At 50.3% G+C, this 67,335-nt stretch overlaps 6 protein-coding genes across 11 annotated transcripts in view; 4 read left to right on the plus strand and 2 right to left on the minus strand.

Annotated features, from left to right (window-relative positions):
* Positions 1-1,774, plus strand: part of MFSD5 (major facilitator superfamily domain containing 5) — a 2,393-nt gene extending 619 nt beyond the window's left edge. For all 3 annotated transcript variants that reach the window (XM_029204114.1, XM_029204115.1, XM_029204117.1), the window contains exon 2: positions 166-1,774. In XM_029204114.1, the coding sequence (XP_029059947.1) occupies positions 184-1,536 (1,353 nt within the window). In that variant the 5' untranslated portion in view covers positions 166-183 and the 3' untranslated portion in view covers positions 1,537-1,774. The remainder of the gene's footprint in view (positions 1-165) is intronic.
* A 6,160-nt stretch (positions 1,775-7,934) lies between these two features.
* Positions 7,935-28,257, plus strand: ESPL1 (extra spindle pole bodies like 1, separase). The gene is made up of 30 exons (XM_029205680.1): positions 7,935-8,015; positions 8,194-9,252; positions 9,535-9,639; positions 9,798-9,918; positions 11,878-12,014; positions 13,370-13,563; positions 13,868-14,107; positions 14,331-14,475; positions 14,584-14,722; positions 14,916-15,055; positions 16,003-16,137; positions 17,178-17,297; positions 17,789-17,960; positions 18,361-18,489; positions 18,623-18,779; positions 19,680-19,789; positions 20,908-21,893; positions 22,337-22,691; positions 22,889-23,050; positions 23,425-23,638; positions 23,740-23,930; positions 24,807-24,934; positions 25,058-25,180; positions 26,065-26,220; positions 26,329-26,499; positions 26,625-26,729; positions 26,913-27,028; positions 27,190-27,273; positions 27,442-27,606; positions 27,909-28,257. Exons 1-30 carry the CDS (start codon positions 7,935-7,937, stop codon positions 28,108-28,110), a joined length of 6,342 nt encoding a protein of 2,113 aa, XP_029061513.1. The 3' UTR covers positions 28,111-28,257.
* Positions 28,258-29,214: 957 nt separating this feature from the next.
* On the plus strand, positions 29,215-32,570 carry PFDN5 (prefoldin subunit 5). The gene is made up of 6 exons (XM_029205647.1): positions 29,215-29,377; positions 29,585-29,687; positions 29,998-30,029; positions 31,088-31,162; positions 31,261-31,366; positions 32,365-32,570. The coding sequence occupies exons 1-6, from the start codon at positions 29,306-29,308 to the stop codon at positions 32,439-32,441; spliced, it is 465 nt and encodes a 154-aa protein (XP_029061480.1). The 5' UTR covers positions 29,215-29,305; the 3' UTR covers positions 32,442-32,570.
* A 153-nt stretch (positions 32,571-32,723) lies between these two features.
* CUNH12orf10 (chromosome unknown C12orf10 homolog) lies at positions 32,724-39,710 on the plus strand. Of its 2 annotated transcripts, none has more exons than XR_003791141.1 (7): positions 32,724-33,070; positions 33,248-33,360; positions 36,484-36,643; positions 38,625-38,777; positions 38,915-39,069; positions 39,155-39,336; positions 39,489-39,709. XR_003791141.1 is itself a non-coding variant. In XM_029205646.1 (7 exons), exons 1-7 carry the CDS (start codon positions 32,855-32,857, stop codon positions 39,685-39,687), a joined length of 1,146 nt encoding a protein of 381 aa, XP_029061479.1. In that variant the 5' UTR covers positions 32,809-32,854; the 3' UTR covers positions 39,688-39,710. The 2 variants fall into 2 exon arrangements, 1 of the variants encoding a protein (XP_029061479.1); XM_029205646.1 differs by having other exon boundaries at positions 32,809-33,070; positions 38,915-39,037; positions 39,489-39,710.
* Positions 39,711-39,985: 275 nt separating this feature from the next.
* On the minus strand, positions 39,986-59,490 carry AAAS (aladin WD repeat nucleoporin). Of its 2 annotated transcripts, XM_029205644.1 has the most exons (16): positions 59,234-59,490; positions 50,867-50,994; positions 48,039-48,094; positions 47,635-47,726; positions 47,393-47,439; positions 47,039-47,137; positions 46,574-46,717; positions 42,242-42,362; positions 41,776-41,900; positions 41,528-41,588; positions 41,284-41,374; positions 40,960-41,053; positions 40,805-40,872; positions 40,568-40,649; positions 40,375-40,459; positions 39,986-40,245 (listed from the first exon to the last, which is right to left on the minus strand). In XM_029205644.1, the coding sequence occupies exons 1-16, from the start codon at positions 59,354-59,356 to the stop codon at positions 40,018-40,020; spliced, it is 1,644 nt and encodes a 547-aa protein (XP_029061477.1). In that variant the 5' UTR covers positions 59,357-59,490; the 3' UTR covers positions 39,986-40,017. The 2 variants fall into 2 exon arrangements, with proteins under 2 accessions (XP_029061477.1, XP_029061478.1); XM_029205645.1 differs by lacking the exon at positions 50,867-50,994 and having other exon boundaries at positions 59,234-59,420.
* A 3,315-nt stretch (positions 59,491-62,805) lies between these two features.
* SP7 (Sp7 transcription factor) overlaps positions 62,806-67,335 on the minus strand; it is an 8,187-nt gene continuing 3,657 nt past the window's right edge. Inside the window, exon 2 of one of the 2 annotated variants that reach the window (XM_029206440.1) lies at positions 62,806-65,729. In XM_029206440.1, the coding sequence (XP_029062273.1) occupies positions 64,455-65,729 (1,275 nt within the window). In that variant the 3' untranslated portion in view covers positions 62,806-64,454. The remainder of the gene's footprint in view (positions 65,730-67,335) is intronic. The other variant, XM_029206441.1, reaches the window with a different exon arrangement.

The following is a 67,335-nucleotide window of genomic DNA, read 5'->3' on the forward strand; positions in this document are numbered from 1 at the left end:
CCAGCTGGTCCCTCTGGTCTGAGCTCCGGGGGAGTGGAGTTGAGGGGTGGGGAAGTGCAGGTGGCAGCGGGGGTTGGGTGGAGCTGCCTTCTGCTTAGACACGCAGCCCCTTGACGGCGCTATCCGGGCAATGGATGTGACTCTGAAGCCCCCTTCTCTCCCTAGGTCTTCCGGGGGCCGGCCATGCTGGTGACTGCCTACCTTGCCTTTGTGGTCCTCCTGGCCTCCTGCCTGGGGTTGGAGCTGTCAAGATGCCGGGCTAAGCCCTCTGGAAGAGCCTGCAGCAATCCCTCCTTCCTTCGGTTTCAACTGGACTTCTATCAGGTCTACTTCCTGGCCCTGGCGGCTGACTGGCTCCAGGCCCCCTACCTCTATAAACTCTATCAACATTACCACTTCCTGGAGGGACAAATCGCCATCCTCTATGTCTGCGGCCTTGCCTCCACAGTCCTCTTTGGACTGGTGGCCTCCTCCCTTGTGGATTGGCTGGGTCGCAAGAAGTCTTGTGTCCTCTTCTCCCTCACTTACTCTCTCTGCTGCTTAACCAAACTCTCTCAGGACTACTTTGTGCTGCTGGTGGGCCGAGCACTTGGTGGGCTGTCCACAGCCCTGCTCTTCTCGGCCTTTGAGGCCTGGTACATCCACGAGCACGTGGAACGGCATGACTTCCCCGCAGAGTGGATCCCGGCTACCTTTGCCCGAGCTGCCTTCTGGAATCACGTGCTGGCTGTAGTGGCAGGTGTGGCAGCTGAGGCCGTGGCCTGCTGGATGGGCCTGGGGCCTGTGGCACCCTTTGTGGCTGCCATCCCTCTCTTGGCTCTGGCTGGGGCCTTGGCCCTCCATCACTGGGGAGAGAACTACGGTCGGCAGCGTGCCTTCCCCAGGACCTGTGCTGACGGTCTGCGCTGCCTCCTGTCGGACCGTCGTGTGCTGCTGCTAGGCACCATTCAGGCCCTGTTTGAGAGTGTCATCTTCATCTTTGTCTTCCTCTGGACGCCTGTGCTGGACCCACATGGGGCCCCGCTGGGCATCATCTTCTCCAGCTTCATGGCAGCCAGCCTGCTCGGCTCTTCTCTGTACCGCATCGCTACCTCCAAGAGGTACCACCTTCAGCCCATGCACCTAGTCTCCCTCGCTGTCCTCATCGTCGTCTTCTCCCTCTTCATGTTGACCTTCTCCACCAGCCCAGGCCAGGAGAGTCCAGTGGAGTCCTTTATAGCCTTCCTCCTTATCGAGTTAGCCTGTGGGCTGTACTTTCCCAGCATGGGCTTCCTGCGGAGAAAAGTGATCCCTGAGACAGCGCAAGCTGGTGTCCTCAACTGGTTCCGGGTGCCCCTGCACTTACTGGCCTGCTTGGGGCTTCTGGTCCTCCATGACAGCGATCACAAAACGGGCGCTCGGAGCATGTTTAGCATCTGCTCTGCCGTCATGGTGATGGCTTTGCTGGCGGTGGTGGGGCTCTTCACCGTGGTCAGGCATGATGCTGAGCTGCGGGTGCCCTCACCCGCCGGGGAGCCCCATGCCCCTGAGCTCTGATCCTGTTCCAGGACGAGGGAGCTGGGATGGACCCTTGAATCCCTCCTCTCCAGGGCTGTACAGGTCTCTCTGTGACTTTGCGACTGTCTGGCCCCCTCATCCTGTCCTGGGGCCCCTCCTGCCAGTGCTTTGGGTTGGGAAGCACATGGGGGTGATGGCCTGGAAAGAAGATGCCAGAAGTTGCCTCTGTGTCACTCTCTTCCCCCTTTCTACTTAAAAATAAACACTTTTAATTGATTATCGATTTGATTTACTCATCCTCACCTGTACCCACCTCAGTAGTGCTGGTGAGACGGCAGCTGGAGGTTGTGAGGTGAGAGGTGGGGTTACCAGCAGAAGGTTTGTAGTTCTAGCCTCTCTAAGACTGCCTCCAGCTTAAAAAAAAAAAAAAAAAAAAGAGCCTAAGACTGCCTCCAGCTTAAACTGAGAGCTGTGGAATTGCCTCTCAACAGAAATGGGTGGGAAATGCCTGAGGCCCCTAGATCCTCTATATCTTGTTACTCTGGGGTCAGGCACCCTCCCCGGTTGCCAAGCAAACACCTTGCTCCACATCCAGGGTGAGGCAGTCTCTGGAGCATATGGGGTGGATGCCTATGCCACTGAGCAAAGATTCCAGGGGCTTGAGCTGCGTCTGTGACCACCCCTTGGGGCAAATCTGGAGCCTTCCTTCAGGAACAAGCTTGCAGGTCAGCACATGTGTGCTGTCTGCCTTCTGCCTCTGTGGCTGTAGATGCACCATTTGTCCAGCATCACCGGGGTCCACCAGCTCCTGTATCCTTGCATGAAACCCAAGTGAAGGGCTGCCAAGGAGAGAGAGCAGTGAATGGATGAGGGACTGGGATCTTGTCTGTACCTGACTCTTCCCCACCCAGAGTGAGTGAGGGTGAGGGAGCCATCAGGGCAGGAAACAGTACCAGTAGGAACACCAGTTCTGTGAGCCCCTCCCTGCCTCACCTCCGATTGTATCTGCCTTTCCTCCTCCCACCCAAACCTGGGCTTCTCAGGGGAAGCCGAGCCAGCAGTTAAGAAGGGTGGGGATGGAGGGAGGGTAGGCCCAAGGGTGTGTCCTGGAATGTGCTTGAGGTGGGCACGAGGGACCTACCTGTCTGGAAAAGAGGTTGATGACCTTTCCGTGGGTCCTAGACTACCTCCCAGACAGGAAGACGCAAGACTTTCCAAGAGCTGCAGGTCCAAACCTGTGTGGGGAGATAGTATCACCTGGTGTAGGAGGAATGTGGGGTGGATGTGCTCCTGCAGGGTGAGGCCAAGGGGGAGGGAAGAGTGGTGGTCTCAGGTCCCTAGTCAGACAAGGGAAAAAACACATTCCCCCACCCAGCCTGCAGGGAGTAGAAGTTGAGGTTAAGTATGAAAAAACAGATATCTTTTCCTTCCCCCATCTTGAGGCTAAAACAGAGTCTGCTGCAGTAACTACACTTCCCCTTTCTGCCCTGTGGAGCTGGACCTCGATGTACTTTAGTTATTTGTAGACTTTCCGTCTCTCTCTACCACAGTATGATCTCCTTGAAGACACGAGGAAATTGTGTCCTATTTGCCCTTGCCTCCCCCATATATACACACAAGTGGGGGCTTGGCCCGTGGCTGTGCTCAGTAAATGTCTGGAGAGTTGACAGGCTAGCTCACACGTGGCTTTTCAAGAGCCGCCCATTTGGGAAATCTATTAGACTAGAATCCAGAGCCTAGTTAATGATTTGTTGTTTTGGATGACAGTAATTGTTTACTGATGGAAGCATGAGGGGGCCCCATATTCCTAAGTGATAGGGAAATGGGGGGGTAGAGGAGACAGATAATGAGTTTCCCTTAGCTTTGTCCCTGCTGAGCTTTCTTCAAAGGAGCTGGTAGCAGATAGAGTGGGGAGGGTTCTTCTTGTCAAGACTCATCGGGTGTGAAGAGCTCACAGGCATCTTAAGAGATTGTCCAGTCAGCCTTAAACATATTTTTATTGAGCACCTACTATATGCCATGCACTGTATTACTAGGTGCTGGTGAAATTTTTTACCCAAGAGGAAAACCCACTTAAAGGGCATGTAGCAAGTGGATGGCAAAGCCAAGGCCAAACCTTGCCTCCTGCTGTCTGTGCAGTACCCCTTCTATATGGCATGTACTGACTCTGTCCCCTGGGTCTTCACCTACCTGCCTTTCCCCCTCTGGCCCTCTTCCCTCCTCCCGAGCCCTGTCCCTGGAGAAGGGCAAGAGTGTGGGAGCACTTAGCTGTGGCCACCTGGTCCACCTTTGGATATTTACCCATATGGGGCAAATGAGGGATTGCTTCACCAGGCGCATGTTGCCTGCAAAACGCTGCTTGTGATGCCTTGCTGAGAGGCAGCAGAGGGAACTGGTGAAGAGCATGGAGTCAGAGCCTGACTGCCTGGGTTCAACTTTGTGCCTCAGTTTCCTCATCTATAAAATGGGGATGATGGTGTAGTTTCTACTCCTAGGGCTCATGTGAGGATTAAATTAAGCACTTAGAGCAGCAGTTGGCCCCCAGTGTAAGTACTACATAAGTGTTTGCTTTCATATTTTATTGTTTTAACTTTTTCAATCCAGCTGAGCCTAGCCAGATTCGGGTGTGAGAATGAGTGGATGGGACTGTAATGGGGTGTAGAACTTTCCAACCCATCCCAGTGGTTGGGTGATTCCCAGCAGTGTTTATCCTTGGTCCTGGCCCAGAGAGCAGGATCAAGCTATCTGAGAAGCCTTCTACTTTGGGGTATGTGAGCAGCTGAGGAGGGTGTCAGTGTGTTCCACTTGAACTCATTTCCTCTTCCTCAAGTGGGAAGGTCAGCTTGGTGTCAGACTTGATACACACCACCATCTTTCACTAAGAGAGGCTCCTGATTTTCTGACTTTCCATCCAGCTGGATATATAATTATTTTATTTGGAGCATTTAAGTGATCCTGAGGAGAACAGAAACAGCCCAAGGAACCAGGAGCCAATGGACAAGAAGGCAGGAGGACTGGGTCATGAGGACAGTACTGCGTTCTGAGGCTGGAGAATGACCTCTTCCTGGAAATTCAGTCCCTGCTCAGGGAGAGGAATGGCTACCCCCAGTGAATAGCCATGACCCTTTGGCTGGGTCTAGGTTCCACTCCCCAACACACTTTCCCTAACCCCAATCCTGTGGTTCTCCTTGTTGCTTTTATTATTTTTTGCCACCACTTCCCCACAGAACCACAGAATAGAATTATTAGACAAACAAAAGTTTGTCATGCTTGGGATCAGACCTAATGTTATAAAAATATGTCACATTTGCTTTAATAATTTTTTTTTTTTTTTTTGTGATACGCGGGCCTCTCACTGTTGCAGCCTCTCCCGTTGTGGAGCACAGGCTCCAGACGCGCAGGCTCAGCGGCCATGGCTCATGGGCCCAGCCGCTCCGCGGCATGTGGGTCTTCCCGGACCGGGGCACGAACCCGTGTCCCCTGCATCGGCAGGGGGACTCTCAACCACTGTGCCACCAGGGAAGCCCAATAATTATTTTTAACAATAAAGTAATATGGGCTCATTGTAAAAGAGTCAAATGCAAATACAGAAATATATATTTAATATAAATATGTGAATGTAAATACATGTGTATATAATGTTAAAATACAGATATTTATATTGATGTATAAATATATTACAAATACAAATACATATAGAAATATAAAATGTAAAGAATGATAGGCTCCCTTAAGCCTGCTCTTCATACCACTGTTAAATGTTTATAGTCTAGTGCATAGAATGCTTTTTAATAAAAATGAATCATAGCTTTCATGTTGCAACTTGTTTGTTTTTTGCATAAAAGTATATCTTGTATTTACATAAAAGTATATCTTGGTTTTCTCTTTTTAAAACGATTGAAATCCACAGGAAGACTATAACAATCATTCATGTATCTCTGGCATCTTCATATGTCATTATATATAAAACACGCCTTTTAACGGCTGCGAAGCCTCATTGGGCCTTTGGAAAGCATTTCATATCTGTTCTAGTTGAGGCTGGCAGAATCCCTGGCAGGGAGTGAGGCTAGATGTTACTACCCCATTTCACAGATTAATAATAAATTCAGCTGGGACTAGAACCTGGCTCCTCTGTCCAAACTCAAGTTGAAAGCTCTTTTCACTGTCCTGTACTGTCTCTTTGTAAACATCAGGGATTCAAGTGAGGGATTGAATTATGTGACTCAAATTCACATTGGTCAGCACTTTTTTTTTTCAGTTTTATCATAGTTCTTTTTTTTTTTTTTTTTTAATGTGGACCATTTAATTAATTAATTTTGGCTGCACCGGGTCTTAGTTGTGGCATATCTTTGCTGCCGCATGCGGGATCTTTAGTTGCCTTATGCAGACTCTTAGTCGCAGCATGCATGCGGGATCTAGTTCCCCCACTAGGGATCGAACCTGGGCACCCTGCATTGGGAGTGAGGAGTCTTACCCACTGGTCCACCAGGTAAGTCCCTTGTCAGCACTTTTTGATCTCTATAGAACTTCCTTCTTGTTAGAAGTAGAAGACGCATAAAAAAAGGATGTTTTAGGGCTTCCCTGGTGGCACAGTGGTTGAGAATCTGCCTGCTAATGCAGGGGACACGGGTTCGAGCCCTGGTCTGGGAGGATCCCACATGCCGCGGAGCAACTAGGCCCGTGAGCCACAACTACTAAGCCTGCGCATCTGGAGCCTGTGCTCTGCAACAAGAGAGGCTGCGACAGTGAGAGGCCCGAGCACCGCGATGAAGAGTGGCCCTCGCATGCCACAACTAGAGAAAGCCCTCGCACAGAAACGAAGACCCAACACAGCAAAAATAAATAATTAAATTAATAAACTCCTACCCCCCAACATCTTCTTTAAAAAAAAAAAAAAAAGGATGTTTTCTGCCCTTGAGGAGAATCAAGTAGATATACATAGGGAAAAAGTCCTAGAACACTGTCAAAGCACTGACTGCTAAGGTGTAAGCAAGACGAAATGAGTACTGAGAGAACTGACGTATCATACACATTCAGCCCCTGCAGCAATATTACCATTACAACGCTGAGATTCTTCGTCATTGCTTTTTTTTGTTGTTTGTTTTTAAATAGTCTTCCCTGCTAGATTCTCAGCTCCTAAAAGAGGTTGATGATGATGAAGAAAACCAATAATAGAGAAGGATGAGTTAATAGAGTTCATCAGGGAAAAGCTAACTGGAAGACCCAAAGTTGTGAACTGAATTCTTTGGAGGAAGGGAAGAGAAGCAGAGCCAAGTGAACGTGTATGTTTGGGGAAGTAGTTAGTACTTACCGAATATAAGCCATTAAAAACCGCGAAATATCCCAGTGAATGAGTTTCCCGTCGTAACTCACAGCTTCCACCCCACCCCTCTACCCTCCATCCCCCATCAAGAAGATCCTCTGTCTTCCTCAAACAATCCAACTGATGCAAGGAGCAAGGCTGGAAGGCAGAGAGAGCTGGAAGTCGCCACAGTACTCATGTCAGTGGCCCCGGAAAACTATTTTTTTAAAGAATTCCATGAAAGGCTATACCCTTTTTTCCTAGTAACCCAAACCGCGAGTTTCCAAGTAAGTTCTTTTTGTTATCTAACCTATTTCCCTTGTCTGCAAATTTAAACTCTTTCCGAGCTCTGAAGATAAAGGGGAGGAGAAGGAGGCAGGGGACTGGCCTTCACAATAGCAGCTAAGCTACACGTAGCTGAGGAAGTCGGCCCCGACTAGAAAATGTGGAAAAACCCGCACTCCCAAAAGGCTTTAGCCCTCATAGCGGCTAGACCCCGACGGCCGGCGTCACGTGAGGACGCAGCGCGGCGAGTAAACTACAACTCCCAGCGCGCCTCGCGGCCCGCCGACGTTACGTAGCTCTCGCTGATTGGTCGCTGGGCATATTTGAAAGGAGGGGCTGGCGCGGAAAACGAAGGATACATTTTGGATCCTTGCGGAGTACTCAGTCTAGTGGGTAAGTCCTGCCTCTGGGAAGAAGAACTATCTCTGGGACGGAAGGCCTGGAGGTACTCGTGAACGTATGTATGCGCCGAGGTGAATGGGGCCCCAGCGCTGACTTGAGGAAGAGGCCGGGCGCCTCTACGAGGTAGGGTCGGGAGACCTCGGGACGTCCTGGTGGTGCTGAAGAGCTCGGTGGAGGCCTCCGGTGTGGGGCGTTGGTTGGTGGGACGGGTAGTGAGGCTGGGGATAGGCTGGGAGGAAGGAATAGCAGAAGCGTCGGTTTATAACGGGAGCCCGGCGTCTTGGCATGTATGTTTTTCCGATAGGATTTCTGATGGGATTTTTTTGCCCCCACCCCCACCCCCCGCCTTCCGCGGCCTTCAGGCCCTTCTCCCGCCCTTCATTTAGCTCCTTTACAAATCTTCTCCGCCTTCCCTAATCCGTTTTCTTTCCCCTAGTCCCGCGGCACCATGAGGAGCTTCAAAGGAGTCAACTTTGGGACTCTGCTAAGAAGTCCAAAGGAGGCTGAAGAGCTGCTGCCTGACTTGAAGGTGGGAGTGCTGTCTGGCTGTGGATACACCTGGCTTACCAAGCTGAGCTGTTTTGTTTTTTGACTTATTTGAAGAGACAGATTAGTAGGAGATCCACTCTTGAGCAATCTCATTTCTAGTTCCTTTCCCTATCTTTTTTTTCTCCTTTGGTAGCCTCATTCACATCTTCTCCTCCTAGGAGTTCCTGTCCAAGCTTCCAGCTGATTCTCCCAGCTGCCGATCTGATGCTGAGAGGAGGCAGGCTTGTGATGCCATCCTGAGGGCTTGCAACCAGCAGCTGACTGTCAAGCTGGCTTGCCCTAGGCACCTGGGGAGCCTGCTGGAGCTGGCAGAGGTGGCTTGCGATGGCTACTTGATGTCTACACCCCAGCGCCCACCTCTCTACCTGGAACGAATTCTCTTCATCTTTCTGCGGAACACTGCTGCACAGGGAATCCCAGAGGCCACACTCCGAGTCGCTCAGCCCCTCCATACCTGCTTGGTGCAGTGTTCTCGACAAGCTGCTCCCCAGGACTATGAGGCTGTGGCTCGGGGCAGCTTTTCTCTGCTTTGGAAGGGGGCAGAAGCCCTGGTGGAGCGGCAAGCTGCATTGTCAGCTCGGCTAAAGGCCTTGAGCTTTCTAGTACTCTTGGAGGATGAAAGTACCCCTTGTGAGGTTCCCCACTTTGCTTCTCCCACAGCCTGTCGAGTGGTAGCTGCCAATCAGCTATTTGAAGGCAGTGGGCATGGTCTGAATGAAACAGATGCTGATTTCCTAGGTGACCTGCTCTCCAGGCATGTGATCAGAGCTTTGGTGGGAGAGGGAGGGGCCTCTCCTGGTCCTCTTTCCCCGCAGAGGGCCCTCTGTCTCTTGGAGCTCACCCTGGAACACTGCCGTCGCCTCTGCTGGGGCCACCACCACGCCAGAGCCACCAGGGCAGTGCAGAAGGCCTACGATTACCTGAGGAACACCAGTCTGGCCCCCAGCCTCCAGCTTTGCCAGATGGCAGTTGAACTTCAGCAGGTTGGCGAGGGAGGACCCCAGGCAGTGGCCAAGCTTCTGATCAAGGCATCAGCTGTCCTGAAAAACAGCATGGAGGCACCGTCACCCGCACTGCGGGCATTGTGTGACAGCTGCCAGTTCTTCCTCTCAGTCCTGGAGCGAGGCACCAAGGGGCACTATGGACCTGATGCCATTCTGGGCCTCTTTGCTTTTCTTGGCAGCTACTGTTGCCTCATCCGGCAGCTGCAGGATGGCGTGAGTTAAGGACCTAGAGGTAGGGTGGGAATGTGGTTCTGTGGACTCCCATCGGGCTAGGGTCTTTGGTAAGATCTGGAAGCCCTGGCTCCCGCCTTGGTAAGCTGCTCTCTGGACCATGCCTGCCAGCCAGCAAGCAGCCTCGTATACGCTGAGAGGGCAGTGGCCCATCCTGATGTCCTTCTTCCTACTCCCCGGCTGTCTCAGCTCTCCAGGGCTCTGGGCCAGTCTTCAGCTTGGAGCTCCCTGTCCCTCAAACCAAGCTTCCCCTTCCTTCTTCAGGTCTGTGGGGACTCCTCCAAGCAACTGCAGGCTTTGGTTCAGATGCACTTTCAGGGACTTCACCTCTACACTACAGTGGTTTATGACTTTGCCCAAGGCTGTCAGGTACCATCTGGAATCAAAAAACCTGGACAGGTCCTAGGGTCTGGAGTTGCTTGACTGCCCTCAGTAGAGCTTTGGGGTTGCTTTGGCTTTGGGCATGAGGTGGGGTGGACATCACCTTAGACCTATTATGTTTCCTCTCACCTTTTCTGTCCCTTCAGGAAGGTGATTTGGCTGACCTGGCCCAGCTAGTGGAAAGTTGCAAATCTACTGTTGTCTGGATGATGGAGGCCTTACAGGGCCTGTCAGGCCGAGAGCTGACTGACTACCTGGGGATGACTGGTTAGTGTCCTAGGGCCCAGATACAGGGTTCTTGGGAGGGTCATCGCTTGTTAGGCAGGCAAGTAGCAGTAGCTGGATAGTTCTGTGGGACCTCCCTATGGCTTAGGGAGGCAGTGAGAAAGATATTTATAAGGATCTCTGTATTTAACAGCAGGAGAGAAGTGATGAGGCTCATTTATCATAGCAGATGTGAATTTTTTTCTCATTGGCTTTGAAATCTGACTTGGTATTTGTTTCATGAAAATGTAGAACATTTATAACTTAATTTTTTTAAAACCAGGTAGAACATTCACATGATTCAAAATACAAATTGCACAAAAGGGCGTACAGCGAAAAGTCCCTCTACTGTGCTTAATCCTAGTCACCCAAGTCCCACTCTGCAGAGGCAGCTAATACGGTCAATTTCTTATGTATCCCTCTAGAGATATACTGTGTATATCTACTGTATGTATATATACTATGTATATGTATATATTAACCAACAGGCATGAATATTTCTCCCCACCCTTTTTATTGAAATATACGTACAGGAAAATACTAAGATCATAAGCAGACAGCTTGATGGATTTTTACAAAGTGAGCTTGGTTTGTAACCAACATCTAGGTCAAGTAACAGAGCATGACGTAGACACCTGAAAAAACCCCTCTTTGTGCCCCCTTCTGGTCCCCGCACCCCAACAGTAACCACTAACTATCCTAACAGCATCAATTAGTTTTCCCTGTTTTGTATTTCATAATAAATTTCCCCCTCAGTTTTGCAAAAACCATAGCCCTTTAGTTTGAATTATATAAACCTAATGAGTGCAGTCACTAGAAGGTTTTGGAGCGTTTTTCATATTCATGTTATCAGGTTGAACCTGGCCACAGGTCATCAGGAGTCACAAAAATTAATAGTATGAAAATTCTTCCCACAGAGTATTGATATTGAAGACCTACTTTATTTTCTCCTAGCCATCTACATCGATAGCCAAGAAGCTGCCTAAACTAGAACTTAGGAAAATTGTATTCATTCAGTGAATATTTATTGAGTACCTACTATGTGCTAAGCACTGTTCTGAGTACTTAGATATGTCAGTAAATAAAACAAAGATCTCTGCTCTCATGAAGCCACATTCTGGTTGGGGGAGAAAGACCATAAACAGTAGAATAATTGAAGTACAACATGTTAGAAAGTGATCAGAAATATGGAGGGAAAGGAAAAGTAGAGCAGGATAAGAAAGGGAATTAGGAGGTCAGGGCAGGTGAGGGGGGGCAAATTACCATTTAAACAGGTGGTCAGGGACTTCCCTGGCGGTCCAGTCGTTGGAACTCCACGCTTTCAGTGCAGGGGGTGCGGGTTCAAATCCCCGGTTGGGGAACTAAGATGCCACGTGGCCAAAAAAAAAAAAAAAAAGAAGGTGGTCCGAGTAGACCTCTTGGAGAGGGTGACATGAGCACAGCCTGGAGGGTGTGAGGGAAATTGACCATGTGGAAAACTGGGAAAGGACGTCCCCTGGCAGAGGAAACAGCCAGTGTCAAGGCTCTACAGCAGGAGAGGGGCTGGCGTGTTCAAGGACTAGCAGGGAGGCTACTGTGGCTTCAGTGGAATGAGGGAAGGAGAGGGAAGTAAAGGATAGGCCCGAGCGTTTCCCCCAAAATGCTGACCTTTGGAGCAAGATGAAGACAGAGATTGGCATGTGAGGAGAGACAGGCCCTGTGTGGGAATGAGGACTTGGCTCTTGTAAAACAAGTGCAGAGAGGCTGGCTGGTGTGGGGTTACCTTCCTGGAATGGAGGGCATGGGCTGACTTGAAGCATGAAGGGGAGAGCTGTCCCGTTCTCATTCCCTAGCGATGGGGCTTCCTGGCTGATCTGGGGACTGCTGAGCTGACCACAGGTTTAGCATCTCTCTGCTGCCCCTCCAACAGCAGAGGGCAGTGGAAGCATTCCTGCGGTCAGCTGTCCTCTCTCTCCCCTGCAGCCTCTTACACCGGTAACCTGGCCTACAACTTCTATAGTCACAAGCTTTATGCCGAGGCCTGTGCCATCTCCGAGCCCCTCTGTCAGCACCTGGGCTTGGCAAAGCCAGACACCTATCCTGAGGTGCCTCCTGAGAAGGTATGAGGGCAGGAGGGAGGTTATATTGAAGGGAGGAGGGGGCTCAAGTAGCATGAAAGGGCCTGGCCAGGACCCTGCCTTGGAGTAGAGAGTTAGGAGCTGCATGTTGGCAGCAGTACCTGGGGCAGTGTTTCCCGGACCTCACCTGTACTGTTATTTAATTTTTTTGATTCATTCACTTTATTTTTTGTTAATCTCACCACGCCTTCATATTTACTTTTTTTTTTTTTGATTCACTTTTTATATTTAGCCTTGTCCTGGGCCAGTGGTTTTCAACCTGACTAGACATCAGAATCACCTGAGTGAACTAAAAAAAAAAAAATTCTAAAGCCTGTCCTAAGCTAATTGCTTCAGAATCTCTGGCACTGGAGCCCAGGCATCTGGATATTTTTCTTAAAGTTCCTCTACGTGGTCCTTTGGGCAACCAGAGTGAGAACCACTGTCATAAAGCAGGAATACCCATGAAATGATGGGTTGGCAAGACGGGTCATAGAGGGCCTTGGGTTTCGTTTGATGAGCCTCTCGATTTAAGTGGAGGCCTGGTATCGGATTGGTAACTTGGGCTTCTCGGCATCACTGTGGCGAATAAACAGAAGGAAAGGACAACACCAGGCACCCAGGCGGCTCTAGCAGCCCAGGCAGGAAAGGGTGGGCGTCTGAACTGAAACAGCTTCCCAAGGGATGGAAAGAAGTGGGTGAGTGCAAGAAGTCAAGGATTAACCTGGAAAGTGACTGGTGTGAGGGAGGGAGAAGGAAGAGGCCAAGATGGTCTCGCCTTTCCAACTCAGGAGAAGGTGGTGATTTGCTGAGAAGGGTCAGGAGGGGCTTCCCTGGTGGCGCAGTGGTTGAGAGTCTGCCTGCTAATGCAGGGGACATGGGTTCAAGCCCCGGTCTGGGAAGATCCCACGTGCCGCGGAGCAACTGGGCCCGTGAGCCACAGCTACTGAGCCTGCGCGTCTGGAGCCTGTGCTCCGCAACAAGAGAGGCCGTGATAGTGAGAGGCCCGCGCACCGCGATGAAGAGTGGCCCCCGCTTGCCACAACTAGAGAAAGCCCTCGCACAAGAAACGAAGACCCAACACAGCAAAAATAAATAAATTAGTAAACTAACCCCCAACATCTTCTAACAAAAAAAAAAAAAAAAAAAAAGAAGGAGCAGGTTTGCAGGGGTGTGGGTGACGGATATATGGGTGGGATGGGTCGAAGCCTCAGGTTGAGAGCACCCAGATATTTAGTTCTTAGGTGTCTGTGGGGCGGGGTTGGGGGCAGGAGGACCCTGAGCACACACATCCTCCCCCATGGTACAGACTCCTTGCTTCCTCTCTCCAGTTTGGTCTGTTTTCTTCCTCTGGTCAGTTGCACAGATGCTTCCGGCTGCACGTAGAGAGTTTGAAGAAACTGGGTAAACAGGCCCAGGGCTGCAAGATGGTGACTTTGTGGCTGGCAGCCCTGCAGCCCTGTGGCCCCAAACACATGACTGAGCCAGTCACCTTCTGGGTCCGGGTCAAGATGGATGCAGCCAGAGCCGGAGACAAGGAGCTACAGCTGAAGTGAGTTGGTGGGGAGGGGGACAACCATTTTTATCCCCTGGAGAGGGCTGCTTTGGCACTCATGGTCACATTCATCCTCATGTCTGAAAAAGGCACTGTTTCTTCCATTCATCATTATGGATTGAGTGCCGACTGTGTGCCAGCCACTGTGCTGGGTAGTTGGGGGGACAGTGGTGACAGGCAATCGCTCTTGCTTTCACCACTGGAAACTGAGCTCTCAGCAAGCTGAGGCGGGGACTCCTTGGCCTGGGGCAGAGGCGCTGTGCTTCATGGGCTCCCCGGTGCTGAGCCTGCCCTCTCTCAGGACGCTGCGAGACAGCCTGAGTGGCTGGGACCCAGAGACCCTGGCCGTCCTGCTCACGGAGGAGCTGCGGACCTACAAGGCGGTGCGGGCCAACACGGGGCAGGAACGTTTCAATGTCATCTGCGACCTGCTGGAGCTGAGCCCCGAGGAAACTCCGGCCGGGGCCTGGGCCCGAGCCACCCACCTGGTGGAACTGGCTCAGGTGCTCTGCTATCACGACTTTGCCCAGCAGACCGACTGGTGAGGAGGAAGGCCTGGGAAGGCCACTCTTGCTTCTTGCCCTAGCTCCTCTTACCCTTCCTGGAGCCCGTTTCCCTCTCCACGTCCCTGAGCACTCCCTTGAGTTTGTGGTCATGGGAACTCAATTCAAAGGATGAGGCCAGCTGTGCTGCAGAAGGCCCTTCCCAGGACAGCGTGGCAGGCACTCACAGTAGCCTGGCTTAAGTGCGTCTTCTCCCTATAGCTCTGCCTTGGATGCCATCTGGGAAGCCCTGCAGCTTCTGGAGTCTGTGAGGCCCGAGGCCCAGGCCGAGGATCGGCTTCTGGATGATAAAGCACAGGCCCTGCTGTGGCTCTACATCTGTACCCTGGAGGCCAAAATGCAGGAGGTGAGCATGGTTGCTGTGGGGTTGAGCAGGACTGGATACAGGGTTTATTTTCCCTGGGCCCCAGTAAGCTCGTGACAACCGTGTTTTCACCCTGGTCGCCCCATCCAGGGTATTGAGCGGGATCGGAGGGCCCAGGCCCCTCGTAACCTGGAGGAGTTTGAAGTCAATGACCTGAACTATGAAGATAAACTCCAGGAAGATCGTTTCCTATACAGTAACATTGCCTTCAACCTGGCTGCAGATGCTGGTGAGGGCCGTGAACGTAGTGTGGTGGGATGGGGCCTCCTCTGTGGCTTCCTATGGGTGCCCCAGGTGTGAGGGAGGCTGCCCTGTGGAGTGGAAGGTGGGCACAAGGGCAGAGGCCATTATGGGGAAGAGGACCACCTTTCCCCAGATGCCCACACTGAGAGAATGGCTGGTCCCTTTCTTCTGACTTACAGCTCAGTCCACATGCCTGGACCAAGCCCTGGCCCTGTGGACGGAGGTGCTTACAAAGGGGCAGGCCCCCGCTGTGCGGTGTCTGCAGCAAACAGCTGCCTCCCTGCAGATCCTAGCGGCCCTCTATCAGCTGGTGGCAAAGGTAACGGGGCAGGGCGTTGACACGGGCCAGAAACCCAGCTCCTTCACCTACTTTGGCCTGTGTCCTTGCTGAGAAGTCATGTCATCCAGTGTGGGCTGTGTCACCAGTCTCCCTGAGTTAAATCCAGGCTCCAGCGTTTACTAGTACATGGCCTTAAACAAGTTGCTTAACCTTCCAAGCCCATTTCCTTATTTCTAAAATGAGGGTAATAACACTACTAACTCATAGCCTTGTTAGCATTCAGTGAGATAATGCGTGAAAGATGGTGTGTGTAAACGGAATACTCAAACGTTAGCCATAATTATTGGTAATTATCAGATAATTTGAGACCTGTACACTCAGAAAAAATACATAAATGCGTACAGATACAATTTTACATTTTTACATGCAATGTCAGGTTTCAAGGACTCCCTGAAGCTCTTCCCTGGACCCCATATTAGGAACCTCTGAAAAAGGACGTTGCACATAGAGGATCTTTGTTACTGTGGGCATTAGGTCATATTCCTAGCAGGAGGAGCCTGGGAGGCTGCCTGAGCCCTAGATTTGAGTCTCGGCTCTACCACATACGTGTTACGTGAACTTAGACAAGCAGCTTAACATATGTTAACCTATTAGTTTCCTCATCTGTAAAATTAGGGTTAGAGTTGCTATGAAAATAAAGTGAGCTGGCACAGTGCCTGGCACATAGCAAATGCTCAGGAAATCCTGGCTATTGAAGACAACTGGTGTGTGGGCTTTAAAACAATTGAGGGGGTAGGAGGGTTTGCAGACGCCCTCGCTGCTCTCCTCTTCGGCTCCCTGAGGATGGCCAGTGGTTGCTCTGTCTGGGTGGCCACATTCCAGCCAGGCCCTCAGGTCAGACCAAGGTCCCAAAGGGCTGGAGAGGAGGGGCTAGAAATGAAGGCTTGAGCGCGAGCTGGGTAAATGTGCTGCTCCTGGCCTCCCAGCCCCTGCGAGCTCTGGAGGTCTTCCTGCTTATACGGATCGTCTCCCAGAGACTGGAGGACCACGCAAAGGCAGCCGGCTCCTCCTGCCACGTCACCCAGCTCCTCCTGACACTCGGCTGTCCCAGCTACGCCCAGGTGAGTGCCCAGCCGCGCTAGCCTGGGGCTGCAGGGGGACCTGGCTTCGGTGACCCAGCTCTCCTCTGAGAAGGTAGGCTACTGAAGGAGTGGCTTCTCTGCCTTCCGCGCCACATTTGGCCGAAGGATGGTAAAGTGTGGAGTGGTTGGGACGCAGCTGGGGGAGAGGAGGCATCTTTCTCCGTCTCACTGCCAAACCAACCGTTCATTCAGTCTTACCTAGTCTGCACTGGCAATACGCTGCTAATCCGGGGTTTCCCAGCCATTTCTGTTGTCCCAGTTGATGCTTCTTGTTCACTTAGGGCTGTTAGCAACGTATCCTAACTGGTCTCCAGGCCTCCAGTTCCTCCCTTTTCCACTCCGGCTACTAGCGGGATCATGTTAGGCACAGATCTGATCTTATCTCTTTCCTGCTTAAAGGATTACATTGGCTTCTCCGCTACCTGAGGGATACTGTCCAGATCCTTTACTCTGGATTGCACACCTTCTATATTCTGGTTCACTCTTTGTCTCGCCGCTCCACACCATGAACTTTATGCTAATCTGTACCACTTACTTTATATTCCTCATACGTACCCCGCTGTCTTTGGTTGTGGTAGACCCTTCACCCTAAATGCACCCTCGCCCCAACTTTTTTTTCCTTCAGCAAACCCGTACTTTCTTTTCAAGGTCTAGCTCAATTGTCTCCTTCATAACGCATTTTATATGTCCCCTTCTTCAAGGGTAAAATCAACCACTTTCCCTGGGTCCTGGGTGCCCACGCCCCCCCCCCCCCACATTGCAAGCTATTGGATGGAAGGGCCTGCTTACAGCTTATCCAGCTTTGTCTCTCTAGCTTTGTGGTTAACGGAAAGGTACTAAATGAGCATTTTAGTGAGTGAGAGAATAATTCCTACGTAGACTATAATATTTGAAATAATTTAATATTTAATTGGACAAGGTCAACATTTTGCTTGCAAATGCTTTAATCCGCTTTAATTTGAAGAGTCTGGCTGCCTCTCCTCACCAGCATGCTCACGCACCCCCGATTGCTTCCTCAGTTGTACCTGGAAGAGGCAGAATCAAGTCTGAAGCTTCTGGATCGCACCACAGATACATGCCTGCTCCTTTCCCTGACCTGTGACCTCCTGCGAAGTCAACTCTACTGTGCTTGCCAGAAGGTGCTTCTCACTTTCTTGATCCCCGAAGGTCTTGGGTATGGGGAGGATTTTAGGATTCTCCAGATAATCTGTCTGGCTCCTGAGGCTTCCCTGGAGCTGGGGAGAATGTTCGTGGCCCCGAGGAGCAGAAACATCTTGCCTTGCCCTCTCCCGTGGATCGTCCACGTGTGCTTCTCTAGGAGCCATTCCATCCTTTTCATCCTTTTCCAGCTCCCTCTGGGGCAAGGGGGAAAGTCTGTCCCGTGACTAGAAACTGGGATGACACTAGCGCCCTCGACTGGAAACCCAGTGGGATCCAAAAGGCTGGGCTTTCTCACACACTAGCTATGTGACTTGGCTGAGTCTTCTGCCCTTTCAGGCTCTAGTTTGCTCTCCAGCTTTTATCATCTGAAAAGCAGGGGGTTGGGCTACGTGACCCGTAGGGGCACCTTGGGCTCTGAATTTCTGATCCTGCCTCACTCATTGCTCTCCTCCGCCCCTGCCCCCCCCAGGTGGCTGAGGGTGCCTCTCTGCTGCTGTCTGTGCTTCGGGACCCTGCCCTCCAGAGGCCATCCAAGGCCTGGTACCTGCTGCGCGTCCAGGCCTTGCAGCTTGTGGCAGTCTACCTGAGCCTCTCATCAGGCAGCCTCTCGGCCTCCCTGTGGGAGCAGCTCTGTGCCCAAGGTGAAAGAAGAGGGTGGATGGCCCTCCTTGTGTGGTTTGTGTGGTTTGTCCGCTGTCAGCTCTTCTCTGCCCTCGTCCCCTCTGCTGTCCAGCTGCGTGGATGAGCCTACCTAGAAGCTGCCCAGAGCAGGCCTGGGATAGCAGATGAGTTTCAGTTTGCTTGCTGACTCTAATTGACTGCTCAGTGACTACCCTGAACACGACACTGACAAGGGTTCTGAGACTCCATGTAGCCTCGGGGGAGAGAGTTCTGTGATTGATTAGCTCTGTCTGCCTTAAGTGTGGAGGGAGAGGGTGAGAGCATGCTTCGCATTTGCTTTCTTACTGTTTGAAGGTGGTGGAAGTTCTGGCCACATCATCTCCCTTCTTGTCACTCCCACCTTCCCCCACGCTTGCACAGGCTGGCAGACACCTGAGATAGCGCTCATCGACGCCCACAAGCTCCTCCGAAGCATCATCCTCCTGCTCATGGGCAGCGATGTGCTCTCGGCTCAGAAGACAGCTGTGGAGACACCATTTCTGGACTACGGTAAGTCCGAGGAGCAGAGCTAACGTGGAAGGAACAGGCTAGATGGCGGGGCTGGCAGTTATGTCTGCAGAGGACCCAGGCTACGGGTCCTGGTTCCACATGATGATGGTCTCGTCTCTCTCCTTTGCTACAGGTGAAAATCTGGTACAAAAATGGCAGGTTCTTACTGAGGTGCTAAGCTGCTCGGAGAAGCTGGTCTCCCGCCTGGTCCACCTGGGTAGTGTGAGCGAAGCCAAAGCCTTTTGCTTGGAGGCCCTGAAACTTACAACAAAGCTGCAGATACCACGCCGGTGAGTACAGGGCCCAAGACGATGCCGATTCCCAAACCTGAGGGCCTACGACCTTGACCGTGGGTTCCCAAACTATTCCACAGATTAACATGTTATATTTGGACGGGTTGGTGGAAGAATGCATTCCATGGCGAACAAGTGGGAAATGCTGAGTTAATCAAGATTAGATGTTTTCATTTCCTATAGGACTTACCATGTCCTCCAGTATGCTAACACACATTATCAATCTCCAGAAGGGAGATCTAGTATACAATGTTTCCCTAAATCTCTTCGTCTGGAGGATCCTTTTGGTGAGGAGTTCGGTCTGGGAAATCCTGTCCTCATGCACGAGGGTGAGTTGGTTTGAGAGATGAGTGTAGAGGGTTTTCGTCAGGGAGTGCCTGAAGTCAGCCTTAGGAATTAAAGGCCTTCTGGACACTGGAAAAGACTGTGATGGCTCTACCTGGGAAAGGGGCAGAAAGACTCTCTAGGAGGGCTCCCTTGGTGGTGCAGTGGTTAAGAATCTGCCTGCCACTACAAGGGACATGGGTTCGAGCCCTGGTCCAGGAAGATCCCACATGCCGCGGGGCAACTAAGCCCGTGCATCACAACCACTGAGCCTGTGCTCTAGAGCCTGCGAGCCACAGCTACTGAGCCCACATACCACAACTACTGAAGCCTGCGTGCCTAGAGCCCGTGCTCCGCAATAAGAGAAGCCATGACAATGAGAAGCCCGTGCACCGCAACGAAGAGTAGCCCCCGCTCACTGCAACTAGAGGAAGCCGGCGCACGGCAGCAAAGACCCAACACAGCCAAAACTACAAGCAAACAAATAAATAAATAGATTTATTTTTTTAAAAAAAGACTCTCCAGGAAAACAAAGGATTCCACTAATGGGTCGTCATCTTCTCTCCCAACCAGGTGTGCCCTGTTCCTGGTGCTGAAGGGGGAGCTGGAGCTGGCGCGCAATGACATCGACCTCTGTCAGTCGGACCTGCAGCAGGTTCTGTTCTTGCTCGAGTCTTGCACAGGTGAGCAGCCCGGCCCCTACGCCCGTGGGTGGCAGTGAGAGTGATGCACGCACTGCAACACAGCTTTACATGTCAAGGTTAGGTTCTCTTCTAAATCAGACTAACTTCTGTCCCAGGGCAAAGCTCCCTTCACTTCAGTCAGACCATTGGTGTCCCTCCTTCAGATGGGCTGTCCAGGACTACCTTACCTGCTTCTAGTTTTCAGTGCTTATATATATATATATATATATATATATATATACACACACACACACACGCACACAAATATATACATATATATGTATATATGTGTGTATATATATGTATATACACACACACATGTATAGACACACACATATATATTTTTTTGTTGTTGTTTTTCTGTTTTTGGTTTGGTTTTTTTTTTTGCCTGTGCCATGCAGCTTGCGGGATCTTAGTTCCTGGAGCAGGGATTGAATCCGGGCCCCTGCAGTGAAAGCACTGAGTCCTAACCACTGGACTGCCAGGGAATTCCCAGCACTAATATATTTTAATTTAAATAAAATTGAATATTCAGTACCTTAGGTACTCGCCACACTTCCTGTGTTCAGTAGCCGCACATGTGGCTACTGTATGGGGCAGCACAAATGTAGCATCATCCTCAGAAGGGTTTAAGCTAATAATAAAATATTGTATTTATGGTGCTTTTTTTTTTTCCTTATCAACCACTTTTACCTGTAGTATTTCACTGGATCCACACAAAATCCTGGAAAGTTGAGTTGGGAATGTAGAGTTTTTTCATTTGTAAACTCAGAAAATTGAGAAATTCAATGTTTGAGGCCAGGATCACGGGGCTAGTCAGGGGCCAGAGACAGGATTAAGACTTGGGCCTCTGGGTGCCGGCCTTCTGGCCTGAGCCATGCAGCCTTCTGAGCTGCAGATACGGGGGCTCTGTGGGCTGTGCTGATGCATTGTTAGAAGGGCAGAAAATGTTAGGATTTTATCGAACAAATAGTAAGGATGCTAATATTTAGTATGTTAGTACAGTAACATATATGAACAGTAAGTAAATAACATAGGTCGTTGGCCGCTGAGGTAGCTCAGGACACACTGGTATCATTTCTCCCAGTTGTGTAATTCTTTTTCCACTCTTTCCTCAGAGTTTGTCGGACTAGCGCAACACCCAGACTCTGTGAAGAAGGTCCACTTGCAGAAGGGGAAGCAACGGGCCTGGGTGCCCCATCCTCCAGAGCTTCCAGAGGAAGAGCTTGTTCTAAGAGGCCCTGACCTGGAGCTGGTGGCCACCGTGGCCAAGGAGCCTGGCCCTGTAGCACCTTCTACTAACTCCTCCCCGATCCTGAAAACAAAGCCCCAGCCCAGCCCTGGCTTCCTGACCCATTTGCCCACTTGTGACTGCTCACTCTGTGCCAGCCCTGTCCTCTCAGCAGTCTGTCTGCGCTGGGTGTTGATCACAGCGGGCGCGAGGCTGGCCACGGGCCATCAGGCCCAGGGCCTGGATCTGCTGCAGGTTGTGCTGAAGTGTTGCCCCGCAGCCAGTGAGCGCCTCACCCAAGCTCTTCAAGCTTCCCTGAATCACAAAGCACCCCCCTCTCCTGTCCTGAGCCTCTTCGATGAGATCTCGGCTCAGGCATACACACAGCTAGCACTGGAGGGGCTGAGCCAGCCGTCAAACAAGAGCCTGGGGAAGATCCTGGAGTTGGGGCTAAAGTTTGTGGTGGCTCGGATACCCCACCTGGAGCCCTGGCGAGCCAACCTGCTCTTGGTTCAGGCTCTTGCAAAGCTGGCTAGCCTCAGCTGCTGCACTCCCCGACTTTTTGCGAGCTCCTGGGGCTGGCAGCCACCATCAGTAAAGACCCCTGCAGGCTCAGAACACTCTAAGCCTTGGAGCCAAAAACATTGTGGACGAAGACGCCAGCAAGAGGTCTCTGCTACCCTGCCGCTCTCAAATACCTCTCTGAAAGGTCTGGAAGGTGGAGGACCACCCTGTACACCTAAGCCCCCAGGCCGGGTCGGGCAGGGTGGCCCTCGTGTCCCCTTCACCGTGTTTGAGGAAGTCCTTACAAAGAGCAAGCCTGAGGTTCCCAAGGCCCCCAGGGTACAACAGAGGGTCCAGACACGCCTCAAGGTGAGATGGGACTGTGGCTAGGTGGTACTGGTGTTGAGTGGGGGTGATCCTGGAGAAGAGTTCTGCAGAGCAGGTGTCTCTGGAATAGCTTCCTAGGGCTGGCGGGGATGGTGGTGGGGGAACCTTAAGCTCTCCTGTTACTGTAGGACCCCTACATCTTCCGCAGCAAGACCTAGTTCAAGTCCATCTTTGTTTCAGATAGAAGGGACTTTTCTTCACTCTATACGGTTCCTTTCCCTTTTCATCCTCCTTATCTTCTCTTCCTTCCTCCTCTCCCTCCTTCCACAACCCAGGGTTACTGCCCCTGGTTGAGTGTGGCCTAATACCTGGGAGGTTGATTCTTAAATCTTCCCCAAGGGCCTCTATGATGGCGCCTCCACAGCGCCACCTGCTGGCGGACAATGTCTTGTCATTTGGCCCTTCTCCCTTTCCCACCATCCTAGGTGAACTTCAGTGATGACAGTGACCTGGAAGACCCTGTCTCAGTTGGGGCATGGCTTGCAGAGGGACCCAAGGGACGGGGCACTGCTTCCCGGGGCTGTGGCCGGGGCCGGGGCCGGGGCCGAGCCAGGAAGGGCCCAAGCGTGAAGACAAACGCGGTGGCCGCCCCAGGCAGTGCCCCTGGGCACCCTGGCCTCAGTGGCAGAAGCCGGAGGGTCAAGAAGCTGCCATCAGGACATTGTGAGGAGCTGGGCCCCGAGGTGATGAGGACTATCCTTGAGGAGGAACTGACTGACAAGCAGATGGAAATGAGCTTTGAGATCCTCAGGGGCCCTGATGGGGAAGACTCAGCCTCCGGTATGATGGCAAGGGTGGAAAATAGAGGTCCATGATTTTTTGGGGTTGCCCTGGGGCCAAAACATGAGAAATAACTGGTGCCAAAGATGGAACAGGAAGAAAGTTCTTTTGCTGGCTCTGGGAGCAGACCCTAAAGGGAGAGCAAAGGGGATGGCAGGAAGAGGGAACTCTACAGGTAAGTCGTGTTGTCTGCCCAGGTGGAAAGACCCCAGCTCCAGGGCTCGATTCAGCCATAGGAGAATGTGAGGTGTTGAGACGGGATGCCAGCAAAGAAGAGCTGCCCGTCTGGGGCCCAGACAAGGAGAGAGACAAGGATCTTGGTCCTCCGCTCCGACTCCCCTCGGCCCCCGTAGCCGTCGGTAAGTATGCTGACCACAAAGGTGTGATCACTTGATCCCAGTGCCTTTCCATTACTGTCCTTGGTTCTGGTTTTGGACCATCTGGATCTGGTAGCCTTTGAACCTGGGTTTGAATCCTAGGACTCTTTGTCTACTAGCTGAACTCTAGTCACTCCACCTCTCTGAGCTTCAATTTACTTAACTGTAAGGTGGAATTTGGGGAGGATGGAGAGAGTTGATGCATGTAAACTGCGTAGCTCCCCACTTGGCACACTGCCCTTCATAAATGGTAGAGCTGCTGTTTTCCACGTGGGAGAGGAGACAGACACTCATTCTTGGAAAGTTCCTATCAGTTAGGAAGTCGGGGATTCATCGGTGTCTTGACCTTCCTCTAGGTCTCTCTATCCTGGATTCCATCTGTGACTCACTAAGCATTGCTTTCCGTGGGGTCAGTCACTGCCCTCCTAGTGGGCTCTACGCTCACCTCTGCCGCCTCCTGGCCTTGTGCCTGGGCCACCGGGATCCCTACGCCACTGCCTGCCTTGTCACCGAGTCTGTCTCCATCACCTGTCGCCACCAGCTGCTCATCCACCTCCACAGGCAGCTCAGGTGAGTGCCCACCATCCCTAAGGCTTGCGCTGGGACAGACTGGGGGGAGTGGTCCAGACTTTGAAGGAGGCAGAACTCACCCCCTCTTGTGTTGCCTGCAGCAAGGCCCAGAAGCGCCGAGGATCGCTTGAAATAGCAGAGCAGCTGCAGGGGCTGAACCTCCAGGAGAGGCCTGGAGACATACCCCTGGCCCGCATCCAGCGCCTCTTTTCCTTCAGAGCGTCGGGATCTGGCCACTTCCCCCAGCCTGAGAAGGAGAGTTTCCAGGAGCGCCTGGCTCTGATCCCCAGTGGTATGGCGGCAGGCATCAGTGCCTCTGCTGTTCTTTTATTCATCTTCTTAGGGAAGAGTTGGGTGAAGGAGTTTAAGGCATTAGTTAGTTCACACACACGTTTATGATCCTTATGGAAGGATCATAAATTTTCCATTGATTAGACATTTTGTAACTCTCACCAAACAGACATTCCTTAAATCTAGAAGTCGTTCTTTTTTTAAATTTATTTATTTATTTATTTATTTTTGGCTGTGTTGGGTCTTCGTTTCTGTGCGAGGGCTTTCTGCAATTGCGGCGAGCGGGGGCCACTCTTCATTGCGGTGCGCGGGCCTCTCACTGTCGCGGCCTCTCCCGTTGTGGAGCACAGGCTCCAGACGCGCAGGCACAGTAGTTGTGGCTCACAGGCCTAGTTGCTCCGCGGCATGTGGGATCTTCCCAGACCAGGGCTCGAACCCGTGACCCCTGCATTGGCGGGCAGATTCCTAACCACTGCGCCACGGGTAAGCCCCTCTTCTTTCTTTTTTTTTTTTGAATCTCAATTTGAGTTACCAGCAAATTCAGTGTCTTTCTTTCTTTAGGGGTAAGTAGGTTCAGGTGTCCAGGGTCTTCCTATGCTAACACGAAACACGTTCACGGATGATTTGAGTGCCTCACTGTATGTGGGGAGTGGTGGGAGGGAGCGGTTGTTAGTTTCTGTAGGGACACAAATAAATACAAAACATGGTCTCTGACTACAGGGAGCTGTTAGGGTAAGGGAGAGCACCTTTGAACTCCAGTGGCCAGGGAAGTCTTCTAGGAGTTCTCTTGAGTGATGGACAGGGATTGCATGCAGAAGACAGGGAAGGGAATTATTTGTAACAGCTGAAATAACTCTGGGCACATCCTGTGTGTCAGGGGTGACCGTGTGTGTGTTGGCCCTGGCCACCCTCCAGCCTGGAACCATGGGTGACACCCTCCTGCTGACCCGGCTGGAAAAAGACAATCCCCCAGTCACTGTGCAGATCCCCACTGCCCAGAACAAGGTAGGTTTTCTGGGCCGGGGAGCAAGTTGGGCTGGGGCAGGCTTCTGGTCAAGCTGTGGCTGGGGGATGGAGAGATGGTGGTCACGTGGACAAGCAGAACTCTTGCAACCCCATCTCCCTCAGCTTTCTGTGAGTTCAGCCCTGAAAGAGTTTGATGCCATCCAGAAGGAACAGAAAGAGAACAGCAGCTGTACTGACAAGCGGGAATGGTGGACGGGGCGGCTAGAACTGGACCGTAGGATGGAGGTGTGTGTCCCCAGCGTGGGGTGGGATCCGGCCTGCCCTAGGAATATCTTCTCTCTCAGGGGTCCCAGGTTCTTGCTGAGCCACCTCAAGTCCTTTCTGGAAGTGTAGGCCTAAATAAAAAATTATGTCACTTGGGAAGCACTTTAAACAAGAGTCTGAGACTGGAAGGGGTTATGGCAATGGAATGTTTAAAGATAAGTACAAAAAAAGAAGTTAAGCCCAAGTATCAGCCTCCCGACCACAGCTTTCATTTCACTTCCTGGCTTTAGCTTTTGCCCACCTGTTCGTATTTGTCAAAATGTAGTGATTTATTACAAATCATCTTTTTTTTAAAGATATATATATATATATATTTTTTTTTTTGGCTGTGTTGGGTCTTCATTGTTGCACGCGGGCTTTCTCTAGTTGCTGCAAGCGGGGGCTACTCTTTGTTGTGCTGTACGGGCTTCTCGTTGCGGTGGCTTGTTGCAGAGCACAGGCTCTAGGCGTGCGGGCTTCAGTAGTTGCGGCAGGCGGGCTCAGTAGTTTTGGCTCGCGGGCTCTGGAGCGCAGGCTCAGTAGTTTTGGCGCACGGGCTTAGTTCCTCCACGGCATGTGGGATCTTCCCGGACCAGGGCTTGAACCCGTGTCCCCTGCATTGGCAGGCAGATTCTTAACCGTTGCGCCACCAGGGAAGTCCCCCTACAAATCGTCTTATCTATACTCCCCCAGAGTCTCAACAAATGAAAAAATGTTTCTCGCTTCTTGCCTTTTATGACTGGCAGTAGGATAAGTAAGGCACATCCACTTATTGGAAGACCCATTTCCTCGTCTCCAACATGTCGGTGCCTGTGGGGAAAGAAACTCAGCTTCCTCTCTGACTGACAGCTCTGTCCTGCATTCAGGTTCTCACCACTTCCCTAGAGAAGTATGTGCTGGGCTGCTGGCGGAGGCTGTTGCTGCCATCCAGTGAGGACCCCGGCCCTGCCCAGGAGGCCTCCCGTCTACAAGAATTGCTGCAGGAATGTGGCTGGAAGTATCCTGACCCCACTCTGCTGAAAGTGAGTTGAGCAATCAGGGAAGGGGAAGAAGGTAGCCTTAACTTTCCCACCTGCCACTGAGGGTGGAGATGGGAGCTATGGTACTCAATGACCACTGTTCCCCTGCAGATCATGCTCAGTGGTGCCAGTACCCTCACCCCACAGGACATTCAGGCCCTGGCTTATGGGCTGTGCCCAGCCCTGCCAGAACGAGCCCAAGAGCTCCTGAGTGAGGCAGTAGAGCGTCTACAGGGTCAGACGGTACCAAGCAGTAGGCATCTTGTCTTGGTGCTGGACAAGGTAAGGAGCCAGGGGCCGGAGGGGCAGTGCCTGGTGGGCAGTGGGTAGCTACTCGCCGCCATGCCCTTTCTGACTCCTGTGTACCCCTGGCTCAGGACAGTAACCTCTGAGTGCTCTTTGCCCAGGACCTACAGAAGCTCCCGTGGGAGAGCATGCCCAGCCTCCGGGCCCTGCCTGTCACTCGGCTGCCCTCCTTCCGATTCCTACTCAGCTACTCCATCATCAAAGAGGTGCGGGGTTCAGGGACTGGGGACTGGGGGTGATTGGGGACTGGGCAAGAAAAGGTAGAGAAACCTGGGAAGAGAAGAAGGAAGTCTTAGGAATGGATCAGCTGTGGAAAGGGGCTTGGGGTTTGTGGGAGCTTGGGCCCTTGGGCCAGACCAGGATCCTGATCACCACTGTCTCCCCATCAGTCCGGGGCCTCGTCGGTGCTGAGCCAAGGCGTGGATCCTCGCAGTACCTTCTACGTCCTGAATCCCCACAATAACCTGTCAAGCACAGAGGAGCAATTCCGAGCCCATTTTAGCAGGTCAGTGGGAGAAGAGTGAGAAGGGGGGTGGGGAGGGGTAGCACAACACAGGGGCAAATGTCCTTTTCTCCAGAATCAAATGTTGCAGCCCACGTTCTCCCTAGTGTTCCTTCTGCCCTCTTTGTCCCATAACCCTTCTTACTCCTACCTTTTCCCTGTAGTGAAGCTGGCTGGAAAGGGGTGGTCGGGGAGGTGCCGAGCCCGGAACAGGTGCAGGCGGCCCTGGCGGAGCATGACTTGTACATGTGAGTGCTCAGGGCAGGGAGGTGGGGGGAGGGACAGTCCCACAGGGTGGGTATCACCACGGTTTGCTCTGGGGCTTTGGAGCCCCTGACTGGCTCAGGACACCTCTGGAGACACAGCAGAGGCCTGGCCCTGCTAGGTCAGGCTCATCTCGCCTCCTTCTGCCTCAGCTATGCAGGGCATGGGGCTGGTGCCCGCTTCCTGGATGGGCAGGCTGTCCTGCGGCTGAGCTGCCGGGCGGTGGCCCTGCTGTTTGGCTGCAGCAGTGCAGCCCTGGCTGTGCACGGAAACCTGGAGGGGGCTGGCATCGTGCTCAAGTATATCATGGCTGGCTGGTGAGTCTCGAGGGGCAAAGTCCATCCTAGGTCCCCATCCCAAGTGCTTTCCCAGGTCTGAACCCTAAATCCTTCCTCTTTTGTGCCCCACCTCCTTCCTCCCACCCTACTTCCCTGGCATACCTGGGCCCTTAACCCTTTGCCATCCTCTATCCTCCTCCTGGAACTATGGGTCAAGGGATTTCCTCATTGGCTTAATCCCTCTCAACTCACTCACCACCACCACCACCACCACCAGTCATGTTTTCCTAGGTGTTCTGTTTTAGACCCTTACTTTGTATTTCTTCCTTCTCTTTTCCCAGCCCCCTGTTTCTAGGTAACCTCTGGGATGTGACTGACCGTGACATTGACCGCTACACAGAGGCTTTGCTGCAGGGCTGGCTTGGAGCAGGCCCAGGAGCCCCACTTCTGTACTATGTCAGCCAGGCCCGCCAGGCTCCCCGACTCAAGTATCTTATTGGGGCTGCACCTGTAGCCTATGGCTTGCCTGTCTCCCTGCAGTGACCCCCTTGGAGCTCTCCTGTTGCTGATAGAAGCCATGTGACTGTTCTACCTCCAAACTTAGATTTGGCCCTCACAATAAATATTTTAAATGATTTTCCCCAGTGTTTTATATGCAACATTTCCTTTTGATTTAATTTTTAATATAATAAAGATACATCACTTAAACCCGGTTTTGTGTAGTTCCTCTGAGAACATTTGAAGATAAGACTATTGCCGGCTTCCTACTGTGTAGTACTATAAATAGATAAGAATAGCTTGCAGGAGTTCAAGTCTGAGAGTCTTGGGAAGAAAGGCAAAACCAACAGACAAAGCTGGGCCTGTCTTGGCCTCAGCAGACAAAGCTGAAGGAGAGAGGGGCATCAAAATGCTCTAAGTGGGGACAAAGGCCCAAGGAAAGGTAGAGATAGATCCATTGAGAGTGTCTTGGCCAGGTACCCTCATGTCTATCCTGTCTTCCTGCCCTCAGGTATCCTGGGAGTGACACAAGTTTAATGCCTCAGTTGCTTTGCCCCCCTCCTAAGTGGATGTTATAGGCTGCTGTCCTTTCCCCACAAACAGCTGTTACACTTGTTAGTGCCATGCAGTTTAGCAGCAGATTCTGGGGGGTTCTGATGCTGATGTACGGTTTTTCTCTCTCCAACTAGATTAAGTTCAGGAGTACGTATCTTAACACTCTCATTTATCCCTCACTTCTAGCACATGGTAATTTAGCACACTGCACTGATTAATGAACCCACTGCTGTACTTTTTAGTTGATAACGGGCCTCCTTTGTGTTCTCTCCACCGCCAGACTCCCGCTTCATCTGCCCAAAGCATTCCTTTCACAGTGCTACTCCCCCCACTCGGAGAACTTCACAGGCTTCCTCCTTGCCTGTTGTCACTAGGTTTATACCACCTACGTGGAGTAGCATACATTGCTTTACAACGCTGTGGTTATGGCCTGCGTACTTTTAAGATTAGGTTCCTTGAGCGTAGGAATTCTGTTTGCTACAACTTGACTACGCTAGGCTTGGGACGTTTCTCTTCCAATGGGAGTCACAGAGACTAACCAGCCTTTCCCTTCCCTTCCGGGACGGAGGACCATAGAGACGTCTGGCGCAGCGAGGCCTCCCGACGCAGCCATCGAGATGCCCAGAGGATGGCTAGAGCGTTGCTCGCCCGGCCGGCTTCGGCTTCATAAGTCGTCCTTCCCAGCATGGCGCAGTCGGTTAATATCACCGAGCTGAATCTGCCGCAGCTAGAAGTGCTCAAGAACCAGCTGGACCAGGTGGGGATGGGCCCCAGAGACACCGCTTTGCCGCGTCACATCCCTCCCCACCACGCGTACTCCCTCGCCCCACTCCATTCCTCCCCAGCTGGGGAGGCTTCCCTTCCCAGGCGAAACCGCCACGCGGTGCCAGGACCCGCCCCTTCTCCGGTTGTGCCCCCTTCTCCCGCCAGCCCTCACACTGACCCTTATTCCCATCCTCTGTAGGAAGTGGAGTTCTTGTCCACGTCCATTGCCCAGCTCAAGGTGGTACAGACCAAGTATGTGGAAGCCAAGGACTGTCTGAACGTGCTGAACAAAAGCAACGAGGGTACGGGGTAGGCGTGTGAAGGCAACCTGGGGGATGTTGCGAGCCGGCTTCTCTCTTCCCGCCTCCTAATTCAGTTTTCCTTACCTGAGACGAGAGAGCAGTCCATTATGTATTGTATACTGCTACGGGAGCCCTTTGCATGTTGCTTACCTAGAATTGAAATGCCCAGGACATTCTTCTGCTCCTGTTGTCCCTATTTCCGTCCTTTTCGTACAGTCTCTAGGTGCTGTGCCGTGTTGAAACTCCCTTTAATGTCTAAACGTTGGAGCTGCCAACCTCCCCCACTTGTTTGTCTTAATTGCTTTCACAGGGAAAGAATTACTGGTCCCACTGACGAGTTCTGTATCCTTTCTGCAGGAACTGCTACCCTGCCCTCGCCTTTTCTCCTCACACCTAACCTGCAAAGAAGGACGGGAGGTTTTAATTACTCCAGAGTGCTCGGATGGTTCTGAGAGTACTATTATACACGCTTCCTAGCTCTGCTCTCTAACCCGGGGCCAACATCCAGCTAATGCTTTGTGAGCATCCAGGTGTATGTAGAATTGAGGTGTGATTATTTCCCTTTGCTGTTTGAGGATATAACCTAACAGGGAGGTAAAACTGGTGGTTTACAGTTCTACTAATAACTTAGAAAACATAAGCAATTAGAAGAGAGGATACAGAAACAAGGGTGTTGGTTCTGTTTATTAATCCTCAATTTTAGTTCAACTGTGGCTCTTATTCCTAAACTGTTGTTACTAAGAAACCTGGATTGTGTCTACCTGTTGAATGTTTTACTTGAGTGAGCAAGTTATGACAATAGGCACCTGTAAACTGTACCAGAGAACTGACAGGCTGAAAGGGAAGCACAGGAATAGCAGCATAGTAGGGATTGCTTAAATAATGAACATTAAATTCATCAGGAATTAGCTAATTCATGTTTGGGAGTGTTAAAGGGAAAGTGAGGCTGCCTTTTCACTCAACTACTCAACAGCAACAGGAAAAAAATCACTCTAGTCTTTCTGGAAGGGCTAATGGGAAGAACTGTAAGAACTGCTTGGAAGGTGGCAGATGGGATGAGGGCAAGATCAGCATATGTGATTTTCTCCATAAGGAACCAACTTCCCTGTCTCTCTGCATTTGGAGTTTGTAGGCCTCCAGATTATTTGGTCCTTGGGCCTTATAGCTTTTTATTTTTAAATTTTTGTGGCTCACCCCGAGGCTTGCCGGGTCTTAGTTCCCCAACCAGGAATCAAACCTGGGCCCCGGCAGTGAAAGTGCCAAGTCCTAACCACTGGACCGCCAGGGAATTCCTGCCTTCTAGCTTTTTAGAAAGAAGGGTCTTAGGAGGTCAAGCACACTAGCTGACAGGGAATCATGACTCATGCTGGGCTAGTTTTCCCTTAATCCTTGCTTCTCAGATGTATGTCCCTGGGAAGCTGCATGATGTGGAACATGTGCTCATCGATGTGGGAACTGGCTACTATGTAGAGAAGGTGAGTGGAAGGAAGCATATGGATGCCCCTCTGAAGGGGAGTTCTAGAGTGCAGAATGGGGTCTCCTCTTAACCCCTCATTCACCTCTGACCTTGCAGACGGCTGAGGATGCTAGGGACTTCTTCAAGAGGAAGATAGACTTTCTCACCAAGCAAATGGAGAAAATCCAGCCAGCTCTGCAGGAGAAGCATGCCATGAAACAGGGTAAGCTTGGCCTTGGGCACCTCTTTGAACCCTTTCTACAGCCATAATAAACAGGGATTGCACTGTGATCCATGGGGATGTCCCCTTTGCTGGATTAAAACCATGGTTTTCTCTTTGGTGTCTTGATGTGTTATTCTTTAGATTCTGTGCATTACATACCCACTATTTATAGATTCCTGGGTTCCGTGCTTGAGAAATTTACAGAAAGGGAATCATGTCTTTCTTTGTGTGTTTGAGTTCCTACTTAGTGTGGATGGGATGAGGGAGAAGATGCATGTAAATGAACACCCGGCAAAGAAATATAGCCCTAACTAGCTAAGTGCTAGCAATTACAGCCCTGGCTGCACATTAAGAATCACCCAGAGAGTTTAAAAAGAGAACCTGGGCCCACTCCAAACCAACTGCAGTTGACCCTTGAACAGTGTGCGGGTTAGGGGTGCCAACCCTTGGTGAAGTAGAAGGAAATCGGCATATAACTTTACAGTCCGCCGTCCATATCCTCCGTTCCGCATTGCACATTCAACCAGTCGTGGATCATGGTAGTACTGTAGAATTTACCATTGAAAAAAAAACCCCGAATAAGTGGACCTGCACAGTTCAAACCCCTGTTGTTCAAGGATCAACCGTAAGTCAGTGGGGGGGCGGGGGGGGCAGGGATTCCAGGGAACAATGTTTTTTTAAAAGCTCCCCAGGTGATTCTGTTATACAGTCAGGATTGAGAACCACCGTTCTAAAGGCAGACATCTTTTCCACGTTATTTTCTGGTTATATCTGACTCATCTGAATACTGTATTTTGTTCGTTTTTATATCCCAGTGGTTCTCATATTTACTGACACATTTTAGACTCTAAATTTGTGTTGTGTGTGCCCTCCACAGTGGATCACTGTGTTAAAAGTTTTATTAACTGTAGTTGGTTGTCTCCCTGTCACTTTTCTTTAACTCTGGGTTCTCCCCTTTAACTCCTGACCGGGGTCTGACTCTTCTTTTTTTCCCACAGCTGTCATGGAGATGATGAGCCAGAAAATTCAGCAGCTCACAGCCCTGGGAGCACCTCAGGCTACCGCCAAGGCCTGAGAGCTTGTTTCAGAAATCGGATATAGGGCGCCTGCTTCAGGGGCCTGGGACTTTGGGGGCGTGGTTTCCTGCAATGCGGGAAGAGGAGGGTCTTGTGTTTAATGCTAATAAATGCGCCAGCTGGGGAGAGTGTTGGTCTTTTCTTGCATTAGGCAAGGGACTGGTGATGAGACGGGAGGGCGGTGGTGAGAGGGTGTGCCCCTCCCGGAGCCTGATAAGCAGGGGTGATACAGTGCTCATCTTGGAGGCTCCACCCGGGGCCCTTCGAGGAGCGGGGGTCGAAATTCTGTGCGGGGCGGCGCGCCCTCCCTGCGCTGCCGGTTGTCGTGGAAACGGCCGGCAAGAGGAAGTGGGGGCTGCTCGGGCGCTTTCTCTTCCGGGTCGGCGCCCTACCTCCCCACAGGGGAAGCTGCATGGGCCACCGCTTCCTGCGCGGTTCTCTACCTCTGCTGCTGCTGCCGCCACCCCGCCGAAGCCCGCATCTCAAGCGCATCCTGGAGTCCGTCCCACTCTCCAAACGACCCCGCAGCCAGCTCATGGCCCCGCCCCGAATCGGGACGCACAACGGCACTTTCCACTGCGATGAGGCGCTGGCGTGCGCGTTGCTGCGCCTCCTGCCCGAGTACCGGGTACGGGCAGCGCACACTGACCCGGGGGCTGCCGGCGAGTCTCCGGGGCAAATCGCGTGCCCCTAACGGGGTCCCGCCCGAGAAACCCTCCTCCCCTCCCCGGCTCCCTGGAAGCCCAACATTAATCCCCTACCCGTGCGACCCCGGCAGCCTCTTCACCTCCTGTGTCCCCTGCAGGATGCAGAGATTGTGCGGACCCGGGACCCCGAGAAACTGGCTTCTTGTGACATCGTGGTAGACGTGGGTGGCGAGTACGACCCTCAGAGACACCGATATGACCATCACCAGAGGTGGGTTCCCACTACCATTTGTTTACCTTTCCTTGACTCTTTCTTCTCAGTGCTCCAGTCTACTGCCGTGGTCCGTGTCAGCGAAGGGAACCGCCTCATCCTGGAAAGCAAACTCTTGAGCCCCATGGGACTACCGACTTCCGTGCTGCCAGCTCTCCACCTGCTCTGCACCCATCTAGCTGGCCTTGGGCCTCCCTTGGCCCGGGTCAGTCCCTGGGCCCCTTCCAACTCACCTCCTTCTTCGGCTCAGTCAGGCTTTTCTCCCACCAGCCCCATCGTCACCCCAGTGAATACCCCAGCTGGGATTAATCCAGTCATGTGCCCTTGCTGCCCCACCTCAGACTGCTGGGGGCCCACATGATTGTGGTGGGTGGTGATAGTTAAGGTGTGTGTTGTCTTCCTTTGTCGTTGACACTCTTCCACTGGGAAATCAGTCTTATCCGAGGGTAGCCCATTATCCACAGTACCATTCCAGTCCTTTTCCCCTCTCCTCAAGCCCCTGCCTCATCAAACTACCTTAGTGAGTGATCCTGTCTCTTCCCTTTAAAGGAAGTTGAACTTTTCCTGCATGGACAGCCTCAGTTTCTCACTCCTGAACAGCTCCCTTCTCCCAACTCAGGAGACATTGTTTCCTTCTGCTTGCCCCTTTTCCAGTGTATCATTTTATGCTCTGGGGCTTCACATGGCAGGGTTTCTAGTTCTTGCCTACAGCAAGGAACTCTGCTTAAGCATCTCCCATCTTGAAAACAAAGGAGTGAAAAACACCCCAAACCCTCCCTCATATACACCACACTGTATAAAGTGGTTATTTCCGAGGGGTCATTAGGAGGTTTTGTTTTGTTTTAAGTCTGTTTCTCTCCCTCTCTCTCTCTCCTTCCCTCGCTACTTCTCTCCCTTTTTTTCTAAATACACGTATTACTTTCATTAATGATGTTGGGAGGGAATTCTCCAGTATTTACAGCCTAATCTGTCACCCTCACTTCTCAGCCGCTCTTCAAATGAAGAGCTGACCCTGGCTGCACATTCCATTCATCCATCCTTTCATTTATTCATTCATTCAGCCAGTTCTCTCCCAATCTCTCTACTGGAAATGCTTGTGGAAAGGGCACCAGTGACCTCAACACCAAGCTCAGGTTGCTGGTTGAGGGTCTCACCTTAACTGACCTCTTTGTGGCACTTGATATTATTTAGTTGTTTTTTTTTCCTTTTTTTTTGGCTGTGTTGGGTCTTCGTTATTGCACGCGGGCTTTCTCTAGTTGTGGTGAGCGGGGGCCACTCTTCGTTGCGGTGCGCGGGCTTCTCATTGCGGTGGCTTCTCTTGTTGAGGAGCACGGGCTCTAGGTGTGCAGGCTTCAGTAGTTGTGGCATGTGGGCTCAGTAGCTGTGGCTCACGGGCTCTAGAGCGCAGGCTCAGTAGTTGTGGCACATGGGCTTAGTTGCTCTGTGGCATGTGGGATCTTCCCGGACCAGGGCTCGAACCTGTGTCTCCTGCGTTTGCAGGCAGATTCTTAACCACTGTGCCACCAGGGAAGCCCGGCACTTGACATTATTGACTACTTCCGTTTTCCTAATGTTTTTATATATGTATGTATGTATGTATGTATTTGGCTGCGCCAGGTCTTAGTTGCAGCATTGGGGATCTTTTTTAGTTGCAGTATGTGGGATCTAGTTCCCTGACGAGGGATTGAACCCGGGCCCCCAGCACTGGGAGTGTAGAGTCTTAGCCAGTGGACCACCAAGGAAGTCCCGATTTTATATACTTTAAAAAAAAATTATGCAGTGTTTGACACATAAAAGAATAACATTTCTGGAATATAAAACATAAAATGAACACCCATGGGGCTTCCCTCGTGGAGCAGTGGTTAAGAATCTGCCTGCCAGTGCAGGGGACACAGGTTCGAACCCTGCTCCGGGAAGATCCCACATGCCGCAGAGCAACTAAGCCCATGCGCCACAACTACTGAGCCTGCGCTCTAGAGCCCGCGAGCCACAACTACTGAGCTCGAATGCCACAACTACTGAAGCCCGTATGCCTAGAGCCTGTGCTCTGCAACAAGAGAAGCCACCCAATGAGAAGCCCGCACACTGCAACAAATAGTAGCCCCCACTCGCCACAACTAGAGAAAGCATGTGCACAGCAACAAAGACCCAATGCAGCCAAAAATAAAAATAAATTAAAATTTAAAAGAAAGAAAATGAACACCCATGAACTGATCTCCCTAAGCAATAGAACATTAAACATTAGAACCAAAAAATGAGCTCCCTAGGTGATTCTGAGGGACTGGTATTTAGAAATTACAGCTGTAGTTTCTACTGTCCTAACAACTTTCATACCTTTTTTGTGTCCGCTCTTGCACTGCTATTCAAAACCCTGCCTTCCTTACTCGCCCGGGCCACTGCAGGTAATCTCCTTGCATCGCTTCTCCATGCTGGCTGGCACAGTGCTCTTTCTGACATGCACTGCCCTGCTTACACTCTCTCAGTGGCTCCACGTTACCTACAGATGAAGTCCAAACTCTGAAGTGTAGCATACAAGGCCTGCCCTGGTCCGGCCCCAGCTTTATCTCTTGCCACTCATTCCTCAAGCCAAGCTGCTTTCTTGCAGTTACATGGAGAAATCTTTCTCTTAGCTGTTGTATATGTTGTTCCCTCTACCTGCAGTGCCTTTTCTTCTTCACCCTTTATCTGGCAAACACCCACTAATTCATCTTTCAGAAATGACCTGAATGCTCTCTTCCTGAACCCTTTCCTCCCTCTTGCCTTTTCCTTGTTTATAACTAGCTAGAGCATTCCCTTGGTTGTTTGTGCGTGTGTGTCCACCTTAGGGGGATGAACTTGAAGGCAGGGACAGGTCTTAGTTTTTTCATCTCTAATGTCTACAACACAAAGCCTGGCATGTGGTAAGCATTTAGTTAACCATTGTCGAATGAATGCATGAATGGAGACTCCAAACTCAAGTCCATGTTGACCCCTGAGGACAAGCCAAAGCCTCCCCAGCTGGGCTTTCTCCCAACTCCCATAGCGTTCCCCAGCCGCCCCACCCCACTGTGCCTGCACATGCACACAACACTGCGGGTGAACCGGGGCAGCTCTGCCTCAGCCCCACCTCCCTGTGCTCCTCAGGTCTTTCACGGAGACCATGAGCTCCCTGTCCCTTGGGAAGCCGTGGCAGACCAAGCTGAGCAGTGCGGGACTCATCTATCTGCACTTCGGGCACAAGCTGCTGGCCCAGTTGCTGGTTACTAGCGAAGAGGACAGCGTGGTGGGCACCCTCTATGACAAGGTGGGGACTCGAGGACAGAGATGCCCCCCACATGCGTCTCCACCAGGCGGGCCGGAGTGGCACTCAGGATTGGGCTCGGGTCGGGGTTCCTGACCCGTGCTGGCCCACTGCTTTCTCCCTCAGCCAGGCCCACCTTCTCACAGGGGAATGGTTAATCTCTTCCTGCCTCCATCCTGGGGTGCTTGTGAGAAGTGGATGAGGTAATGTATGGGGAAGGGCTTTCTTTGCATGACCTGACATATGTACGTTGTCCAACAAATTGGTAATAGAGGAGGCTGCTTATGTTTGGAAGCATATGGCTGAGGTTCTGGCTGCCCTGAAGGTGGAGGGCAGCATATCTTGGGCACCACTGTATTCACTGGAGGCACACTGACTTGGGAAACTGGGAAGGGTTTGATTATGAAAACCTCTTCAGGTTCCACCAGCGCCCCCTGCAGGCAGCTCAGCAGGTGCCTGTGGTTGGGGAAGGAACAGGGCTAGCGTCCCTGGTGTGCATGTTGGATCGATGATTCTGAGGACTCCTACTTGACCCCACTAATGTGAAGTTCACAGCAAGTCAAACTGCAGGTGCAGTCAACTCTGTTTTTTGCAGATAGGCTGTTGAGTTCAGTTCTCTGATCCAAAACTGAAGAAATACGAACGGTAAATTGGAGCTTCTGGAATACTAAGGTTTTAGACTGCCTGGGTCAATTTTCCCTTCTACTGCTAAGGGGTTTCTAAGCAATTGAACTAAATTATGCCCAAGGTTTTTTTATTTTATTTATTTTTATTGAGGATAGTTGATGTACAATATTGTATGTTTCAGGTATAACTACATAGTGATTCACAGTTTTTAAAGATTGTACTCCATTTATAGTTATTATAAAATACTGGCTGTATTCCCTGTGCCATACAGTATAGTATGTCCTTGTAGTTTTTTTTTTTTTTTTTTTGCGGTACGCAGGCCCCTCACTATCGTGGCCTCTCCCGTTGCGGAGCACAGGCTCCGGACGTGCAGGCTCAGCGGCCATGGCTCACGGGGCGGGGCCCAGCCGCTCCGCGGCATGTGGGATCTTCCCGGACCGGGGCACGAACCCGTGTCCCCCGCGTCGGCAGGCGGACTCTCAAGCACTGCGCCACAGGGGAGCCCCGTCCTGCCATTTCTTGAGGCTCAGGAGATGCAGCAGCTGCTGATGCCACGTGGCACATCATGGGCTTCCCTGGGACCACATCCCAGCCCTGATGTCTAGTCCAGTACTCATGGCTGCGTTGGGTCTTTGTTGCTGCACGCGGGCTTTCTCTAGTTGCGGCGAGCAGGGGCTACTCTTCGTTGTGGTGTGCGGGCTTCTCATTGCGGTGGCTTCTGTTGTTGTGGAGCACAGGCTCTAGGCACGCGGGCTTCAGTAGTTGTGGCACATGGGCTCGGTAGTTGTGGCTCACAGACTCTAGAGCGCAGGCTCAGTAGTTGTGGATCGTGGGCTTAGCTGCTCCGCAGCATGTGGGATCTTCCCGGACCAGGGCTTGAACCTTGTCCCCTGCACTGGCAGGCGGATTCTTAACCACTGCACCACCAGGGGAGCCCTCCTCCTGTACCTCTTAACTGGATCAGTGAATAGCCTGCTCAGCTCACCTGGAGCTTTACACCCCCAGGCCATGAGGATCCACTCCCACAGAACCCCTCATGGAACTCTAGACTTTTCCTTGTTCAGAAGGCAGCAGCCCCCTCCCCACACAGGCTGGCCTTGGCTCAGGCTTTGAGCGGTAGTAGAGCACTGGATTAGAAATCAGGTGATCTGAATTCCAGCCCCAGCACTGTATGCTCTCTGACCTTTAGCCAGCTGCTGAACTCCCCAATTCCCCCCTTCCTCATCCAGTTAATGTTGGGAGATCCTTGCAGGGCTGTAGTAAAGATTAAAGACTGTGTATGCACAAACTTTGAGGCCTATAAAGCTTTATGCAAACGGTAGGCGCCCTCCAGAGCATTTCTCCTATGCTGCCTTAGATGTACGAGAACTTCGTGGAGGAGGTGGATGCGGTGGACAATGGGATCTCTCAGTGGGAGGAGGGAGAGCCTCGGTACGCGGTGACCACTACGCTGAGCGCCCGGGTTGCTCGGCTTAATCCCACCTGGAACCAGCCCAACCAAGACACTGAGGTGAGGACGACCGTGGGGAAGAGACCACGAGGCACGTGAGAACCTCAGGGGAAAATGAGAGAGGCTGTCCCGTCAGGCCCTAGCAGAGTTAGCACTTTGGGCCAGCACTGTGGTTCTAATTCCCATGTGATTCCCAGGCCGGGTTCAAGCGTGCAATGGACCTGGTTCGAGAGGAGTTTCTGCAGAGACTAGACTTCTACCAGCACAGCTGGCTGCCAGCCCGGGCCCTGGTGGAAGAGGCCCTGGCCCAGCGGTTCCAGGTACTGGCCTGGGAGGAGGCACTGTGGCTCAGGTTAGTGATTCCTGGTGGGCTGCTGGCCAACAGGGGCTCCCACTCCTACCCTAAACCTTCTATCCCTGCTCCACTTCCTTTTCAGGTGGACCCAAGTGGGGAGATAATAGAACTGGTGAAGGGTGGATGCCCCTGGAAGGAGCACCTCTACCACCTGGAATCGGGGCTGTCCTCCCCGGGGACCATCGCCTTTGTTATCTACACGGACCAGGCTGGACAGTGGCGGGTACAGTGTGTGCCTAAGGAGCTGCATTCATTCCAGAGCAGGTGAGGCCCTAGGGGACCGCCCTGCAGCCCTTCAGGCCTGTTTCAACCCTATCAGAGGAGGAGGCCACTAACCTAGGCTTCTGCTCCCCCTCTCCCAGTTCCTCAAGGCCTCCATTTGCTCCCACCAACTCCCTCTTTCTGCTTACTCATAGGCTGCCCCTGCCAGAGCCATGGCGGGGTCTTCGGGATGAGGCCCTGGACCAGGTCAGTGGCATTCCTGGCTGTGTCTTTGTCCACACCAGTGGCTTCATTGGTGGGCACCGTACCCGAGAGGGTGCCCTGAGCATGGCCCGTGCCACCTTGGCCCAGCGCGCAGCACCTATGCCTCCCACAAATTCCCTAGTCCAATAAAATCTCTTCTGTCTCATACTGACGAAGTATTTCTCCATTACTGCCCTGCATCATTCTGGGAACTTGCTGAAACTTGGGAAAAGTACAACATCTGTTATGTGCCAGAGCCTGTGCTAGGTATTTTCTCAGCTTTGCTTTCCAAATCGTTTGGAAACTATCCAGTTTCTAAGGGTAAAATAACTTGACCAAATTCACAAGAAATGACTAAAAAGTGAAAGAGCCAAGATCTTAACCCAAAGTCCATGGCTTTTTCTTCTTCAGTATACCCCAATGTTGGGTAAAGATAAGAGTCTCATAATTGAATGGAAAACAAAAAAAGGACACTTTTTATTATTGAATGCGGGAGTGAGGGGAGTGAGGCCGACCAGGGGGTGGCCCTGGGAGAGGGTCCCAAGGGGCAGAGGTTGGGGACGTCTCAGTAAAGAGGGGCAGATCATGAACAGAGCCTCCGCCCCCAGCTGGGGGCTCTTGAGTTCGGCCAAGCACTGGGCTAAAACGTGGAAACTGGGCATTGACAAAGTACAGAGGGATGTGGGCGATCCGGCCCGTGGACCAGCACTGCAGAGAGAGGGGAAAGCAAAGTCTGACCAGTCTGAGCCCAAAGAAGGCCATACAGCAGAGCCACACAACAGCTGCAGCCCTCGCTCCTCAGCCCACTCCTGCAACCACAGCAGCTGGCCTACTCACCACGCTGAGCAGAGCTCCTTTGTTGAAGGAAGGATGGAAAGTGATGAGCTGGGCCTGGGCTCCTGGCTCCCCCTGGACAGCGCCACTAGGGGCAGAAGGAAAGGTGAGCAGGCTGCTGGAGGCAGAAGGCAGGTGTAGAGGGTATGGGTTTGGTATGGGAGGCCGGGGGGAACCACACCTGCCCAGCACCTACCAAGGAAGTAGCTCAAACACAGGGCTGTTTCGAGTGCGAAAAAGGAGGATGACTGGTTTACCATTCTGGACCCGTGGATTTCCTGTAAGAAGTGGATGCAGGGATAGGAAGGAACTCTGGAGGCAGAATCCCAGGGCAGGGGCAGGGGCAGAGAAGAACTGCAGCCAGGGCCTGGAAACAGTCAATTAATGGGAAGATGGTGCGGCCCGAGCAAAGGCCTCCCTCCCCTCCTCTTACCTTTCATGAGCACAGCCAGCCGCTCCCCACTTGGGTCCCAGACCATGGAGTGAGCCTCTCCCCCAAGCCTATGGGTCAGAACAGCAGGTTGGGAGGGCTCAGCGTGGTCCCTCCCAGCTTTGTCTCACTGCCCCTCCCTCGCCCACCCAGCTCACCTTTCCTCTCCATCTGGTGTCTGTACTGTCGTCTCAGACAGATCTGCTACAATCGTAGCTGACTTCGCGCCTCCAACGCACCCCTTTCGCTCACCTGCGGATCAGGGCAGAGGCTCTTAAGGACAAGAAAGGGGCCTCCCACTGGCCCCTGCCTCCTCTCCATCACAGGCATCAACACCTCTCAAGGCTCCCAAGCTTATTCCTTTTTTTTTTTTTCCCCAAGCTTCTTCCCTTTATCCTTCAGAGCAGCATATTCCAGATGGTTCCTATCTTCCTCCGACTACCCCAGATGTTGTGCATCCAGAAGTGTTTCCCTGGACTCACCACAACGTTCTGGGAACGACAAGGAGTAAATCAGTGGTTCCCCCAACACAGTGAACAGCAGGCGGTTTCCATCAGGACTCCAGCAGCCAGTCTGGGGTCAGGGAGCAAAAGGCAGGGAAAGAGTGGTCTATGGGAATACAGGAGGGAAGCACACGAGGAAGAGAAGTAGAGGAGGTGGGGGGACACGCCTGGGGGAGCAGGGCCCACCTCCGCCCCCGCTCCTGAGACGCACAGTCCCTCCTACCTGACATCGCCCTGACAGGGTAGGCCACCGCTCACAAGTCCACATCTGGGCCTCCCAGACTCTGTGCCAAAGAGAGGCAGGTCACAGCTTAGGAACTCTAGGTGTCACAGCCTGGACTTCCCTTCCTGTCAGTCCCACATTCAGGTGAATGGGAACGCGGACAGAAGGTTGTGGCACTCGCAGTTCCCGGAGCCTAGTGCCTTTCTCTAGGTCGTTCCTGCCCCCCTCCCCGCCCTCCCCCTACTCACCGAAAGAGGGCTGAAGGAGTGGTAGCCAGGACTTTGCTGCCATCTGGGGACCAGAGCAGGTTGGTAACCCCACCTCCCCGAAACCAGGGAAGGGGAACACAGGTCTCTGTTGAGACATCCCATACCTAGGAGAAAGGGGAAGAGAGTGAGACAGGGGAGACTCAAGCATCCCTACCATCCCACGGGGGGCCGCCCTTCCTTAAGGTACAAAGAACCAGAGAGGAGGACGTGGGAAAGGGACAGTTAAAACAGGAGGAAATAGGGTTATGTTTATACTGACAGCAGGCAGAAATCTACATCTGAGGAGTCAGGCTGGTGCAGCGCCTTCCCCTGGATATGTTTAAGATTGAATGGACAGCTATTCCTCTCCTTCCTTCAGGGTATTTCCCACCACCAGGCAAAGAAAGCTCTCTCCTCAAGTCTGGGGTGGCTGAAATGACCAAAAGAGGCGTGGGGACCAACTCACCAGGATGGCAGCATCCACAGGTGAAGCTGAGAGTAGCCGACCCCCACTGGGGGCCCAGGCCAAGCTGGTGACAGGTGTGTGCCCAGGGTGAGAGAGCACTTGGGCACAGCCAGAAGAGGGTCTGCCGAGGGGAAACGGGGTGTGGAGTCAGAAGACAACAGGAAGAAAGCCCCAAGATTCTATTCCCTTGCCTCCTCCTGCTAAAACTTCCCAATCCCAGTGGCCCCTCTGAGTTCAAATCCAGGTTGGGGAAAATGAATAAGGATCATGGAAGTTAAAGAAAAAGAAGGAAGGAAGGGCAGTCACTATCAGGAGGTCCAGAAAGGAAAACGGGTGAAAGGGACAAAAGAGCCTGAACGAGACAAAAATTTTGACCAGTAAAACTAGAAGGTACTGGGCTGGGGAGATGCATGTTCTGCTCTAGATGAGAGCCCTCTCCCCACAGGACCATCCTGCCTGGAGCATGGGATAATCCATGCCATCACTTCAAGGTTCCAATCTCTTCTCTTCCTACAGTTATCCACCACTCTCCAGAATTCAGCCTGTGCTCCTAACTCTGTCTTTCCGCCTTTCCTTGTCAGAATCAGCTTCCCTCCCCAGCGCTCCCACATCATTTTCTCCTCATCAAAGACGGCGCACGTGGCAACCCCCCCCCCACTAAACTGGGAACTAGTTGAGGGGCCCCGGCTGTGTCCGTCAACTCTGTATCTCCAGAGCCACATTCTTGGCCTGACAGGTACAGGCTACTAGCCAAATTAATGCCACCTTGTTCTTTCTCCTCCCAACTATACCCCCCTTAAGCTCTAATGAGATCTTAGGTCACCAGTCTACAACTAACTCTCTTAACTTTACAATACATCAGTTTACAGAGATCCGTCTCATTCTTTTCAGTGGCCCCACTGCATTCCACTGAATAGATGAACTATAATTTACTCAGTCAGGCCACCACAAATGGATATTTCAGTTGTTACAAAAGGTACTGCAAAAAATATTCCCTATATCTTTATGTACTCGTCATTATTTGTGTAGAATAGAGTATTAAAGTGGAATTGCAGGTAAAAAAAGGCTTGAACCTTTCAAAAGATAAATATGCCAACAAATATTTTCTGAAAAGTTCGTACCACAATATACTCTACCTGTAGTTTTCCTAGTCTTGCTAGTATTGGATATTATCAAACATTTCAACTTTAATAATACTAGCATACTGGGAACTCCCTGGTGGTCCAGTGGTCAGGACTCCACGCTCTCACTGCTGAGGGTCAGGGTTCAATCCCCAGTCAGGGAAATAAGACCCCACAAGCCTCACGGTGCAGCCAAAAAAATAATAATTATCATATTATAATTCTGAATGGGCCAAAAAGCATTCTATACATTCTTCTAGTCCTTTTATTTATTTATTTTTACATTTAGTTCTTTTGTCTGCTTGGAATTTATTTGTATATAAAATGTAAAGCAAGGACAAACTGTATTGTTTTCTAAATAGATAGCCAATTATGCCAAAACCACTAAAAAAAAAAAAAAACTACTCTATTGCAATGCAAATCCAAATTAATCATATATTAAATTTCCATAAATTCTTAGATCTGTTCCTGAATGTTGTTCTGTTACACTGATCTGTTTGATCTTATGCCAATAACTTTCTGTTACTATAACTTCATAAAATATTTCAATACCTGGTAGGGCAAATCTCCTCTCAATATGCTTCCTTTTCAAACTTTTCTTGGCAATCCTTCCACATTTATTCTTTCATAAAAACTCTATTATTTTGTCCAGTTCACGAAAACAAACAAAAGCCAGCAGAATTTTGATGGGAAATACACTTAATCTGACATCTTCATGATTAAATTTTCCTACCCAGGAATATAACACATCCCTCCATTAATTAAGCTCTTATTTAATATTCTTCAACCACTTTCTTCAGATGTCTAACAGATTAAATAAATTTAACAATTTATTCCTGGTAATCTATAGTAATCGTTGTACCTGTTGTAAATAGAACATATTTTCCATTGCAATCTCTCAACCGATTATTGTTGGTACCAAGGGAAGCTATTACATTTTCAGTTTCTTGGATCCAGTTACCTTACTACTTAAATTTCTTATTAGATTAAATAGGTTTTTTTGGTTGAATCTCTTGTCTTATCTAGGTTTAAAATCATATCATCAAATAAAAATAATTTTCTCTTCTTTCACAAGACTTTACCATGTTTCCTTTTCTTGTCTTAACTGCCCTCAAAAGAACCTCCACAAATAATGTTGGTTCATAATGGTGATAATGACATCTCTGTCTTTATCTTGACATTACTGGAAATACCTTTAGTATTTCCTATTTCACTGTTCAATATGGTAGCCACTGATTTTGCATATATACTCTTTATGTTTAGGTTGTCTCTTTGTATTCCTGTTTATGTATTCAGCTGAATGTCTGCTTATTGAGAAGGGCATTTATTTATAGAAACACTTTCCTCCTTTAATTTGCAAATGTAACAATCATTTTAATAGACTTCCTAATGGTGAATAGTTTTTAATTTCTGGAATATTCTACTTGGTTACGATTTTTTTTTAAATATGCTTTTGGACTCTATTTGCTAATATTTTATTAAGCATTTTAAAAAATTTATGCTCAGGGGAATTCCCTGACAGTCCAGTGGTTAGGACTTCATGCTTTCACTGCCAAGGGCACAGGTTCAATCCCTGGTCAGTATATCAAATACATAACTAAGGATCTACTGTATAGCACAGGGAACTCTACTCAATACTCTGTAATGGCCTATATGGAAAAGAATCTAAAAAAAGAGTGGATATATGTATATGTATAACTGATTCACTTTGCTGTACAGCAGAAACTAACACAACATTGTAAATTGACTATACTGCAATAAAAATTTAAAACAAAAAAATCCCCTGGTCGGGGAACTAAGATCCCGCAAGCCACGAGGCATGGTGAGGAAGTAAAGTAAGGAAGGAGGGAAGGAGGGAAGTAAGTAAGTAAGTAAGTAAATAAAATCTATGCTCAAATATTTTCTTTCTTATACCACCTATTGTCAGGTTTAGGTTACATTAGGTTTATGGAAATAAATCAGGATGGGGACTTCCCTCATGGTCCAGTGGTTAAGAATACACCTTCCAACTCAGGGGACGTGGGTTCGAGCCCTGGTCGGGGAACTAAGATCCCACATGCCGCGGGGCAACCAAGCCCATGTGCTCTAGAGCCTGTGTGCCACAACTAGAGAGCCCATGCACCGCAATGAAAGATCCCGCATGCCACAACAAAGATTCCGAGTGCCACAACTAAAGACCCGCGTGGCCAAATAAATAATATATATATATATATTTAAAAAGATTTGTATAAAAAGAAATAAATCAGGATTGATCCTGGGACAGAAAGAGGACATTAATGAGAAAACTGGTGAAATTAGAACAAAGTTTGGAGTTTAGTTAATAACAATGTACAAATGTCAGTTTTGACAAATCTAACATGGTTATATCAGACGTTAACGATGATGTGAAGGGTATACCAAAACTCTACTATCTTTGCAGCTTTTCTAAAAATCTAAAATTATGCGCAAAGTTTATTAAAAGGAAAATAAAACAAATCAGGAGGCTTTCCAAATTTTTTATGATCTGGATTAGTTCAGATAACATGGAGATTATCTTTTCTTTGACAATTAGATAGAACTCTCATAAAACCATCTCAGCCTGGCATCTTTTTTTAGGGGTAGAGCTCATCCGTTTTAATTGCTTCTACAGTCCACTTTGATAACATATATTTTGCTAGACAAACATTTCCTTTAGGTTTTCAAATCTGTTAAACTTATATATAATATGCTCTAATAATTCTATTTTCTTCCATATTTGCGGTTATCTCTCCTTTCCCATTTTGAAAATAGTGTACTTTGATTTTCTATTTTACCTTATTAAGGCTGGCCAAAAGGTTTTCTTCTTTATTCATAATTTAAAGAACCAGTTTCTGGTTTTATATTTAGTTAGTCCTCATGGGGATTTTTTCCAATTTCATCGGTTTCAGCTTTTATCCATATTAATTCCCTTCCCCCTTTCCTTTAAACCTACATCTGGCAGTCCTCTGAAAGAGACAGTCTTTCCAATCCATGATCCATAGGTACAAACTCCCCACAATCCCAGAAGCCCCCAGTTCTGTCCCTTTCTCTAGATTAGATCTTCTCAGCACCTCCACCTTGGCCTTAGGTCTGCTTCTCCCATAGCCCTGGGAAGTGCCGTGAGGAAAAAGAACTTCTCCTTCCAGACCTCCTCACCACCCCAGCATGGCCACGACCCTCAGGCCAAGGTAAGAGAGAGACTGCTGGGACTCACCGGGTAGACAAGGACGTGGGGTCCAGGGTCCAGATGAGAATGCAGCTCTGGCAGGCCACAGCCAAGACGGAGGCACTGAGGGGCTTCCAGGCCAGGGCCGCCACATTTCGCTGCAGCCGGTGCTTCAGGGAGGGGACTATAGTGCTGGGGTGAAAGGGGAGGGGATGGGGTCAAAGCAGGGGCACTAAGGCGCAGCGACCTGAGTTGTGGTTGAGGAGGGAAATCCAGAGAGAAAGCTGATCATCCAGGGCCTGTGGGTATTGTGGGACAGAGGACAGGATAAAGACTGGATCTGGAAAGAGGACGCATCCAGTTGTGGGGCCTCCCTGACCCCAGTTCTGGAAGGAGCCATGGACCAGGCCCAGGAACTGCAGCACTCCCTGGGCACCAAGGCTGGAGAAGGAAGTGGGGACTGACCGATGGAGACTGAAGACTCCGAGTCCACCCAGCGTGCCCCACACATACCTGTTGGCATTATACACACGGATGGAGTCATCTAGCAGGGCCACCGCAAACTTGTTGGTGTGTGGGTGCCACGCAAAGACCCTCAAGCAGCAGCTGGACCTGGGGCAGGAGTGAGGGTGAGGAGTCCCGACCTGCACCTCGCCATTCCCGGCCCAGAGCTCGGGTTCCCTTCTGTGTGAGGACACTATTATTTTTCACTGCTTTTCTTTCTTTTTGGGGGCGGTAGGAGGGAGAATGTGGGGAGCAGTCAGGAAAGGGGTATGAGGAGTCTCTGCCTTGATTTCCCTCTCCCCAGAAGAAGTTCCAAGGTTCAGGACTTGCTTCCCACAAAAGCTCCAGAGCTTGTACACTCACCAGTTTGTGACTTGAGCGAATTCAGCAATCAAATCTTCACTCCTGAGCTGTAATAACAAAGCAGATAGAGGTTGCACTGGGAAAAAAGGAGCTTATCCCCTCGATGCTCCCACAGGGGAGCTGGACCATTCATACCCTCTGCAGTCTTCTCATCACACCCTGACCCTAAGACATAGGAAGTGGAGAGGGGGTGGGAGTGGGGGAGCAGCAGCCAGGGAGGGCCGGGGGGAAGCCAAACTTACAGACAGATGGGGAAACAGAGACCCATGGAGGGAGGAGGCCCATCGACAGAGTGCCAGGGCCCAGCTGGATGCCGTCTTCACCCACTCAAACACTGTGGGGTTGAGAAAGCAGTTGTGATTAAACCATTCGCAGGGTTCTCACTGGGCACCCTCCTAGGTGAGGGACGAGCAAGGGCAAGCACTCCCCAGATCCTTCCACCCAACAAGTGCTCCGGACACCCACTCTATGGTATGGGGGTAGGTAGAGGGGAAGAGAAGATGGCACCAGCAGAGTCAAATGGGCTGGGAAATACAGGGCTAAAGGGAAAGGCGCTGGGCCAACAGGTATTGGGATGAATTAGGGAGAATATGGACGGGAGATGGCAACCATAAAACTAGAGAAGGCTAGAGGTAAACACACTTACCCTCCTCCTCTGAGTCTGCAATTTCATTCAGCACACCAAAAAGTCCCACATCACGCCTGAACAGGAGAGGGAGCTGTGAGTCACTTACTCTGATCCCTTCAGTCTGCTCTCTAAGTTCATCTATTCATTCACTCAATAAACATGTATTAAATGTCATGTCACTTAATGAGTGACAACTATGTGACATGTACTTTATATAGTCCTTTCATTGTACCCATGAGAGGACAATATATAAATTGTCCACCAGTGAGGCAACTAAGGCTCAGAGGTCTTTCAGGGCTTTGTGCACAGATCAAGGAGTCAAGACTTGCCCTAAGGGACTTCCCTGGTGGCACAGTGGTTAAGAATCCATGTGCCAATGCAGGGGACACGGGTTCAAGCCCTGGTCCAGGAAGATCCCACATGCCGTGGAGCAACTAAGCCCGTGCGCCACAACTACTGAGACTGTGCTCTAGAGCCCGCAAGCCACAACTACTGAGCCCGAGTGCCTAGAGCCCATGCTCCGCAACAAGAGAAGCCGCCGCAATGAGAAGCCCATGCACTGCAACGAAGAGTTGCCCCCGCTCACTGCAACTAGAGAAAACTCACACGCATCAACAAAGACCCAACAGCCAAAAATAAATTTTATAGATTTAGAAAAAATAGATCGATTGATAAACAATAGATTTATAAGTAGGTAGATTTATAAAAAATAATAATAAAATAAATTTACGAAACAAATTATTAAAAAAAAAAAAAGACTTGCCCTAAGATAGTGAATGGAAAGCCACAGAAAGAGTTTAAGCTGAGGAATAAACTGATCACACTGGCATTTTAGAAAGATCAGTCTGGCTGCAGATTAGAGGGGAAAAAGAATGCAGAGAAAGAAATGGGTTAAGAGGCTACTTCAGGAGTCTAGAAGAAAGGCCAAAGTGGCCTGAACCACTGGGGATGGAGAAAAGACAGATTTGAGTGCTCGAGGAAGTAGAATGGACAGGATTTGAGGACTAATTAGACATTAGTAAGGGAAAGAGCAATATCAAGGGAAACACGCAGGTGATAATTATAGCATCTAATACTGCTTACACTGTGCCAGGGCTGGGCTAGATGGGTCACATGCATCATCTAATTCAGCCTTTATCACAACCCTACAAAACAGGTATTGTTATCAGCATTTTTAGATGAGAGAACAGAGAGTGTGAAGAGGTTAATTATCAAAGGTGAACTAGGTAGGAAATAGCAGAGTCAGGATTCAACCTGTCTGCCTGCCCCAGAGCCTACATTCAAACCACTTGCTTCTATATGACTAGGAAGGCTATTCCTTGAGATGAAAAACACAAGGAAGAAGCCAGCTTAGAGAGGAAAATGAAGAGATTGATTTTGAAGAAGCTGAGTGTACGAAGCCTGTGGAATATCTCTAACTGAGGGTGTTGGGCAGACAAGTGAACACCCAGGTGTGGAGCATCAATCACAAGTCCAGCCTAGGGACACCAACATTTAAGAGCAAGCAGGAGGCTTCCCTGGTGGCGCAGTGGTTGAAAGTCCGCCTGCCGATGCAGGGGACGCGGGTTCGTGCCCCGGCCCAGGAAGATCCCACATGCCGTGGAGCGTCTGTGCCCGTGAGCCATGGCCGCCGAGCCTGCGCGTCTGGAGCCTGTGCTCCGCAACGGGAGAGGCCACAACAGTGCGAGGCCCGCGTACCTCATAAAAAAAAAAAAAGAGCAGGAAGAGAAGCAGCATTTAGAGAGGCAGAAAGTGAGAAAGCACCCAGGACTGAATGGCTTTTCAGACCATGACTTGATGTTTAGCTGCACTCAAGCTGACATGCAAATGAAACTGTAATGCAATATCAAATATCAAAGCTTGATAGCACATATGTTAGGAAACAGGCACTCTCATACACTGTGTTTGTTTTGTTGTTGTTTTTAAATTTTTTTTTTTTACGGTACGCGGGCCTCTCACTGTTGTGGCCTCTCCCAGTGCGGAGCACAGGCTCTGGACGCGCAGGCTCAGCGGCCATGGCTCACGGGCCCAGCCGCTCCACGGCATGTGGGATCTTCCCGGACCGGGACACGAACCCGCGTCCCCGCATCGGCAGGCGGACTCTCAACCACTGCGCCACCAGGGAAGCCCTGTTTTTTAATTTTTATTGGAGTATAGTTGTCTCATACACTGGTGGTAGGTCTGTAAATATGTACAACTTAAACAGAGGACTATATGGCAATAGCTCATGAAATTACAAATGAACATACCCTTTGAACCCAGCTACTTCGTTTGCAGGAATTCATCCTACATATGATGATGACGATGATGATAATAGCTAACTCTTGATGGGATTAATATGGGCCAGGCACTGTTCTAAGTGTTTTACTCACTTAATCATCACTACAACCTTGTAAGATAGGCTCCCTTTTGCAGATGAAATTGAGGGACAGAGTGATTAAGTAACTTGACCAAGGTCACACAGCTAAAAAGTGGCACAGCCAGGAATTCAATCCAGGTTTCACTCCTACGTGTGCAAAATGAATGACCTATGTATGAGATTATTCGCTGCAACCTTATACCTAACCTTGCTGAGCTTCAAGTAAAGGCTCAGAAAGTAATAATGACATAAGGAGGGAACAGGTTCACAGAATTAAACCAAAAAGGAAAGCAAGTCACTGGAGTTGAAATGGAACTACTGTTGCACAGCCTTGAGTTCCACAAAAAGGACTGATAATTTGATATGTTGAATGATACACAGCTCTGAGCTAGAGAGGGCTGGGAAGGCCAAGGCAGAGGGGGTGGTGACCTCATTGCCTCCAGGATCTGCAGACCACTGGCCCAAGAGACCCTTTGCCATGTCTCACCAAATGTTGATGCATCTCTTCCACACTTGTTCCCGGTGGTGGATGAAGGCCGTTCTTGTGCCATGGTCCAACCTCCCAGGGGTCTTCAGGGGATCCTTAGTAAGGTTTAGGACAGGAAGATTGATCCACTAGAGCCAGAAATGAGGCATGACAGTGAGTCAGTCTCTTCCCTAGATCTCTACTGAACTTCCTGCCATCTCCAACCCTCGGCAGGGCTGAGGGTAAGAGGCTCCAGAGACCTGTTTCCCATTTCCACAAATATAACACTTGTGGAGAGGGGCGGAGTCAAGATGGCATACTAGAAGGATGTGGAATTCGTGTCTCCTCACAACTAGGGCACCTACCAGGCACCGCTGGGGAACCATGGACACCTAAGGGGACAGGAGTAACCCCCAGCAACCAGTTGCTTCAACTATAGTTTTATTTTTCCTAATATATTTTTTATCTTTCTAATTTTATTTTGTTTCTTATTCTTTGATATTGTACTGCTCCTTTTTCTCTTTCTTTCTTTCTTTTTTTTTACCACGCCACGAAGCTTGCGAGACCCTGGTTCCCAGGCCAGAGGTCGGGCCCGAGCTCCTGTGCTGGGAGCTCCGAGTCCAAACCGCTGGACTAACAAAGAACCTCAGGACCCAGGGAATATTAATCAGAGTGAGGCCTCCCAGAGGTCCTCATCTCAGCACCAAGACCCATCTCTATCCAACTGCCTGCAAACTCCAGTGCTGGACGTCTCAGGCCAAACAACCAGTAAGACAGGAATACAGCACCACCATCAAAAAGAGAGAAAAAAAAAAAAGAAACGACAAAAAAAATACGTTACAGGGCTTCCCTGGTGGCGTAGTGGTTGAGAATCTGCCTGCTAATGCAGGGGACACGGGTTTGAGCCCTGGTCTGGGAGGATCCCACATGCCACGGAGCAACTAGGCCCGTGAGCCACAACTACTGAGCCTGCACGTCTGGAGCCTGTGCTCCGCAACAAGAGAGGCCGCAATAGTGAGACGCCCGCACACCACGATGAAGAGTGGCCCCCGCTTGCCACAACTAGAGAAAGCCCTCATACAGAAACGAAGATGCAACACAGCAAAAATACATAAATTAATTAATAAACTCCTACTCCCAACATCTTCTTTAAAAAAAAAAAAAAGTTACAGACAAAGGAGCAAGGTAAAAACCTACAAGACCAAATAAATGAAGATGAAATAGGCAAACTACCTTAAAAAGAATTCAGAGTAATGATAGTAAAGATGATCCAAAATCTTGGAAACAGAATGGAAAAAATACAAGAAACATTTAACAAGGATCTAGAAGAACTAAAGAGCAAACAAACAGTGATGAACAACACAATTACTGAAATTAAAAATACTCTACGGGGGGCTTCCCTGGTGACATAGTGGTTGAGAGTCCGCCTGCCGATGCAGGGGACACGGGTTCGTGCCCCGGTCCGGGAAGATCCCACATGCCGTGGAGCAACTAAGCCCATGCACCACAACTACTGAGCTTGTGCTCTAGAGCCCGTGCTCGGCAACGGGAGAGGCCACAACAGTGAGAGGCCTGCGTACCGCGAAAAAAAAAAAAAAAACTCTAGGGGCTGGACTTCCCTGGTGGCGCAGTGGTTAAGAATCCACCTGCCAATGCAGGGGACACGGGTTCTAGCCCTGGCCTGGGAAGATCCCACATGCCGCGGAGCAACTAAGCCCGTGTGCCACAACTGCTGAGCCTGAGCTCTAGAGCCCACCAGCCACAACTACTGAAGCCCGTGCATCTAGAGCCTGTGCTCCACAACAAGAGAAGCCACTGCAATAAGAAGCCCGTGCACTGCAATGAAGAGTAGCGCCCGCTCACTGCAACTAGAGAAAGCCCGCACGCAGCAATGAAGACGCAACGCAGCCAAAAATAAATAAATTAATTAATTTAAAAAATATACTCTAGGGGCTTCCCTGGTGGCACACTGGTTGAGAATCCACCTGCCAATGCAGGGGACATGGGCTCAATCTCTGGCCCGGGAAGATCCCACATGCCGCGGAGCAACTAAGCCCATGCACCACAACTACTGAGCTTGTGCTCTAGAGCCCGTGAGCCACAACTACTGGGCCTGCGTGCTGCAAACTACTGAAGTCCATGCGCCTAGAGCCCATACTCCACAATGAGAGAAGCCACCGCAATGAGAAGCCTGTGCACTGCAACGAAGCCCCAACACAGCCAAAAATAAATAAATAAAATAAATAAATTTATTTTAAAAAATACTCTAGAAGGAATCAATAACAGAATAACTGAGGCAGAAGAAAGGATAAGTGAGCTGGAAGATAAAATGGTGGAAATAACTGCCAGGGAGCACAATAAAGAGAAAAAAGAATGAAAAGAACTGAGGACAGTCTCAGAGACCTCTGGGACAACATAAACGCACCAACATTCGAATTATAGGGCTCCCAGAAGAAAAAGAGAACAAGAAAGAGGCTGAGAAAATATTTGAAGAGATTATACTTGAAAACTTCCCTAACATGGGAAAGGAAACAGTCGATTAAGTCTGGGAAGCACAGAGAGTACCATACAGGATAAACCCAAAGAGAAACACAACGAGACAAATATTAATGAAACTATCAAAACTTAAATACAAGAAAAAATACTAAAAGCAGAAAGGGAAAAGCAACAAATAACATACAAGGGAATCCCCATAAGGTTAACAGCTGATTTTTCAGCAGAAACTCTGCAAGCCAGAAGGGGGTGGCAGGACACATTTAAAGTGATGAAAGGGAAAAACCTACAAACAAGATTACTCTACTCAGCAAGGATCTCATTAAGATTCAATGGAGAAATTAAAACCTTTACAGATAAGCAAAAGTTAAGAGAATTCAGCACCACCAAACCAGCACAAATGCTAAAGGAACTTCTCTAGGCAGGAAACACAAGAGAAGGAAAAGACCTACAAAAACAAACCCAAAACAATTAAGAACATGGTAATAGGAACATACATATCAATAATTACCTTAAACGTAAATGGATTAAATGTTCCAACCAAAAGACATAGGCTGGCTGAATGGATACAAAAACAAGACCCATACATATGCTGTCTACAAAAGACCCACTTCAGACCTAGGGACACATACAGACTGAAAGTGAAGGGATGGAAAAAGACATTCCACGCAAATAGAAATCAAAAGAAAGCTGGAATAGCAATCCTCATATCAGACAAAATAGACTTTAAAACAAAGACTAGGGGCTCCCCTGGCAGTGCAGTGGTTAAGAACCCACCTGCCAATGCAGGGGACATGGGTTTGAGCCCTGGTCCGGGAAGATTCCCACATGCTGTGGAGCAACAAGGCCCATGCACCACAACTACTGAGCCTGCGCTCTAGAGCCTGCAAACCACAACTACTGAAGCCCGCACACCGCAACTACTGAAGACCACGTGCCTAGAGCCCGTGCTCTGCAACAAGAGAAGCCGCTGCAATGAGAAGCCCGCACACCACAACGAAGAGTAGCCCCCGCTCGCCACAACTAGAGAAACCCTGCGTGCAGCAACGAAGACCCAATGCAGCCAAAAATAAATTAAAACAAAAAAAAACTATTACAAGAGACAAAGGACACTACATAATGATCAATGGATCAATCCAAGAAGAAGATATAACAATTATAAATATTTATGCACCCAACATAGGAGCACCTCAATACATAAGGCAAATGCTAACAGCCATAAAAGGGGAAATAGTAACACAATAATAGTAGGGGACTTTAACACCTGACTTTTACCAATGGACAGATCATCCAAAATGAAAATAAATAAGGAAACACAAGCTTTAAATGATACATTAAACAAGATGGACTTAATTGATATTTATAGGACACTGCATCCAGAAACAACAGAATACACTTTCTTCTCAAGTGCTCATGGAACATTCTCCAGGATAGACCATATTCTGGGTCACAAATCAAGCCTTGGTAAATTTAAGAAAACTGAAATCGTATCAAGTATCTTTTCCGACCACAACGTTATGAGACTAGATATCAATTACAGGAAAAATTTAAAAATACAAACACGTGGAGGCTAAATAATATGCTACTAAATAACCGAGAGACCACAGAAGAAATCAAAGAGGAAATCAAAAAATATCTAGAAACAAATGACAATGAAAACACAACAACCCAAAACATATGGGATGCAGCAAAAGCAGTGCTAAGAGGGAAGTTTACAGCAATACAAACTTACCTCAAGAAACAAGAAAAATCTCAAATAAAGAACCTAACCTTACACCTAAAGCAATTAGAGGAAGAAGAACCAAAAAAAACCCAAAGTTAGCAGAAGGAAAGAAATCATAAAGATCAGATCAGAAATAAATGAAAAAGAAATGAAGGAAACAATAGCAAAGATCAAGAAAACTAAAAACTGGTTCTTTGAGGAGATAAACAAAATTGATAAACCATTAGCCTGACTCATCAAGAAAAAAAGGGAGACGACTCAAATCAACAGAATTAGAATGAAAAAGGAGAAGTAACAACTGACACTGCAGAAATACAAAGGATCATGAGAGATTACTACAAGCAACTATATGCCAATAAAATGGACAACCTGGAAGAAATGGACAAATTCTTAGAAAAGCACAACCTTCTGAGATTGAAACAGGAAGAAACAGAAAATATAAACAGACCAATCAGAAGCACTGAAATTGAAACTGCGATTAAAAAACTTCCAACAAACAAAAGCCCAGGACCAGATGGCTTCACAGGCGAATTCTATCAAACATTTAGAGAAGAGATAACACCTATCCTTCTCAAACTCTTCCAAAATATAGCAGAGGGAGGAACACTCCCAAACTCATTCTATGAGGCCACCATCACCCTGATACCAAACCAGACAAAGATGTCACAAAATAAGAAAACTACAGGCCAATATCTCTGATGAACACAGATGCAAAAATCCTCAACAAAATACTAGCAAACAGAATCCAACAGCACATTAAAAGGTTCAAACACCATGATCAAGTGGGGTTTATCTCAGGAATGCAAGGATTCTTCAATATACACAAATCAGTCAATGTGATACATCACGTTAACAAAATGAAGGATAAAAACCACATGATAGTCTCAATAGATGCAGAAAAAGCTTTTGACAAAATTCAACACCCATTTATGATAAAAACTCTCCAGAAAGTAGGCATAGAGGGAACCTACCTCAACATAATAAAGGCCATATATGACAAACCCACAGCCAACATTGTTCTCAATGGTGAAAAATTGAAACCATTTCCTCTCAGATCAGAAACAAGACAAGGCTGCCCACTCTCACCACCATTATTCAACATAGTTTTGGAAGTTTTAACCACAGCAATCAGAGAAGAAACAGAAATAAAAGGAATCCAAATCGGAAAAGAAGAAGTAAAACTGTCACTGTTTGCAGATGACATGATACTATATAGAGAGAATCCTAAAGACGCTACCAGAAAACTACTAGAGCTAATTGATGAATGTGGTAGAGTAGCAGGATACAAAACTAATGCAGAGAAATCTCTTGCATTCCTATAAACTGATGATGAAAAATCTGAAAGAGAAATTAAGGAAACACTCCCATTTATCACTGCAACAAAAAGAATAAAATACCTAGGAATAAACCTACCTAAGGAGACAAAAGACCTGTATGAAGAAATCTATAAGACACTGATGAAAGAAATTAAAGATGATACAAACAGATGGAGAGATATACCATGTTCTTGGATTGGAAGAATCAACATTGTGAAAATGACTATACTACCCAAAGCAATCTACAGATTCAGTGCAATCCCTATCAAATTACTAATGGCATTTTTCACACAACTAGAACAGAAAATTGCACAATTTGTAGGGAAACACAAAAGACCCTGAATAGCCAAAGCAATCTTGAGAAAGGAAAATGGAGCTGCACAAATCAGGCTTCCAGACTTCAGATTATAGTACAAAGCTACAGTAATCAAGACAGTATGGTACTGGCATAAAGACAGAAATACAGATCAATGGAACAGGACAGAAAGCCCAGAGATAAACCCATGCACATATGGTCACCTTATCTTTGAGAAAGGAGGCAAGAATATACAGTGGAGAAAAGACAGCCTCTTCAATAAGTGGTGCTAGGAAAACTGGACAGCTACATGTAAAGGAATGAAATTAGAACACTTCCTAATACCATACACAAAAATAAACTCAAAATGGATTAAAGACCTAAATGTAAGGCCAGACACTATAAAACTCTTAGAGGAAAACATAGGCAGAACACTCTATGACATAAATCACAGCAAGATCCTTTTTGACCCACCTCCTAAAGAAATGGAAATAAAAACAAAAATAAACAAATGGAACCTAATGAAACTTAAAAGCTTTTGCACAGGAAAGGAAACCATAAACAAGACGAAAAGACAACCCTCAGAATGGGAGAAAATGTTTGCAAACGAAGCAACTTACAAAGGATTAATCTCCAAAATACACAAGCAGTTCATGCAGCTCAATATCAAAAAAAACAAACAACCCAATCCAAAAATGGTCAGAAGACCTAAATAGACATTTCTCCAAAGAAGGTATACAGATGGTCAAAAAACACATGAAAAGATGCTCAACATCACTAATCATTAGAGAAATGCAAATCAAAACTACAATGAGGTATCACCTCACACCGGTCAGAATGGCCATCATCAAAAAATCTACAAACAGTAAATGCTGGAGAGGGTGTGGAGAAAAGGGAACCCTCTTGCACTGTTGGTGGGAATGTAAATTGATACAGCTAGTGAGAACAGTATGGCGGTTCCTTAAAAAAAGAACTACCATATGACCAGCAATCCCACTACTGGGCATACACCCTGAGAAAACCATAATTCAAAAAGAGTCATGTAACACAATGTTCATTGCAGCACTATTTACAATAGCCAGGACCTGGAAGCAACCTAAGTGTCCATCGACAGATGAACGGATAAAGAAGATGTGGGCTTCCCTGGTGGCACAGTGGTTAAGAATCTACCTGCCAATGCAGGAGACACGGGTTCGAGCCCTGGTCCGGGAAGATCCCACATGCCGCGGAGCAACTAAGTCCGGGAGCCACTTCTGAGCCTGCGCTCTAGAGCTTGCGTGCCACAACTACTGAAGCTCGCATGCCACAACTACTGAAGCCCATGCACCTATAGCCCATGCTCTGCAACAAGAGAAGCTACCGCAGTGAGAAGCCCATGCACCGCAACGAAGAGTAGCTCCTGCTCGCCACAACTAGAGAAAGCCCGTGCACAGCAACGAAGACCCAATGCAGCCAAAAATAAAATAAATAAAATAAATTTAAAAAAATAATAAAGATGTGGCATATATATATAAAATGGAATATTACTCAGCCATAAAAAGAAACGAAATTGAGTTATTTGTAGTGAGGTGGATGGACCCAGAGTCTGTCATACAGAGTGAAGTAAGTCAGAAAGAGAAAAACAAATACCGTACGCGAACATATATATAATCTAAAAAAAAAAAAACGATTCTGATGAACCTAGGGGCAGGACAGGAATAAAGACACAGATGTAGAGAATGGACTTGAGGACACAGGGAGGGGGAAGGGTAAGCTGGGACGAAGTGAGAGAGCAACATTGACATATATACACTACCAAATGTAAAACAGATAGCTAGTGGGAAGAAGCTGCATAGCACAGGGTGATCAGCTTGGTGCTTTGCGACCACCTAGAGGGGTGGGATAAGGAGGGTGGGAGGGAGACGCAAGAGGGAGGGGATATGGGGATATATGTATGCATATAGCTGATTCACTTCGTTATACAGCAGAAACTAACACAACGTTGTAAAGCAATTATACTCCAATAAGTATGTTAAAGGAAAAAGAAAAAATATATATAACACTTGTGGACAGGGAAACAGGTCTTAGCTCCCTTATCTGTAAAACTAGAATAATATTTCATAGGGTTGCTGTGATTAAATCACATTATTAAAACATTTGTGGAGAACACCTGACTCAGAGCCTTTCTTCCAAGCAAACGCTCAATAAATGTAAGTTTCTCTTCCTTTTCCTTCCCAGAAACACCACAGGAAAAAACTCTCCCCAGGTTGTGCCTTCCCAGTTCTCCCAGATTCTGTACCAACTTTTCAGAAGTCCTCCTGCACCCTCACATACCCTAGATTCGCCCTCACTCTCCGTTCCCACTAGGCCCGCACCACAGCCCCTCAGCATCCCTTATCCTCCAATCCCAGCTCTTAAATACATCCCAGCCCTTCTATTCTTCTCCAGCCTGAGCCAGGCTGTTTCCAATACTCCAGTCTGAGGACCTCGACCCCGCCCCTATCACGTTGCCTCTGCTCCCCCATTCTCTCCGACTCTGCCCCCCCATGCCTGTAGGTCTCCTCCCTCCTCGCCCTGACCACCTGGCCCCGGAAGTCGGGAGGCGGACTCTCATAGCTACTGCCCGTCACCAGCTCGTTATTGTGCTCGTATAGGGTGACTTGTCCCCTAGGCGGCGGCGGAGGGAACAACCCCAGGGAGCACATCCTGCCGGTCCCGAAGACGTCCGGACTGAGCAAACTCCTGGATCCCGCTCCGCCGACTCTTAGTTCCCCGGCTAGACTAGGATGCGTACGGGTAGTCGCCTGGGACAAAGTGCTATGCAAAGCTCAACGGAAGTGAATGGAAGAGTAACGGAGAAGAAGGACGCATGCGCAGTCTGGGACAGACTTCCGGCGTCCTCGCGCGCCGCCTGGCGGCCGGAGGGGGCCGGTGTAAACACGTCCGTAGGGCAGACCACTAATTAAGGGTCGGAGCGTTTTTTTGTTTCCTGTGAGACTGCTGTTTTTCCCAGTTCCGAATTCCCCAGCACACTCTCCTACTCACTCTCAGCACTCGAAAAGTCCAAAATAAGCCACGTTCAGGGCAGTACCTAATTAAACTCTCCCAGGATTGTGTCAGGGGCAGCTGGCTGGAAAGTTGAGGGAAAGCCTCCGGAAGGCAGAAACTCAGGTGGGAGGCCTTGGGAGGGAGAGTGCAGTGCCCGCCGGAACCTAGAGCCCACGGGGTTAGGCCTCCTAGAAGGAAAAGTGGGAACAGTTGGGAAATTAACATTTCATGAGCACTTATTATGATAAGTGCTTGTATAATCTTTACAACAACTCCATGAGATGCGTACTGTTATATCACCATAAGGAAAGAGGCACAGGGAGATCGGACCTAAAAATACCAAAACCTGTATAAGGCATTCTGACTACAGAATGAAAGTGAGATTGAGAGGAGAGGGGCAAAAACAAGTAAAGAGGATTAAGAGGTACAAACTACAAGGTATTAAATAAATAAATTACAACGATGTAATGTACGGCACGGGAATATTGCCAATATTTTATTATAACTTTGTATGGAGTATAATCTATAAAAATATCAAATCATTGTGTTGTACACCTGAAACTAATATAATATTGTAAATCAATTTTTTAAAACAAGTGAGATTGATCTTATTCTAACTCCAAAGGATGGAACTAGAACTGGAATCTAATGCAGAATGGGGGCTCCTCTTCTTACAGCTGTGTGGCTTTGGGAAAATCGTTGAATTCTTTGAGACTCAGCTCCCTCACTTGCAGTGTCCTAACTATTATACATGGCTGTTTCCCATACAAAGTAATGGAAACAAAGCCATTTAATAAACTGTAAAGTGCTAAGCAGATATTGGAGATGAATAGCCCTAACTCTGCCATGAACTAGGTGACCTTGGGCATTGGTTCATTCATTTAACAGATGTTAATGAGCAATTCCAAGGACCAAGCTCTGGGGACCCAGAACTGTATAAGGCATACAGTTCCCCATTCCCAAGAGCAGCCAGTCTCATTGGATACTATAGGAGGTATTCTGGTTTAACATTCTCGGATTCTATATCTGCCCCTCTTTCTACATGAAAAGTTTCCCCAAGAGTTATTCCCGGGTCAGAAAACCAGGGGCTCCAAAATGTTAATGGACATAGGAATCATCTGAGGATCTTGTTAAAATGCAAATTCTGGGGTGGAGCTCTGAACTTGTAGTTCCAAAAAGCCCGCAGGTGATACTGCACAGACAACTCTTTGAGTAGCCCCTCCCCCCATTTAATTAGTTCACTGTCACTTGGGAAGTCACAGAAAACTTAAAGAGCAGATTATTAAAACTGGGGATAGTTTGGAGAAATTGGCTGGAAAAGCTCTCCTTGAGACGGGGAAGCAGGACAGGTTTGAGGGAAAAGTGGGAGTCTGTGACCCTGACAGACTGGTGGAGAGCAGTGAGAAGCCACCCACAAATTTTTTGTTTGTATCATCCAACCCCAGATACCCCAAGAACTCACTACAGCCTGGGACTATGACTTCCACCCTCCCTTGAATGAAGCCTGATTTTCACCAACAGACTGTGTTATAATTATCAGTTAGGTGCCTGCCTCTTACCCTGTAATGTGACCTGGAGAGAAGGAACAGTGCTCTGTGTCTTCATACTCCACAACCGCCTCCCCCATACAGCTTATTTAAGGTTTGCTGAATGGTTTTTCACAATTTGCAGATTCTTGGGAGGCTGAAGTCCAGGCCTAGCGCACTCCCCACTAACTTCACCAGGGGGCGCGGCGGCCCTGGCGACACAGTGACTGTGACCCACCGCCCCAGGGGCTCAGAGCGCTCGGCGGGCAGTCTCCACCGGGGCCCCTCCCTACGACCTGGGCGGGAAACCGAGGCAGCGTCCTGGCCACTGCCCGAAACTTCTAAAATGGGGCCCCCCACTTTGGGAGGCGGGAGGCATCTTGGGAGCCTGGGTGCCTGGACCTCGGCCCGCCGCCCCTTCCTGGGCGCGCCGAAGCCCGGCGCCCCGGCCCGGGGCCGGTAACCAGGCGCACATGGCCCGCCCGGCCCTGTTTGTCCTGGCAGCGCGCCGCCGCTATTTGAGGCGGTTTTTATCTCCCAGAAACCAGCAAAACCCCAAGCGGAGTCTAAGGAAGATGAAAGGAGCCGAGGGACCGGGGAGGGGAGGACCGCGAGACTGCGGCGGGCGGGAGCTGGCACCGGACAGGCGGAGGCCGGGAGGCGAGAGGGCCAGGCCCTGGGGGGTCCCGAGGAGCCGACCCCGCGGGGTGGGCGCCGAGCCCGGGGGTCCACTTCGGGCCGCCCACTCTCGCAGCCCCGCGCCCAGGCGTCCCCCGCCCCTCTCAGCCGCTCTTCCGCCGCGGCCCCCGGCCGGCCGGAGGGTCCTCGGAACTCGGATCCTTCTTCAAAGCGCCTTTGAAGCCCGGAGCCCCGCCCAAGGGCAGGAGATTTCGCACCTGGACGGGGGCGGGGTGGGGAGGGGACCGGCAGCCCGAGTACCGCCTGGGACCCGCCGACCCCTCCCCCGCTCTAGCGCGGAGCGCCTCTCCCGAGCCCGCAAGGGGCACCGGCGGACGGGGGCGCCGCCCGCAGTCGGGCCCAGGCTGGGGGAGCGGCTCGTGCGCCCCTCCGCCCGGCGGGGGAGCCGTAGGGGGCGGAGGCCGCACAAAGCCCTATTGTGGCTGGGGTCTGGCCGCGACAGAGTGGCTTTTGTTCCTCCGCTGAGTCCGTGGCGGGCACGACTGATTGCAGGCCCGGGGCCGGGGGCGGGTTACGTGCCAGGCGGGTCCACCCGCGGTAGCCGCACCTCGCCCGGCCCGGGCCGCGCCGTGGTCCGCACGGCGACCGCGGGGCCGGCGCGCCGCCCGGCTGCTGTCCAGGCCGTGTCCGCTGGTGCCAAGCCCGAGAAAGAGCCGGGTGAAGAAAACCTCTTCGCCTTCCCAACTCCGCAGAGAGCTCTGGGCTGGGCGGTCAAAAACTGACCTCCGCCTTAGGGCCGGGCCGCCGAAGTATTCTATCCCGGGCGTAACGTGCAAACAGGCACGACAATGCCCGCGGGGACTCCCCAGTTTGCCAACCTGAAATCCTGTGGCTCACTCTTCTCCCCTCCTCTTCCTCTTTTCTCACCAGGACAAAATTTTAAATCGAATTTTTTATTTATTAAATTAAAAAAAAAAAAGACTCCATGAGGGCATGATCCCTTCCCTTCCACAATATTACCCTCTCCCCAAGCTCCGGCGGCTTTAAACCTTTAACTTGGGGCCTTGAGGGAGCAAGAGATAGAAAAGGAGGATCCAAAGTCACAGGAAAGGCATTCAAAGGCACGAAGCGGCTTTAAAAGTCACTGGAGGTGGAGTTGGGAGCATCGGAAGTCCCAGGTTGGGGGCCTGTGGACGCACCCCCAAGTCAGCTTGGGAACCTCTGTCCTCCTAGCTCTATAAATTCTTCTTTCTCATGGCTTCTAGGCACCAGCCTAGCACAGTGCCTTGCACAGAGTAGGCACTCAATAAATACTTGATTTTCTTGATCTGATCCCAGAGAAAGCCTTCCCCACCTATTCTTCTAGAGAGACACCTCCAAACCAGTGTCCTCCTCCGGTTAGGTGGGCTTCCCCAAAGAGCATGTCTAAGATGGCACCTGCAAGCTCTCTGTTACCATGGCAACAAGGAATTAGCCTGATGGGGTCATGGTGTCAGGGGAGGGGCAGTGGAAGAACCTGCTCTGGGGTCAAGGGAGCTGGGGTACATTCCAGTCCTCCCCTCCATAGGACTTGAGGTTTCACAGCTTCTGGCCGGGGCTGGAAATATTAGGGATCCCCTAATTGTGAGATACCCCATTAACTCTTTTAACAGAGATCTAGCTAATCAACCCTATTAGCAGAGATTCCATTACGAGAAACACCATTAACTGAGACCCTGATGATAGAAATTCTATTAACAAGATCTCACTATCACTTTTTCTAGACAGGGATGCATTTGGCTAAAATTTCCATAGCAGAAATGGACCCGCTTCCCTCCCCAGCTCACTCTACCTGACCTGTCATCATAACTTAGATAAATAGAATTATTATTATTACTATTCATTTCTCTTGGAACATAGGGGTTAAATATACAGGCCTGGGGGCAGCCTCCCTGACCCTGGGGTCACCCCATCTTTGGGATCAGATCCCCACTGGTCTGCCCCCCTCTTGGCACCCTGCTCCCTGCCAGGTCACTTACCCCAATCCCCCAACTCTGGTCCCTAATGAAGAGGCCACCAGGGGGCAATAAATTATCATCGTCGTCATCATTGTGTTTGTAAAAAGGAAGAATGCTCTGGAGCATGGAAGGCAATGGACTACGAAGTCCACTGAGGAGACTGGAGCCTGGAAGCTAAGGGGTAGTGGTAAATAAGCTTGGGAAGCAGAAAAGATGCATGTCAAGGAGTTAGTGAGATGGAGAAATAAAGTGTTGGGAGCCCAAATGGAGAGAAAATGAGTTGGTGTGGTAAGAGCAGAGGAGAGAGAAACTGAGCAGTGGCGAGGAAAGAGCTTCAGAAGCCCTGAGAGCAGAAATCAGGCAAGAGGTGAGGGCCTAAGATGAGAGTTTGCAGAAGGGGCCCATGGCAAGGGGGAGGAAGTGAGAGGAGGAGGCATGCGAGGAGATACCCAGGCCCAGAATGATGGGGGGAGAGATGGAGCGAGTCCCAGAGGGCAGCATGCATGGGGCAAAGGGAGTGAGGGGCAAGCAGTGGTCCACAGAGCCAGGAGAGACTGGCAAGGCAGCCCAGGGGCTGGAAACCTCCACTCGGCTCAGATCTCCAGCAGGTTGCTCTGCTCTGGGCTGCCTTCAGGGACTTTTTCTGCGGGTGCCGGTGAGGCCGGAGGTCGGGGCGTCTGACTGGCCTCTTCTTCCCCGGCGCTGCGGCCCTCCCCCAGCTCCTTGGGGCCGCTGGGTGGGGGTCCTGGCCCTGGCTCGCCGTGGGTGCGTTGGTGTTTGCTCAGGTGGTCGCTTCGGGTAAAGCGCTTGGAGCAGAGCAGGCAGGTGAACTTCTTCTCCCGGGTGTGAGTGCGCACGTGGCGCTCCAGCTCGTCCGAACGGGTGAACCTCTTGCCGCAGAAGAGCCAGTTGCAGACGAAGGGCCTCTCGCCCGTGTGCCAGCGCAAGTGGGCCTTCAGATGGGAGGCCTTGCCATATACTTTGCCGCAGCCCGGAATGTGGCAGCTGTGGATCGGCTTCTTCCGCAGCCCGGCCGCCGCGGCGCCCAGGCGCTCTAGCTCCTGGCAGTTGGGGCAGTCGCAGGAGGAGCGCCCTGCTCCACTGCCCCCGTAGCCAGCACTGCCCCCTGTGCCTGCACCCCGAGGGGGTTTGGCTCCACCACTCCCCTCCAGCTGCCCGCTGTTGCCCACCGCCTTGGGTTTATAGACATCTTGGGGCAAGACATGCTGGGGCCCTGGCTGCAGGAGGTGCGGAGCTGGGTAGGGGGCAGGATTAAGGGGGGCAAAGTCGGACGGGTAGGTGGGCAGCTGGGGGTTCAGTGGAGGCTGAGCAGGGCCTGCGGGTAGTGTCCCTTGCAGCCCATCACCCTGGCTCTGCCCGCCACCTAGCCAGTTGCCCCCAGGGTGCATGTCCCACCAAGGAGTAGGAGCATTGCCAGGGCCTGGTGAGATGCCTGCGTGGATGCCTGCCTTGTACCAGGAGCCATAGGGGTGCGCCATGTCCAGAGAGGTGTAGACACTGGGCAGGCAGTCAGAAGAGCTGTGCCCCTTGGGCACTAGTAGCCCAGGGTCCTGGGTGCCCGTGGGCCCAGGGAGTGAGTGGGAAAAGGGAGGGTAGTCATTGGCATAGCCCGAGGTGGGTGCTGGAGGACTGCCTGCAGGTGAGAGGAGCCCATTGGTGCTTGAAAAGGGGGCTGGGTAGGCATCGCCCATGGTTTTGGGGGCCGAAAGTTCACTGCCCAGAGAGTATGGCTTCTTTGTGCCTGCTTTGCCCAGTGTCGCTGAGTCCCGCAGAGGGCTGGAGCCACCAAATTTGCTGCACGCCGCTGTCAGCATGGCCAGGGGACTGGAGCCATAATGAGCTTCCTCCTGTGGAGAGAGGGAAGCAATGTTTAGGGGCAGAGGAGGACGCGCGCAGAAGGACTGTGCACCCCAGAGACTTGGACAACAGAAGAAAGGGGTCAAGGAAGAGTTGAAGAGGATGGGGAATCAGAGGTGGTGAGGGGCGGCACTGAGGACTGGGGCCCAGGGCAGAGCTCAGATGGAGTCTGGAAAAAGAGCAAAGGACCAAGACAGCAGCCTAACACCCAACCCAGCAGGCAGGAAGCAGAGCTCCCTGTGGTGCTGGGGGTGTGTGCAAGGGCCTCTGAGGAATGGGAGACGCTTCTTAAATAGCCATGAGAAGAGCTGGGGATAGAGGCAGCACTTGGGTGCGGTGAGAATTAGAGATCCTGACCCCTGGAAGTGGGTTGGGAGCAGAGGCCGTGGTCGGGGACTTGGAGAGGAAAGATGAGGCTGAAGGGGACTGTAGGTCCCCGCGTTCCAGATTTTCCCAGCTTGACCCCTTATTCACTTCCTGTCTCTGCTTGGTCTCCTGACTAAGTCAGTGGCCTGGTCTCCCCGAAGCGGCGTCCTCATGTCCTTGGTAAGGAATCTCTTTCTCTTGGCAGGGACCCTGGGGCTGGGGAGCAAGAGGAAGCGAGGGCAGAGACACTGGGACATTGAGAGGGAACAGGGCTGCCGCCAAGCCAGGACTGTGGCTGAGGCAAGAATGTCTTTCAAGCGGGCATTGGGCACCTCCTGCTTTGTGGAGCCAGCTGGTACCCCTTTGGGAGGGCTGGGAGAGCTGAAGTCCTCATGCCCCTGCAGGGCAGGGAACTGGGGTGGCTAAGATACTAGCTCACAGCCACACACCCCCATGCCTCAGTGTACCCTAACACACAGAGGCCACAGAGCTCGTCTCTCTTCACCCCTCCAGCGCAGGGAGTGAAGGAAGATGCATGTAGATACGGGGCATGGGAGTCTTTTAGAAACACACACAATGCCCTTCGTGCCCATCGTGCTGCTGCTACAAGGCCAAACCACTCTGAGATCACCATCTCTCAGGAGCTCATAGTACCCCTCCCTGAGTCAGACTTGGGACACCCTCCTGGGCGATGGATGCCCTCCCAGATCCCAGGCTGGCATAGATAGGCATCCGTTACTGAGAATCCCACCAAAAAAAAAGATGCCCTCAAAAGCTGACCCCGTACAGTTCCTTGACTGGGGCCCTCAAAAACTGAAAAAGAACCCGAGAATCCAGGGTTCCCAGACCTGCCTGCTAGCTCCTAGCACGTGGTATGTGCTGTATGTGTCCGTGACACTGATCCTAGAGGTAGATCTGGGGTCTAAAGGTTGCAGTGAGGGGTGTGTGCAGTCGCCAGTCTTGCACTGTTCCGCAAATGCAAACCTGCTGCTCCCCCTGTCTAGTTACCTCTCTCTGAGGTCCTGTTGACCCCATGGACTCCCAAATTTGAGCCACTGAAAGCGTCCTCAAATCTGGCAAAAGCCCTGCATCCTGCCCAGCCAGGATTTCCCTGGAGCCTCTCATCTCCCAAGCAGAGGGTAGGTAAGGCAGGGTAGCTGATGGGGCAGGAGGCAAAGCCTAGCAGAAAGGAGAGGTAAAGACGTGGAGTTCAAAGGAGAGAGGCAGAGA

Source organism: Monodon monoceros, unplaced genomic scaffold, assembly GCF_005190385.1.
Source record: "Monodon monoceros isolate NGI ecotype Baffin Bay Population unplaced genomic scaffold, NGI_Narwhal_1 Super_Scaffold_6, whole genome shotgun sequence".
Classification (NCBI taxonomy): Eukaryota; Metazoa; Chordata; class Mammalia; order Artiodactyla; family Monodontidae; genus Monodon; species Monodon monoceros.

Bases quoted from the DNA above. Each gene is read 5' to 3' on its own strand.
- ESPL1 (XM_029205680.1), top strand. From the start codon at position 7,935: ATGAGGAGCTTCAAAGGAGTCAACTTTGGGACTCTGCTAAGAAGTCCA. The intron at 9,640-9,797 runs GTACCATCTGGA...CTGTCCCTTCAG, and splicing joins ACTTTGCCCAAGGCTGTCAG to GAAGGTGATTTGGCTGACCT. The intron at 23,639-23,739 runs GTGAGTGCCCAC...TGTTGCCTGCAG, and splicing joins CACCTCCACAGGCAGCTCAG to CAAGGCCCAGAAGCGCCGAG.
- PFDN5 (XM_029205647.1), top strand. From the start codon at position 29,306: ATGGCGCAGTCGGTTAATATCACCGAGCTGAATCTGCCGCAGCTAGAA. The intron at 29,378-29,584 runs GTGGGGATGGGC...CATCCTCTGTAG, and splicing joins TCAAGAACCAGCTGGACCAG to GAAGTGGAGTTCTTGTCCAC. The intron at 31,367-32,364 runs GTAAGCTTGGCC...TTTTTCCCACAG, and splicing joins GAAGCATGCCATGAAACAGG to CTGTCATGGAGATGATGAGC.
- CUNH12orf10 (XM_029205646.1), top strand. From the start codon at position 32,855: ATGGGCCACCGCTTCCTGCGCGGTTCTCTACCTCTGCTGCTGCTGCCG. The intron at 36,644-38,624 runs GTGGGGACTCGA...ATGCTGCCTTAG, and splicing joins TGGGCACCCTCTATGACAAG to ATGTACGAGAACTTCGTGGA. The intron at 38,778-38,914 runs GTGAGGACGACC...TGTGATTCCCAG, and splicing joins AGCCCAACCAAGACACTGAG to GCCGGGTTCAAGCGTGCAAT.
- AAAS (XM_029205644.1), bottom strand. From the start codon at position 59,356: ATGTGCTCCCTGGGGTTGTTCCCTCCGCCGCCGCCTAGGGGACAAGTC. The intron at 47,138-47,392 runs GTGAGTGTACAA...CTCCTGCCCCAG, and splicing joins TTCGCTCAAGTCACAAACTG to GTCCAGCTGCTGCTTGAGGG. The intron at 41,589-41,775 runs GTGAGTAGGGGG...TCTTTGGCACAG, and splicing joins ACTCCTTCAGCCCTCTTTCG to AGTCTGGGAGGCCCAGATGT.